The sequence below is a fragment of the Oryx dammah genome, unplaced genomic scaffold (genome assembly GCF_014754425.2).
Source record: "Oryx dammah isolate SB20612 unplaced genomic scaffold, SCBI_Odam_1.1 HiC_scaffold_18, whole genome shotgun sequence".
Classification (NCBI taxonomy): domain Eukaryota; kingdom Metazoa; phylum Chordata; class Mammalia; order Artiodactyla; family Bovidae; genus Oryx; species Oryx dammah.
The window spans coordinates 26,352,647-26,424,735 of NW_024070202.1; the positions used below are offsets into that span (position 1 = coordinate 26,352,647).

General features: G+C 38.1%; 1 protein-coding gene and 1 non-coding gene across 2 annotated transcripts; one reads left to right on the forward strand and one right to left on the reverse strand.

The window, feature by feature from the left end:
- The first annotated feature begins 2,652 nt into the window (after positions 1-2,652).
- On the forward strand, positions 2,653-55,469 carry AHR (aryl hydrocarbon receptor). Its single transcript, XM_040260614.1, has 11 exons — positions 2,653-2,745; positions 13,926-14,113; positions 30,990-31,093; positions 38,266-38,355; positions 41,062-41,185; positions 42,115-42,245; positions 44,080-44,282; positions 44,965-45,074; positions 45,856-45,997; positions 48,957-50,202; positions 53,007-55,469. The coding sequence occupies exons 1-11, from the start codon at positions 2,681-2,683 to the stop codon at positions 53,139-53,141; spliced, it is 2,538 nt and encodes an 845-aa protein (XP_040116548.1). The 5' UTR covers positions 2,653-2,680; the 3' UTR covers positions 53,142-55,469.
- LOC120878334 lies at positions 43,985-44,054 on the reverse strand. The gene has a single exon (XR_005724535.1). It is a non-coding gene; the product is annotated as a small nucleolar RNA SNORD31 (small nucleolar RNA).
- Positions 55,470-72,089: the final 16,620 nt, after the last annotated feature.

Genomic DNA, 72,089 nt, shown 5'->3' on the forward strand with positions numbered 1-72,089 from the left:
ACATATCTTCCTTCAGTGTCATATATCCATCCATTCCATCTTTTAGGACCTCCTTGAATTCTATGGAACCTATTCATTTTTTTCCATCTACATTATCACCTCCACCCTGTATCAATAATTACCATCTATTGGCTGGGCTACTGTAAATGGCTTCCTATGGAATATCATTTCCATTGCATTCTGCTCCTACCTCTTTTACACCCTGAAGATATGGTGATATTTTGAAGGATAAATTTGATCATTCATGCCTGTCTCCCCTGCTCATCCTGCACTTGCTTTAGTCCCTCATACAACTTGCCAGGCTCCTTCCACTAATGGGATGTTGCTTGTACTGTTTCGTTGACTTGCAGTGTCTTCCCCTCTTTTCTTCTAAGACTTTATCCATCAGATCTCAACTCCACCATCATGATTTTGGGAAAGCTACCTTTGTCTCAATGACTATGTCAGCTTTCTCTACTAGGAGACCATAGTTAATTATGTGCTTCTCCATTACAATATCCCTTGAGAGCATGGCGGTGGTTTAGTCGCTAAATTGTGTCCAACTCTGTGTGACCCCATGGACTGTGGCCCACCAGGCTCCTCTGTCCATGGGGTTTTCCAGGCAAGAATACAGGAGTGAGTTGCCATTTCCTTCTCCAGGGGGTCTTCCCCACCCAGGAATCGAACCCAGGTCTCCCTCCTTGCAGGCAGATTCTATACCAACTGAGCTAGGAGGGAAGCACACCATATTTGGATAGGAATCTCAAATGATAAAGCATTTGAGTTGGGCATTTTTTGTGTTATTATTGAAGAATAATGTGGCAGAAGATGAATTAGGGATGTTGCAATACACAAAATTTAATAGTATTTGTTGGAATATTTAGATGTAAGTTGTAGAAGAGTTGAAGATATTTCATAGGGTTGATAGGATAATGGTTGAGTATATGACAGTGAGGTTTCAGCTAAAGAAAACAATGTTCAATTTATTGATGTTCTCAATGTGAGGTAACAAACGCACCAGATGGAAATGGCTTGATGACATTTTGAAATGTAGGAATGGACATGGTGCAAGATTTCATCTAGACATCTTAGTCTGATTGCCCTTCTCCTGACAAGCAAAACATACTCCTGTGTTTACTTTTCTGGGTAAAGGCACAGGAGGAGTCAGAAATCTTGGAGGTACTTGAGATTGCTCTCTCTTGTTTGTCTATTTCCTTATTATCTGCTCTTTTTTCCCTCCATCCCACTGTCACTTCCCTGGACTTTCACCTGGACTACTTCAACAACTCTAGCTACTCTCTCTGCATCGAGTCTTTTTCTCCTGTAATCCAGTTGGCACTGTCATTTAAAACTTCCAAAACACTAGAGTGTCACTTGCCTGCTGTGGCTCCTTCAAAGGTTTCCACTGACTGCAGAATAAAATCTGGACTCTTGATCAGGCTTTATGATTTGACCCTAGATTCCTGGATTTCATTTCCAGCTTCTCTCTCTCCAGCTATACCAGACTGCTTATTCTCAAATGCCTCCTGCTGCCTGCCTTCCCACCTTCCTGAAATCTGACTGTAGTTTAACAGTTATTCTGACTGGGGAAAAGATACTATACTGTCTTGTACGGAGACAAAAATCAAACTCAAAACAAAAAGACAAGAAAAATGCCTAGCCTTCAAGTTCAACTCAGATGTGGCCTCCTGAAGCCTTCTCCTCTAGGAAGATTTATAGTTCCACAGGTTATCTGCCAGCTCACTGTAATGCTTAGCCAAAAGTTAGCTGACTCACTGTCTCTTGCAAAGGTGAATTTAAGCTCACTACTTAGCATTTCTTTCCTTGAGGTTGTCTGATTACAAAGAGTTTGGCTACACATAATTTGTCGTCACATGTCTTTCTGGACTGGAAATGTGTCCACAGATTCCTCCCCTTGACCTCAAGAAGATGGCTACTGGAGAGGATGGGGGTCATTACGCATTACGTCATCACGTGCCGGGAGGGTGGGGCCCTCAAGGGAAATATAGCGAAGGGCGGGGCCAAGTAGGATGGGGCGGGGCTACGAGGGGCGGGGCGGGGCTGGAGAGGGGTCGGGGGCGCTTCTGCTATTCAGCCGGTGCAAGCAGCAGTGGGAGGCTTCGCAGGGCGAGTCCACTTGACGCTAGGTTCTGAGAGCGTGACTGGGACCACCGGCTCAGACCAGAGGTAGCCGCATAGCCTAGCGGAAGCTGGTGGCACCCGTAGCGGCGGCCGGAGTCCGAGCTCCGCAGGCGGGAAGCACCCGGGATCGGGGAAATCCCGGGAGCAGCGCAGCGCGGCGGCGCCTCCCTCACCCAAGGGGCCGCAGGGACGGTCACGGGGCGCGCCGCCACAGCGAGCGACCCAGGCCGGGATTTCAAACAGACAGCCCAGGCTCCTCCTCCATTCGCGCCGCCTCACCTGCGGGCAGCGCGGCGCCGCCTCAGCTGGTACAGACGGCACCTGCGCCTCCAGTCTCCCCGGTCTCCGCCCCTCGCCCCCCGGCGCCAGGCCCGGGCCGCGCACCTGGACGTGCGGGGCTGCAGAAGCCCTGCGGCTCCTGGGGTGCTGTGTCTCCGCCATCGCCCCGCGAGGGCGCAGGTGGAGCAGCCGCGGTTAAGTGGAACCCCGTCCCAGTTGCCGCCGGGTCCCGGGGACAGGGCCGTTCGCGCCGGGGAGGAGCCGCAGCCAGCCAGGCACCATGAACAGCAGCAGCGCTAACATCACCTACGCCAGTCGTAAGCGGCGGAAGCCGGTGCAGAAAACGTGAGTCTCCGGAGCCTGTCCTCTGTGCGGTGGGGTGGTGGGCGCTCAGGCGCGGGACACTGCCGCACCCCGCCCCCAAATCCCCGAGGCCGGGGGATTAGGTCCCTTCCCTGTGCTGTCTGTGGAATCGAGATCTGGAGGCCGGTCGAGAACCCCAGGCCTTGGATTTGTCCGTGATTAATGATTGCATTTTAAAAATTGTGCCCCCCGTTCTCTGCCCCCCCCCCAACCCCTTCTCCAGAGCACCCTTTCACACCTCCAGCCATTTGCAGCGCTGTTCACTGTGCTGTGGTCCTAATTTGTTGACAGCTCTCCTCTGCCCTGTGGGGCTGGTGGATTAGTTAACCTAAGCCCGTCTTGAAATCCCCTTTCACATTTAATATCCTCCTCTGTTAGGTTAGAGGACGGTCACCATTCTTACTCTTGGTAGGGCGAGATGCTTTAAATAGCTAAACACGTGCTGTGTGCAAGAAAGGGGCTGAGTGCCTCTGAAGGTATTTTTTGGTTCCCTGAAACTGGCTTTCTGTTATACTCTTATTTACTTATTTGGCAGTAATTTTGTAGCGCTCAGCGTGAACATATCAATAAAATGTATAGAGGTGATAGCAGCTTTGAGTGAGTGTAGTAGCCAGGATACAGTAGAAGATTTGTATTTTAAGTCATCTTTTGGGCGCGATTTATCACTTTGGAGGTGGTTTTAGGGTCTGCAAATGATTTGGAGATGGAATTATTGAAACAGACATTTTCATTCTTAGCATCATTCTCTTAATTCCCTTTTCCCTCTACTTCAAAGTTTGGTCAATTCTGATAAAGTACAAACTTAGGTTTGTTTGTTTTGGTGGGATATTTGTGTGATTATGGCAAATACTTTAATTTTTTTCAGAAAAAAAAATCCGTGCTTAACACAGATTTACTTTTGCGAGTTGGCAATGTTCATGTGTTTATTCCTAATTATTATCCTTGAGTTATTTTACTTCACATTTTTCAAACTTTCATAAACAATTTTAAGAACACTTTAAACGGTTACTCAGAACAAATCAGAAGTGTGCATGTGGCTTAAGACTAAATTTAGGTCACTAATCCAAACCAGAAAAATAGCAGTTTAAAATTAATATTAAAGACCAGTTTAAAGGTTTCAGTATTCTGGGGTTTTAATTTCCTTTTAGAATTTCAGTGATTGCAGTCCTTCAGATTTAGACTTGGCATCAACAGAGGATATTCATCTATAAATAGACTGATTAAAATTTGGAAGACTTATCCTGCAGTGTGGTTGACATTAGGAATACTGTCAAGTCAGCAGTTTTTGTCTTGGCAATTCTGTTGACATTGGTTTACAATACTTGTGTTTTATAGAATGGTTTCTTATAAAAATTGTGCTTGTCTAATTTGACTTGGTCCTTGATGGTTATTTAAAATTGAAAGGCATCACAGACACCTCTGTGTATTTTAGTTAATACTATAGTACACTTGACATAATGTATAATATATATATGTATATCATAGGTTTTATTTGTATAGTTAGAAAACCTGAGAATTTGTAAGTTATTGCATTTCAGGAAGTATGTTACACAGGACCTAGGTGACTTCAATGAAATGCTTTAATTTTTGTATTTGTTTTAAAGTTTAACATTTGGGGCTTCTTGTTAACATTTTATTAAAGATTTTCCCTTTAAATATATTATTGCACATTTTCTTTTTTTTAAGGATGTACCTTTTATTATTTGATCTTAGCAATTAAATATGCTTTCTAAGACTTTAATATTGTGTTTAATATCTCCTGTAATACAACCAAAGTATTTCCACATTCACCCTTATTTTAGTTAGTAGAGATGTTTATCAGATCTTTACTGAGCATCATGCATGGCTTCTAATCCTACAAACGCCTTAAAATGTCACTGCTCCATAAGAAAAGCCTAGTGCTGACATTTACAGAATCAGGGGAAGTTGTTCATAAATTGTTTTTAACTGAATGAAAAATGATGAACTTAAAATGCAGTTAGAGTCCATTTTAAGAATGGAGCCATAAACCCAGTATTTTAATGTTTTTTAAGTTAAATTACTAGTTTATAACTAATAGACGCTCTAATATGGTGGTATATTGTCTGAAAAATTCATCTTGTTTGAGCTGAAAATGATATTAAGACCTGTTTAACTTTGACCTTGTAAGTGAGCCACTGTATTTTACTGAGAAGAAAATACGTTGTAACATAATCATAGAACTATTAATAAAATGACCATTTACAGAATTCTATAAAATTTTGGAATCAAATGGGTGACATCATTTTAACCTGAAGATCTCCCTGTCTTCGATGGTATTTATTAAACAAGATAAACTCCCCCTAGTGGTGAAGTCCAACATTCAAAATTATCATTATTGATAGTACAAAATGATTTTAAACGTGTTCAGTTTAATCCCACTAAAGTATCTTGTGCATAGTAGACACTCAATAAATGTTTCCTTTCTTTTTAGGGTAATGAAGGGTAGAAAATTAAAGGACCTGAAGCAGCCCTGAATCCAATCTATGTTCCTAAAGAGATTTTCAAAGATATCTTAGGAATAGGTTCTACTCTGTTTCCTTAAATGTTCCTTAAAATAACCCTGCTCCAAAAAAAACCCAAAAAAACAAAAAACCTTAAATTAAGAAAAAGCAATCTTTTTACTTAAACCCTCCTCTTCTTTTATCAGTATTTTTCTTCGGTGGTGAAACACCTGTTATTCATTTCTTTAATTACTTTGCATCATGAAGATAGATGAAAAACACAGTACTGAATTAGAGTCTGGATTCCCCCCCACCAATGGAAATAACTTTGGATGTGTTTTTGTAGTTTTTAAGCTTTATTAATACATAAAAAGTTTTAGTGGTACTTCAGTTTACCATTTCTGCAGAAAATTAGTGCTGAATGTTGGCAAATAATAGGTGTTGATTAAATAAAATCTACACCTGAAAATGATATCAACAGTAGTGATGATCAAACTAGCTATCATGAAGTGTCAGAATTAGAAATAACTCTCAGCCTTTAGGTGACCCTTTAACTTTGCACACTAATAACAGTAATAGAAAAGCAGTGTCTTCCTTGCTGTGTTTACGAAATTGCTATTCATTCTATCTAAACTAAATGAATCTGTTATATTGATGCCTACTTAGTTGAATAAAATTTTGCAATGTTTTCTTGAAAATGTTAGTTATAAGTGTACTATGATACAATTACCTAAGTAGCTTCTAAAAAACAAAAGTCTTTTTAGTTACATACTTATTTCTCCACTGTTGTTTTTCATTCAAGTAGCTTCCTTCAGATAGTTTACACGTAGTGGCTGTAGAGGCTCTTACATGTTGGAACTATGAAATAAATGAGTAAAAGTGATTAGCTGTAGGTAACCTATTAAAGGAGAAGGAAATGGCAATCCACTCCTGTGTTCTTGCCTAGAGAATCCTGTGGACAGAGGAGCCTGGTGGGCTGCTGTGCATAGGGTCGCACAGAGTTGGACACGACTGAAGCGACTTAGCATGCATGCATGCATGCATTGGAGAAGGAAATGGCAACCCACTCTAGTGTTCTTGCCTGGAGAATCCCAGGGACAGAGGAGCCTGGTGAGCTGCCGTCTATGGGGTCGCACAGAGTCGGACACGACTGAAGCGACTTAGTAGCAGCAGCAGCAGCAGCAGCAATCTATTCAAAATAAATGATGAAAAGAGGAAACAGTGAGATATAGATTGAAAAACACTAGTTCTAAACTAAAAGGTGCAGTCTGGTGTCCTTGATTTTGTTGGTCCGAGCAAGTGATTGATCAATAATGCAGGGCAGTCCACACCTACACTGCCACTCTCACAACTAAAATTAGCAGGAGAAAAGTGTTTTATAATCCATAAAGGCTGCTAATGATAAAGATGAAACAGAAACTCTTAAATTTCATTCTTAAATACTTTTAGCCTACACTGTCACAGAATGACCATTTCTCCTGTGAAACAGTAAGAGGCAGTCTACGAATGTGTTCTCAGTTGTGGGTGATGACATGTGGTACTCCACTAGTGAAAAACTTAACATAGTACGTGCTTATTGATGCACATAATTAAGACAGTTGCTTAGAAATTAATACCATCAGATCTTTGACACCAGTACCTTTTTATTTCTGTGCTTCTTTTAAAATTGATTTTTTTGCATACTGGTTTAATGTAACAAAAAACTATTCTTTGTTAGTGTTTACTGTGACACAGGCATGCACAGTGCTCTGCAGACATCATTTTATTTCATTTTTATAGTAGTACTATGAAAAGGTTTTATTATTTCAGTTTCCTCTATAGGAACCTAAGGTTCAGATTCAAAGTTGTTAGGTAGTAAATGAAAGGCTGAGTTTGAATATCAGATTCTAGGTCTTCTGGCTCCAAAGCTTGTGTTTGTTCCAACTTCACAATATTGTCCAGGGGAATATGTTCAGTGATGCGTATGGCATACCCATATATGGAGATTTCCTTATAATGCTCACTGTTTTTTCTTGAATAGTGTTCTGAAATAAATTATTCAACATTGCCCCTACCTGATGGTGTGCTTGTTTCACTCCATATGTACATTCATGCCCTGCCTTCTTGGTTCCTTTCCTTCTATTTTCATTGAGCTACTACCAGCCTCACCTCCTGCAAAACACTGTTTTCAGTGGCAGTAGAGTAGTCCCTTCTGCTAATGTTCTGTAATTTATTTTGAGGCAGAAATTTTTTCTTTCCAATCTTTCAATACTTCAAATAGTACTTCAAAGAATATCCTTGAGTTTTGTGAATTTCTGTATGAATTTTTAGTTCATTCCTTTGGGAAAAATTCCTGTAAGTGGAAATTTAGGGTACAAAGATATGATGTAATGTTAAGGTTGAGCCAGATATTATGCTCTGACACATACTGTCAGATTACCTAAAAAATTATATTCCTATTGGTAGTCTGTAGGGGAGCCTATATCCTTGCATTTTTGCTTTACAAATATTCATTGTCAACTTCATAGGCAAAAAAGATGGGGTGGGCAATTGAACTTCTATGTTGAGATTATATGTGTGGAATAATAGTATGTTTGCAGATTTTTCTATTAGAGATGTCCTTTACATACTAGTTTTCTTTGTCTTATGTTTTTCAGTTCGCTCTTACCTTATTTTTAATGAAATACTATTTTGAAAGGTATTCATTTTAAACAACACATGTATATTAAGAAGTAAAAAATACATGTATAATGTTAAGTATGACATACTAAGCATTATCTGATGATCTTTTATTGTGATAGTTATGGTTATCAATGCTATTTAATCTCTTCTTCATCCTCCCACTATAAGTTTTATCACAATTTTGGATTCAATTCCCTTGCAGTGTTTCATTATTTTTTAAACCGTATATATTGTTTACTGCTGAGTTAAGTGATACACTCTGATTACATTTCCTTTCTGTTCTCCATTGTCATCGATTTCATTGTTTACCTATTTTTCATCTTCATATTGTTTATATCTGTGTTTACATCTGGGTTTAGCTATGTCTTTGCTTTATCCAAGACAGATTTTGTGTTTCTGTCTCTGATTTCCTTCTTTGGCATGGTTTTCTGGAAGAGAAGGATAGTTGCAGAAAGCCGTGTACTCAGCCATCATGGAACTGGAAGCGGTTTACGTATCTCTTAAGACCTGATTGAGAAGCCACCTCTCCATGAAACCTTCCCCCTTTATTCTACCTATAGCCAAATCTTAGCTTCTTTAATTCTCCAACATAACTTTTAAGGCATCTACATTATTGAGCAATACGTTATGTTTGATTTTTGCCATGTTACAGAGTGCATCTTCTCCTAGTAAGAAAGACAAGCTCTGAAAAGATAGGTGTCTTTTTTTTTTGTCTCTGTAGCAACTAGAGCTTCCTAGTACCATGCACATAGTAGATATCTGAGATTATTTATTAGTTTAACAATTGCCCACCACTTAAAATTTTTCATGTTTTAGTGCTTTACGTATGGCAGATGCATTCTATATGGGTTTCAAGGAAAATACTTAGAAAAAAGTGCATATTCAAAACAGAGGAGGCTAAAGGGATCATCTGTAATTTTTTTGTTGTTGTTCTTTTAGGATTTTGAAAGTAACAGTGGTTTCCAGGGCGTATTTCATGTTCTGGCTTTCATTGTGAAAGTCTTGTGCTAAAGATTACATGCTGTTTGTACCTTATCACTGCTCCTTGAGCATAGCAGAAGCAGGAAAGGGAAGAAGCCATCATAGCTATAGAATGGGAACAGGAGGGTAACTGAGAGATTAAGACTCCTTGCAAGGAACTGCCAGTCAGAATGCTCAGAAGTTTTTGTAGACCTTTTTTGCCTCACATAGGGAAGTAGATATCCAGCTGTATTGAGCTTAATGTGAAATCTGACTTTATTCATGTCATAGATTCCCCTCTCCAGTATCACATTAGGCATATAATTTATGATGGTAAATATTCCACATTTAGAGATAAATAAGTATGCACTGAAGCCATAGGGAGGAAATGAAGAATGAATGTGTTTGGAGCTGGGCTTAATGGGACATGGTAGACAGATTTATCGAGAAATACTTCAATATCCTAGCTATTGGAATGAGAGTCATACTGTTGTAGATGCAGAGAAGGGGTGCTCAGAGTTCTGAAAAACATGAACTTGAGGACATTCAGGTACAGAGACTGGAAATAAACAAGTTATTGGTAAGTAGCTTGAAGCAGTGAGAGTTAGATTAAATCATCCACAGGAAAAAGCTGATAGAGCAGACTCAGTCCTGTGATGAGCAGACTCAGTCCTGTGATAGGTAATCTCCGTTAGAAAATGTCACCTTAATCTCATAGGATTACTCAAACAGTCCTTGCATGTCATTTTGAGGTTTTATGGTAAATGTCACATAAAAATATGAACATCTACGATTATAGTACTTTATGGTTAAACTGGGTCCTTATGTTTTTTAACTGTGTTTCAAATACTGAGCACAAATTATGAGGCTAAGAGACAGTTTAGCTCGGGTTATTAAAAAGGCTTTACAAGGAGCATGCTAGCTAGCACTGGACATACCATTGGGCCTGTTACACCAGTACTTATGGCACGCACGGCTTCTAAAGCAAAGCATGGCATGCAGTCAGCTGAAGGCTTGCTTTCACAACAGTTTTGGTTTACAGGTTGGGACAAGATTTTTGTAGTTAAGGCTTAAAAAAAATAATAAATTGACTCCTTTACATGATCAGCATCTAACGTCTCTCAGAAGATGTCTGAATTCAAAATATCTCAAATCCAGTCTTTTGGAGACATTTATTTATATTTCAAATGTTAGCCTTTTGTTTAAATAGATGGTTGGCAGTATGTTTTGGCATAGGTTTGAAGAGAATACAGAAGTAATACTTGCATAACTCAAGTCAAGTGTGATTGATGTAGAATTACTCTCTCTCTTTACGTTTGGTGCATCTTAAATAGGCCTGGATAAGGGTGAAGTATTTTCACAAAATAGTTGTGAATATTTCTCACAAAATCAGTGAAAAGGTTTGTCAGATCTATTCCTTTAACTTTAACAATAGTGGATCTGAAATGCCAAGTCCAGTACTTCTCAGCCCTGGCTTTCCTTAGTAACTTTGTGCATTTGACTTTGTTCTGTGACCTGCAAAATATTCTACTCTAATTCTTTTCCTGTCTGCCTTATTGATTCTTCTCTGTCCTCTTTTTGCCCACTGCCTTTCCTTAACTTTAAACCTAAGTTTTGACATCACTGAGGTCTATCCTTGAGTATCTTCTCTCTGTTTGGCATACCTTCCATTAGAAAATGTAGTTGTTATCCCAAGCTCCAAATCCCAGTCATTTGTGACCTCTCCTCACCATTTTTTTTTTTCCTGTTACTCCCTGTACCTAGGAGGTCAGCAAGTCAGTTTGGTTGAGTGACCATTTGAGTCTGGCTACATATGAGCTTTGTGGTGGATTCAAAGTGCTGTTAAAAAATCTTAAGCCAGGCCATCCTTACTACCCCACAATCACTCCTTTTGGTCAGGCTCCAGTCATTTCCTTTCTGGACTCTTCTGATCAGCACCCATCAATTGAGAGTCCTCTTTGCGTCAAGTACTATGCTGAGCATTGGAGATACAAAATGATGAAGTTTACATCGTAATAAGAGTAACACATAAGTATATGCAATATACGTTGCATAACACTTTGGAAATTTGATCTTCTGCTAAATATTCCAGTACGTGCATAATAATACATTAGTACTGTGGACAGTTTGCAGTGCATAAGGAAATAGTCTGCTAGTGCAGGCCTGACTTCTGCAAAGAGCCAGTAACTAGACAGGCAGCAATATCATGTGTAGAAGCACCGCTGAACCTCTTTTTCTGACTGTTCTGTTATTTCTTTCTGTGTCTTAGCAGCTTGTCTTGCTTCAGTGTTTGTGTTACTGTCTTCTCCCCAGTGTTTTATAATCATTACTGGAAAGCTCCCAAGAGCGCACAACTGGATTTTATTTTCAGTTGTGGGAAATGCTATCAGCCCAGAATACTCCCTCGTGGAATGGCTATTGAAGGCACTTGCATAAGATGCACACAGTGCCTAGTCGGATGGGAGGACTCATACAGGAGTGGGTCCGGGAAGACAGCAAACATGACCTAATTGAGCAGCACTCTGAAGCTGCTGTGACAGAGCACAGGGATGCTGGGGAGTGACGTGTATGAGAGCATGAGGACGTATGGGTGACTTCAGTCCTGTCTTTGCTCTGGAGAGTAACAGGCAAGGAAGGTTTTGCCTGGGGCATCAGAGACCAGAGGAAGAGTTCGGGGCCATAGAGAGATCAAGAGGGGATTCGTTTGTTAGTTTAAGAAACGTGGACCGTGCAGAGCTGCTGAATGGTTTGGATCAGAGGAGTGACAGATTTGTTTGAGAAAAGAGGACTGGCTGTACTGTGGTCTGCCCTGCATCCCATCCCCTCCATCACCAGAGTCAGGGCAGCCCAAGACTGGTCATGTAAACCCCAGCTGAGAGCTGAAGCTGACTTCCCGATACCAAGGGCCAACTTCATACCATTTCTGTGGGGAAACCTGCTGTCTCCTCTCTCAAGAATTGTTTTCATCAGATGCCCACATGGCTCACTCCTTCACTATATCCTTGTCTGTGCTAAACCATCGCGTCGAGACCTTCCTTGCAGGTCAAAACCAGCACTACATCACTCCTTGCTTCCTTATCTTGCTTTATTTTTCTTCTCAACACTCACCAGCCTGGAAAGTTATATGCTTATTTGTTTCTTTCTTCATTTGTGTATTTCTGGATCCTCCCATCAGAATGTAAGCTTCGGGAGAACAGGGGCTTTTGTCTGTTTTGTTCACAGCTCAGTGTTTGTTGTGGGTGTGGCATGTGGTGGGTGGTCAATATTGTTGAAGGGAGTTGGCCCTAACCCGCTTCCCCATCTCTCTCTTGCACTCTGAGCTTCTCAGATAGTTCCTCTAACTGTTCACCATTTCTCACTTGTGCCGCCTCCTGAAATCCTGTTCACCTTTCAAGGTTCAGCTCATATACCACCTTTTGTATAAAAATCTTTTTTCAAGCAGTTGCTCACTGTCCTCAGCCCCTGTAACACTCTCTCAGTGTAGAGGAGAAGAATGTTTTCTGGGACTGCCCGGGACATAATAGGTGCAAACAAATGTTTAACAGGTGATTGGTTGGTAGAGAATTATTCAATGGGGTGGACACGCACTATAAGTAAAAGTTGAAATTCAGTTGATTAATTGGAGAAATGCAGTAACTAGATATGACTTGTGTTTCATTTTACATGTGGTTAGGGAAAATAGCTAGAGAGATAGTCTCCAGTTTCGACTAGGTATGGAGTTATGCACAAAGTCTGGAGGAAAGTATCTAGGACTTATTTTGTATCTATGCCACTTCACCAATTTCATACTCTTTTTTTTTTGTAGGAATGACATGAACTATAACAGAAACAAAAAGAAATAAACAAGTTCTGAAGAAATTACCCATTAGGGACAGGGAATTTTCGTATTGCTTTCTATCATATTCTTGCATGAAGTATTACTTCTTTAAAAAAAGTATTACTTCTTCATGTTACTTCATGTAACATTGAAAGCATGCTATCTAGAAATGTTTTGGTTGAATCAAATTAATAGCATTATACTCAAGCCAATTTATACTTTTTAAAATACTATAATTTGAATCATCAAAAATACTTTGTCTTCTCCAGTAAAACTGGAGGAGGAAGTCTTCATCTTAAGACTGCTCTTAATATTTATATTTTCTGGTAAATGGAAGGGTACAGAGACATGATCTAAAAATGACTTAAAAAAATATCTTCTCTATATTTTAGCATTGGGTATCTGATGATCTGTAAATTCACTTTTACGGATTTCTGTTATGAAATCCTGGGTAAGGCCTTTGTGTGAAGTTCAGTTTCTCATTTCTGAACTCAAGATCTACTCCTACCCATTAGTATCTTTTCTCTCAGATGAAAATCATGCTAAATAATGGAATTTCATTGGATTTTCTAATTGAGACACAAATTATGTCATAAAGATAAAATTTGCCAGTAATTGCAGGTAAGCAATTAACCTCTAATATTTGTCGGTCAATAAATACTAATAACTGAGGTCAGATTTTTCTTGCCTTAATATTGGAGGACCCCATTAGATGGCTGGAGGACCCTGTGGAGATGCAAGAATGGCTTTGAGAAGTTCTCACTGTCAGGATGAAAAGTGTTTAATACAGGAAGCTGAGGGTGATGAGGAAACAGCTTTTTATTTAAGGTCATTTCTGTTTATCTACAACCTAAACGATGCCAAGATGATTCTTGTAAAAGATAGCAAAAGAGGCATAATTTTACATAACTTATGGAGATTTCTTTCTTCCCCCTAGCAATGGCTGTGTTTGAGGGAGAAAAAAAACCCTAGTAGATTTGTTAATTGGGAACCATGTACCACCCATGTATGAGGTGTGGAAGAGGTACTTGGCATTTTCCTGTGATGGGTTTATAGTTTTTAATAAAACATTACAAAAGAGTTTACCTGTTATCTTGTTTTTCTTAATTAAGATGTGAAAGAAGCATTTTGGAAAAAATTTATATAAACTTGCAGTAGGTTTTAGATGTTTTGTGAGAAAAATAGTTGAGATGTTATAACGTGATAAAAATGTTTGCTTTCTAGATTTTCATGTATTTTACGGAATTCTGTTTGTTTTTCAGTGTCAAGCCAGTCCCAGCTGAAGGAATCAAATCGAATCCTTCAAAGAGGCATAGAGACCGACTGAATACAGAACTGGACCGGCTGGCCAGCCTGCTGCCCTTCCCACAAGATGTTATTAACAAGCTGGACAAACTTTCCGTTCTTAGGCTCAGTGTCAGTTATCTCAGAGCCAAGAGCTTCTTTGATGGTAAGACAGAAGGGGTTAATTTTTCCACAGTTGCTTACCAAGTACTTATGTTGCTTGTGGCTGTTACTGCTTCTGTGTTGAAAACTGAAAAAATCAGCCTTATGTGAAAAAGATTTGTTTATTGCTGTTGAATAAAACTTGGGTAGCAAAGCCTAATTTTTCCTATTTCTAAAAATCAGTTCTCCCAATGTCTTCATCAAACAGATGCTGCCACTTAAAGGATACGTATGTCGTTCTTTGAAAATTATAACACATGTTAAGTATGACACTTGCCAGTTCGTCTCCTTCCAACTCAAATTTTTAAAGGCTTTTTTTAATGGAAAGAATGAGACATATTAACTACTATGATATATTTTTGCTGGGTTTCCTTCACTGTGTTTCACAGATATATCATTTCAATCGTCCTTTGAAAGTTATATATAGTTCTGCTGCTTTATAATTAACTATATGTTTACTCCAGGAAAATGTAATTAAAATATCTTCTTCCACTGGGAAGAGCATTTCGTTATTGGAGGCAGTGGACTTGGCTTTCAGTCGCTCGCCAGTGTGCCACTGACAACTATTTTACTTTAATCTTTTAGCATCGCTTGACTCAGCTGAAAGCAAGGGATTTGAACTAGGTGATCTTTGTTAATCATGAAGTCTATTGCAGTCATAAAGTATTTTAAATGGAAGTTTTGGTTTGGAAATACTGTTTCAGTGTGTCTCTTCATGCAGAACAATTCCTTGATTTCTCTTTTGTCTGTCTTCTCGTTTTCTGCTTTTATGTCAGAGTTTTTAGAAACTGTTCAGTCTTTTAAATGTATCATGCCATTTGACCAACAGCAGTAGAGAATTAATGATACAATCTCAATGACTTATGTCAGTGCTTCTTAACCTTTAACGTGCTCACAATCACATAGGGACCTTGATAAGATGAAGATGCCTATTCAGTAGGTTTCACTGTCATCAGAGATTTTGCACTTCTTACAGACAGTCAGATGATGCTAACAGTGCTGCCCTTGACACAGTTACAGATGCTTGAATTTGCAGTTTGTGTGCAGAATATTGCAAGACAGTTATTTCACTTTAGATTTGTGTTTAGATGGTTTGCTCTGTTTAGTCTGAGCATCTTTTTTATTTATAGGTTTGTTTGCCTGCCATATGTCGTGTATTTTGGGGTAAAAAACTATATAGTTCAGTGATTGCAAATCTGAGCAATATACACTGATTTCAGGATGATAATTTCAGGGAGGGTTATATATTTAAAGGTTCATAGTAGATACTTAACATTTTCTCTGTTCTATATAAAAAGTCTTTGAATTTTCCAGACCCTTCATCTTTGGGGTGAGTTATGAGATATTGAGTGGTGTGTCTGTGTATCAGCTGTACAGTCATTTTGTGACAGGAGCTAGAAACTAACTTTCCAGACTCCCTCTGTTGTTTTTGCAGACCACATCTCAGTTACTTCTGTCTTCTGGGAACCATATATATAGCAAAATCCTGAAGACTTTTCCCTTGGTCTGTGATTCTCAAACTATTAGTCCCCAGATGGTCAGCATTAGTTGTCTGCTGGGCATTTCTAACAGATCTTGAGCCTTACTGAGTGCATTGAAATCAAATACTCTGGTGTGGTGGCAAGTTTGGGAGCCCCTGTTGTCGACTGTAACCTCAAGGGCACTCCCAGCTTCTTGGGATGCAGTCCTGACCTTCAGCATCTCTTCACATGCGGTGCTGTCAGACCTGTGATGGGGCGTCTGTGACATGTACGATGTGGTCTCTGCCCTTAGAGAGTTTATAGTCTAGAAACAAGGAGGCACTATTCCTTCACTCTGATAAAGATGTACTGACATGATCATTTTGCCTTTTTGTTTCCTGCTCCTCTCTCATGGGAAATCAGCTTATATGTTAAAGAGGGGGGGAAAAATGTGTAGGATTTTCCTGTTTAGAAGCAGTGGGGCAGAATTGAAGCTGCCTAGAGGATAGCCAGTGTGCCATTTAAGTACTAATATATTAATACTTACTGCTTTCGGGGCTGTCTTTCTCTCTCTGTGTATATGTGTTTATGCTTACACATATACATACACATATTAACATATGCATATTTAATTAAAAACTATCTATACATATTTTTTCATGATTGGATGTATATCCTGTTAAATCCCACAAGTAAAAGCATTTCCAAAATCTACCTTATAAAGAATGTCATAGTTTAGCAGGGCTCATTATGGAATTGTTACTTGTTAAAAAGGGTTTTCTGGGCTCTTCACTAATGAGTTTATGTTTTATTCTGGTTCAGTGTATTTGACAGTAGGCTCTTATTACCCTCTTAGTGTCATTCCTTCATCAAAGTATTTCATTTGAGGTCCTTTGAATTACTGGTTTTTATACTTAAGTGTGCCTCAGCATAACTTGGAAAGGTTGTTAAATGCACATTCTAGGATGTGACCTTTCTTTTGCTGATTCTGATTAGGTTTATCCAGAACCCAGGAATCTGTATTTTTATAAGCAATCTGGATAAGTTTAGGACAATGATTTAATCTGATTTTATGCCCTATGTAACTTAAATATTTTTTCTTTGTAAATCCAGATGTAGACAGTTTTAGAAAGACTTATGTGTGTTTGCTTGAGGTTCAGTGAAATGTGTACTCTAAGCAGTTACTGTAGGGTTGTTCAATATAGGAATAGAGTTAGGTGGAAGGTGAGTGAAATAATCAGTGAAAAATCCCAAAGTCTCCCCCAGACCACCAGTGGTCTAGGAAGGCAATGCAGTATTTTGAAAGCACACAGAGAATAAAATTTTCAGGTGATCGTTATGACCTAAACAGATACTAAGTGCAAACAGGGAAATGTGGAGCTTGAGGACAGTGATTAGGATTTCTATGTGTGGTGAAAACCACTCTCCCACTGTTAGGGAGAGAGTAGAGCGAAGGGAAGCGCTAAGTGAATAACAGGATGCAAACAGGGGGTGTGTTAATTCCTGCGGAAAGAACAATATAAACGAGTAATCATACAATCTTGTTAGAAAGGAAACTCAAGTTCTACTGTAACAATAGATATTTTTCCAAGAAAATACATCTATTTATTGCAAGTTTAAATAATCCAACTTGGATGGGATCTTCTTAAACTGTGAAGCCATGACTCTATTTCCATGACTGTCTGAAAAGCAGCACTTAAGTTTCAAGTACAACATTAATCTTGATCCATTTTTAATTAATCAGAACATTCTAAACTATAACTTTAGAGTACTTGAACAAAACTCAGTCATTATGGTAAAGTTAAGAAGGTGTTTCTGTACCATTATGAAACTAAAATGGTTTTTAAATACCTTTTGTAATTCAGGATTGTGCTTTATTTATTCTAAATACTGTGCACTGTGCTAAATTCATGAAGAAGAAAAAAAAGAGGGGAAGGCTTTTCTGCCCTCTCGAGTGTCTTATAAACTGTAACAAATACAGTATGTGAAATCCTTTAAAAATGTGCACATGAAATGTTTATAATGCAACAGTTAGGGAGTATTTTCAAGGGAGGGAAAAGGATTAGAAGCTTGTTAGTTATTAGTTTTGGTTTCAACTAAGGAAATAATGGAGGAAGTCTTTGAATGTTTAATCCTTGAAAACTCTTGAACTACAGGTATTGTAGATAGTAAAGCCCAGAGAATTTTCAGTTTGTAATTTCTACTTATTTTATAGATGAAGTAATCATTACAGCATTTTCATTTTCATAATACAATGCTTTATGGGTTTTTTTTTGGTGCATTTAAACATGCCACATATTGCCTATTTTTTTCACTAGAATAGAAGCTCCTTGAGAATATTGTGTTTATTATTACACCTTAAATACTTAGGACAATGCTTGCCCGGGAGTGGGCACTCAGAAAGTCTATTAATTATATTAACATATCTGAATAACAATGTAAAATTCATGTTGAAATTCTGAATTATATACTTTATATGAAATGTGTCTCTGGGGTTTGGTTTATGATGTTAATATTTTGCAGTTTCCAGATAATCTTGCTGTGAATAGCCACTTACAATGACTGTGATTGGTTCTATCAATTATTTTCTTTTCTTACTTCAGAATCTACAGACGCAGGGAATGTTTGTTTTAAGGAGCTAGAGCAGTAAGAGGTTTTTACATGGTCTCTCATCAGTTGGCTGAATCATATCGTGAGACATGTGGAAGTCCTGAAGGGCCCAGTCTGCTTTGAACTGACCCTCTCACCGCCCTTTCGCAGCGCTCTCCCTGCAGCCCCTTGCGTTCGTGGCTTCTCTGCCTTCACATTGTGTTTATTATCTTGCTCCTGGGCCAGGGTCGTTTTCTTCCTTGTTGGCTGTCCCTGTTGCACTTCCCAGTAGTCTGCCAGTCGAGGTGTATTTTTAAATTTTGTCAGCGCTGATGGGACGTACAAATAGGACTCTGAACTTAACAGGAAAAAGCACTCTCTTTGTACATTCAATAGATGAAAAATCCCAGAGTATAGGGACATTTTAATTTCTGCACCATGGACACGTTTAGACATGTTTCAGGATTAACAACCACATATTAATACTAGATTAATTGGAATTGTAAGTGTTTTAAGTTCTGTTCAGTTTCCTCAGCAGCATTGCTCTTCTGGGTTACCTTCCATTCTTCCCAGCTTTACAGTTGAAAGGCTTTTCTAAATTATGTATCAGTGAAGTATTTCTGTAGAGTCTTCTCTATTTTTAGAAAACAAATTTTAAAAATTCCAAATTGCTGTTTTCTGATGTTAGTAATTAAATACGAACATAGGAAAGTGCAGTTTTTGCTGCTTGATAGATTAAATCCAAGAGAAGCAAGCCTCTGGACAGAAAATGACCAAGTGGACCTGTGACCTGGCAAGTCAGTATGAAAGCCTAAAATCTTTAACATTGTGGTCATACTTTTCTATCAGATTTCAGATGTTAAAACTAAACTGTCCTTTTCTAATTTTTTTTAAAGTAGAAAATATAAGGAAGACCTATATCACAAGCGAGTTTTAAACTCACATAATATGTTACCTCTGAGATGGAGAATATTTAGAATAAAATTTAAATAACTTAATGACTGTGATCAATAATAGTTTATTAAGAGAGACTTAGATTTGGGGGGTTGCATGTGATCTAGTCTTTGAAATTGATTGACGTGAAGGAAAAGGGTTGTTTCCTTCTTCATTGTATCTCTTAAAGCCAGGATCAAAGAGTATACGTTGTGCTTGTTAGCCAGTCTGAATCAGTATGGTAATGGTTTATTCTTAGTAAGAGTAACTTCAACTTGTGAACAATGTTAAATTAGATTTCATTATCATTTTAAAAAATATTCATCATCATGTAAGTATCATTTACATTATTCTACTTTTTGACAGCCCTCCCCAAAATTAATGAGAATGACTAATCCACTTCTGTGTTGAAACACAAGTATCTATAATGAAGTAAAAAAAGGCAGAAAAGTTTTCTTTCTTTGAGACAATAGTAAGTGTCAAGGACATGTGGAATTGTTCATTCTGTAAAATATCCATAGTACTTGTTGTCCCTTTAAATATAGTCTTTAACTGTGAAATCTTACATCCTTCATTATACCTCTTCATGACATCTTTACAATGAAGTTGTGAACAGGAAAACTCAGAAACAGGAAAAAGGTGATTGTGTCTAGAGGTGAGTTTGGGGATCTGAGTTTGTAATATCAAAGTTCTGCATTTGCAGCTGTCACGGGGGACAGTTTTCTGGTTATTTGTGAAACTAGATGGGGCTTCCCAGGTAGAGCTAGTGGTAGAGAACCCACCTACCAGTGCAGGAAATGCAAGAGACGTAGGTTCAGTCCCTGGGTGGGGAAGATTCCTGGAGGGGGGACTGGTTACCCACCCCCATATTCTTGCCTGGAGAATCCCATGGACAGAGGAGCCCGGTGGGCTCCAGTCCATAGGGTCGCAAAGCTAAAGAGACGTAACCGAAGCAGCTTAGTACACACAGCACAGAAAGCTGGATAACATAGGGGCAAGGAGTCATGAATCACTGTACATGCTTAAATAATCACTGTCTTATAAAGCATAAACATTCTCCACATTGGAGTATTTTAAATTCATAGAGTCTAAAAGTGCTGGGAGAAGAGAGGATGAGAAGCATTAACTTCTGTTATGTGAGGATCTAAAATGTATTCAGCCTCAGTGTTTACCATGGATCTTGGTGGACTGTTTTAGATTAGAAATTGTACGTGCTTTTTTCTTGGTCTTCCTTTTGCAGGTATTTAATAATTTGCTTCCAGTTCATTAGGTTTTCAAAAAAGAGTTATTGTGTTTATTCATCTTTAACTTGTGTCTTTCTCTCAATTTCAGAACATTATCTTGAAAAGTATATATATATTTGAAGTATATATTTGAAGAATGAACTTGAACAAGCAGTAAAAACCAACTAAGAAATAGACCCTTTTTAAGGGTTGATATAAAAGTTTAAGATGTTTGTATATGTGTTTTTTACATTTACTGAATTTGTATGCTAACTTTATTTCCTTTTTTAAAAAAAAAAAGGAAAAAAAAATACTGTAGGCCAAGTAATTCACAAAACTTCCAGTATCATACATAGCAACTATAATTTCTTAATTCTAGAAATGTCCTAAAAGATCAACACATTTGAAATCATCCAATAGTGTTGTTTCATTAACCCGCTGTTTTCAGATGGTAATTTATGTGTTTTTTCCCCCAGAAACATGAAACATGAAAACTCTAACATTCATGATACCTTCCATAAATAAACTCATAAAATTTAGAGATTCTTTTAAATTTTAATTTATGGACTTAATATAACCAGATCCATGCAGATGGAAACATGGATACATGAAAAGAATGGTGGGACTTTCTTATTGAGTCAGGGTGTAGTACATTCAAGTCTTGGCTCTTATATTTAATAATATGACCTATATGGATCAGGAATGTAATGTCTCTTTTCCATGTATAGTCTAACTTACAGCAAAAGAGGCATTAAATTCTATGGGTGGTGGCTTAGTCATGTCCAAGTCTTGTGACCCTACGGACTGTAGGCTGCCAGGCCCCTCTATCCATGGGATTTTCCAGGCAAGAATAGTGGAGCAGGCTGCCGTTTCTTTCTCCCGGGATCTTCCCAACCCAAGGATCAAACCCAAGTCTCCTGCATTGCTGGCAGATTCTTTACTGATTGAGCCACCAGGGAAATCCTTAAATTCTATGAATAAATAAAATGACAAAATTATTTTATGATATTTTATATAGGACACTTTTATCTAGAGTGTTTTTCTTTGCTTTGGCAAGTATTCTTTAAAAACACAGTGACATGCATATCAGAACCTGCACTCATTATGTTCTTTAAAATATGTTTTGCTTCTTTCTTGTCTCTTTTAAATTTACTGCTTTAATGAGTTTCTCTTTGATCATTTCCTAGTTATATGACTCTAGGATCCCTGATCCTTACTTGCTTGGCCATGAGCAGTTCCAGTTGGTTATAAATTTATGGGCTTAGCTTTCTTTTTAAAGGAAGATTACCACTGGGGAAATATTAAAGCCAGCCCAACTTTTGTAGTTTTCTCTCCCACCCCCCTTCCCCGCCCCCAGTACAGGTTGTAAATGTCTTTAGTTAAATTTTAGTTTGAGAGACTTTGTGAGACTTTTTGTGAGACCTCACTGTTGGTTAATGGAACTATACATCTGCCCTGTTATAGTGTTTTAGAAACTATTTTCACATATAATGTAAAATTAATCCCTTGAGGGTCTGTAATGAGACACAGTAACACTACAACTAATCATTTTTATTCAGTAATGATATATATATGTATTATTTTTTAATACTCATGGCTTTTTGACCTTTTGATCAGCTTTTTTTGTGTGGTATCCTTGCTAAAACTTTTTATTTTATATTGGAGTATAGTTGATTAACAGTGTTGTGATAGTTCCAGGTGAACAGTGAAGGGGCTCGGTGGTACATATACATGTATCCATCTTTGCTCAAATTCCTCTCCCATCTAGGCTGCCACATAACATTGAGCAGGGTTCCCTGTGCTATACAGTAGGGCCTTGCTGGTTATCCGCTTTAAATATAGCAGTGTGTACATACCAATCCCAGACTCCCTAACTGTCCCCCTGTCCCCCATACCCATAAGTTCTATCTCTTAAGTCTGTAAGTCTGTTTCTATTTTTGTAAATAAGTTAATTTGTATCACTTCTTTTTAGATTCCACATGTAATGGATATCATATATTTCCCTCTCCCTGTCTGACTTACTTCAGTCAGTATGAGAATCTCTAGGTCCATCCATGCTATTGCAAACAGCATTGGTTCATTCTTTTTAATGGCTGAGTAATATTCCATTGCATATATATATATATAATATACACACACATCTTCTTTATCCATTCCTCTGTTGATTACATTTAGGTTGCTCTTGGAAACAGTGCTGCAATGAACATTAGGCTGCATGTGTCCATTTTGACTGGTGTGAGATGATACCTCATTTGCATTTCATTATTAGTGATGTTGAACATCTTTTTATGTGCCTCTTGGCTATCTTTATGTCTTCTTTGGAGAAATATCTATTTAAGTCTTCTGCCTATTTTTTGATTGGGTTATTTTTTGATGGTATTAAGCTTCATGTGCTGTTTGTACATTTTGGAGACTAATCCCTTGTCAGTCACATCATTTGTAAATATTTGCTCCCAATCTGTGGATTGTCTTTTCATTTTGTTTGTGGTTTCCTTTGTTGTGCAAAAGTTTTTGAGTTTAATTTGGCCCCGTTTATTTTTGGTTTTATTTCCATTATTCTAGGAGACAGATCAAAAATATCTTGCTGTGACTTATGTCACAGAGTGTTCTGCCTATGTTTTTATAGTATAGTATCCAGTCTCTCATTTAAGTCTTTAACCCATTTTGAGCTTAGTTTTTGTGTATGGCATTAAAGAATGATCTGATTTCATTTTTTTACAGGTAGCTGTCTGGCTTTCCCAGCACCATTTGTTGAAGACACTGTCTTTCCACCATTGTGTAGTTTTGCCCCCTTTGTCATAGATTAATTGACCAGAGGTGCATGGGGTGATCAATCATTTTTAATCTGTTGGTCAAATTCATTTATTTGTTCATAGCTGGAGATTTAAATTTGGGAGTCATCATAGTGTCATTGGAATAGTATTTTAAACCATGAAAATGAAAAAAATATTCTTGGGGAAAGCCTATAGAATAAGAGGAAAATACCAAAGATAAAACATTTTAGGAATGGGCAGAGAGAGGAAAGCACATGTGTGCGTGTATGTGTAACATGAAATTGTGATACAGTTTCAGCAAACGTCATTATGGTGATGCTTGCTCAAAGATGACCTCATTTGGTGTTTCAAGTTCTTAGAGAGTCAAGGAGAAAATTACACCTGAAAGTACAAACTAAAATGAAATTTAAGTCCACAGAAAAATAATAATACTAGAGGAAGTAATTTCTGGTTCTTGGTTGTCCATAGAAAACAGTAAGCTATCCAGGTGCCCACAGTGGGAGGTTGAGAGGGGAGACAGTAAAATTGGACCAACTGGAACCTAAAGTTGTCTGTATTGAATTCTTTTAGCCTGAAATTGGGTAAAGTTGTCTGTATTGAATTCTTTTAGCCTGAAATTTAGCCTGGTAGCTCAGATGGTAAAGAATCTGCTTGCAAAGGTGGGGAACCTGGGTTCAGACCCTGGGTCTGGAAGATCCCCAGGAGAAGGAAATGGCTACTCACTCCAGTATTTTTGCTTGGAGAATCCCAGGGACAGAAGAGCCTGGCAGGTTGCAGTCCATAGGGTTGCAAAGAGTTGGACATGACCAAGCCACTTTCACTTCATTCAGCCTTAAGTTTGCCAGCATGGTGTGAGAGTGCTTTTATGGTCGGTTTTACAGAATATGCTGTTGTCCACTGGACTGTGTGGATAGTGTCTAGTCTCTGTGTCACAGAAGTAGCTCCCCTCTGTTTGTCCTGGCCCAGTAGAGGGAGATTGTTGTGTAAGGAGAACACCAGCAGGAAGGGGACTTGGAGGTGGTTCAGTTACCTAACCCTGTGGCTTTAGATTAGACCTGTATCCTCACTGTTCCACAGTTTTCATATTCTCAGCATAAACAGTACGAATGCTTGCCTGCCTGATGTTGTAAGTTTGTAGTGGATTTATCCTAAATAGTAAGATCTTTGTGAACCAGATTCTGAAATTAAAATTGTTTACAGTTGACCCTTGCATAACATGCAGATTTGTCAAAAACAGGCATGAAACTTTATAGTCAGCTCTCCACATCCATGGTTCCTCTCTAGCCAAAGCTCTGCGTCCGTGGATTCAGCCCATCATGGATCATGTAGTGCTGTGTTATTTACTGGGGGGAGAAGCCCATATATATGTGGACCTGCCCAGATCAAACCCCATGTTGTTCACGGGTCAGCTGTACATATAGAATTTTTTGTTACTGCCCTGTGTTTCAGCCGTCGATTTTGTGGTTCTACTTTCATCTTTATAAAATTGAGATGAGAATTCCTTCCTGAAGGCATTCATGTTAATAATGAACTCTTTAAGCAGATGAATGATAATTTTAGAGGATTTGAGGGAATGAAATCCAGAACATTGTGAGTTACTTCCTCAATCTTGATTTTCTGAGTCACTCGGAGCAGTGGTACCTTCTCTTCAGCATCTCTCGGGAACTTGTTAATGAAGCAGACTGAGGGGCCCCATACTAGGCCTGCAGAATCAGAATTCTAGAGGCTGGGGTCCCACAATGTGTTTTAATAGTCTTCCAGATGATTCTGATGTCTGAGAAAGTTTGAGAATCACTGCTATGATTCTCCTTGATCAAATTGATTAAATTCTCCTACTTAGAATGCAGTTTTAATTTCACTGTTTGCATGGAAAGTCAGATGCAACTCAGTTCTCACTGAAAAGGTAAACTAATTGCTCTAGTTGGTTTCATTAATTCAGAGGCCTAACATGTAGTTACAGTAGAGTTGCACGTAACTAAAATGTAAAACTGAAAAATTTTGAGTAATATCATTCAAAGTCAGTTTCCACTTGATGGAGAGTAAGTTAGATAGTTTCCACTTGATCTAACTTTAAGGACTTTTTCAACTTTAGAATGATGGGTTTTTTTTTTTTTTAGATTTGCTAAAAAAAGACAGTAACCACCACTTTAGCCTACATTCACTCATTATAAACTAACATTTGGATTTTTAAAAAACAAATTGACTTTTATTCTGCCTTGGTGAGTAGAAACTTCCAGGCAGAAAAAATAATCTGTGACTATCATCAGAAAGCACTGAACCATATACATCTTTGTCTCCTAGAGACTTAGGAAAATATAATATATATATATTCTCCTAGAATGCAACATGGTTTTTTATTTTTGTTTAATATAAATTTATTTATTTTAATTGCAGGTTAATTACTTTACAGTATTGTATTGATTTTGCCATACATCAACATGAATCCGCCACAGGTATACACGTGTTCCCCATCCTGAACCCTCCTCCCTCCTCCCTCCCCGTACCATCCCTCTGGGACGTCTCAGTTTCTTTTTTAAACTTCAGCTTCTTCTTTCTCACAAAAGGGCAATACTTCCTTTACCAAAAAGCAAACTTCATGTTACTGAAGCGAAATATCTTATTACCTCAAAGGATCTAGAAGAAACTCCCTTTAGGTACACTTATATATGATTGGAAATTATTTGTAAATACTCATTGATACTCAATTGGGGTATGTAGTATTAAGTAATATAGTATTTTTTATATTCAGTAGTATAGTATAGTATAGTGAAGTCGCTCAGTCATGTCTGACTCTTTGCAACCCCGTGGACTGTAGCCTGCCAGGCTTCTCCATTCATGGGATTCTCCAGGCAAGAATACTGGATTGGGTTACCATTTCCTTCTCCAGGGGATCTTCCCGACCCAGGGATTGAACCTGGGTCTCCTGCATTGGAGGCAGATGCTTTAACCTGTCAGCCACCAGGGAAGATCTTATATTCAATAAATACTGCTTTATTTAGCCCTTTTTAAATTTGGTGATAGTTTTGCTCTCTTACATGCTTATATGAATGTGGGAATAGAACTTAAACTTTTCCTGCCAGAAGTAATAAGGGGGGTGATAAATATTATTGTAAAATAAATTGAATTTATATCAACAGATTAAAAAGACTTATGCTTTTTCCTGGCAAGGCATTTATCATGACATCCTTCTGTTTAAATGCCAACAATAGTAACAAAATACAAAGTATAGCTTACTACATGCCAATATTTGTTCCCCGTGAATTTCTCTCTTAACAATTCAGAGCATGTTTATGAAGAAGAAATATTTGGCTTGTAGGGAGAAATGGAAATCTCAGCTTTGCTATGTAAGGAAAGAAAGTGCCATGTTAAGAAACATGGATACAGTTAAGTGCATGTGAGAATAAGACTTGAATATGGGGAAAAAGACTTGAATCAGTTGGTAATAATTAAAATCTTATAATCTGATAATGCTGTGACATATTTACACTCTAAATTCTATTATCAATTAAATTCTTGCACAGCTGTTTCATTGATCTCTCAAAGAGGAAATAGTTGAAATATTGTGATGGTCTATAACCTTAATATCCCACTGAATGCTCAAAGTCAGAGCCTTACAGCAGACTTTGGGAGATGTGCTGTTCCTACAGGTGAGGGAAGGGTTTTAACAAGTTCTGTGCAGTAGGGCAGATTTCCCAATAGCAGAATTGACTCATGACTTGTTTTCAGATAGTATATTTTGTTTCTGTAAACTACCATGTATTTAATTCCAGGGGTGTGATGATTAAAGTGTCTTCTCCATCTGATTATGCATGTAATTTTTATAACAATTTATAAGTTTGAAATATCTTCAAATTTATGTTTATAGTCATCATAGCAGTCCTGTCAGACACTCATTAATGCTCCCTGGTTAGAGATGAGAAAACACTCAGTTATCCCTGGTGTGTAACTTTTAGTGTCAGCTGCCATCATGGTTTGAGGGTGTATAAACTCAGTGTACAGCCTATTCTCTCTATACTTGACTGTCAGTTATAGATTCAGGCATCACCCAAGTACTCCGCATGCTATTTTAGCCCTCATAAGAATTTGTCTCCAGAGGTATCACTGTCCTGATTTAAAGATGAGGAAAGGAAAGATCACAGGTGGTTAGCATGGGGGAGAAGTCTGGTAGGCGGTTGGTAATAGCTCATGCTATTGGGGTCTAGCTACCTGGGTTCTTATCTAGGCTTTACCATTTCAAGGTATAACCTTGGGAAAGTTTCTTAACCTCCTTAAGTCTGTTTCCTAATCTACTGAAAGGACAATAAGGCCAGTCTCTTATAACTCTTGTGAAGATTAAATAAGATGTAATACCTGGAAATGGCTTGGCATAGTGTGTGAGCTCTGAGTATCACACATTATTACTAAGGAAATTATTGAACGGCACTCAGATGGTAGGAAGGTCATCTCCCCACATCTGCTTCTTACTCTTCTGTTGCTTTCTAATCAAGGCAAGAAATGTGCATGTGAAAGTGAGTATTATTAATTAATACATCTCCTAGAAGGCAGAGGTGGTAGGTATGAAATCAAGAAATAGAGGACAGATTCATGGAGGGGCAAAATTTACATAATTTGGGGCAAGTCTCCAGGATCTGAGTTTTCTAAAAAGTCATATTAGTATTTTTTTAGGTGAGAATGGGAAGGGAGTGTACCCTTCCTGGACTGATCTTTGCACAATATTTACTTAAATTCTTAAGTGATTATTAGCCTTAAACATGAGAGCAACAGAAGTACTTGTTTGCTTGTCTTCGGAAGAACCCTAGTGATCCTTCTCCAAAATGCACTCATCACTTTTCCTACTTAAGCAGTAGTTATACCTATTAAGTATTGTCCCACCAACAGTTAGAACTGTAAGTATTGTTGTTTAGAAAGAGTTTATACTTTGTCTCTTTCAAGTTTCTCTAATATTTTAATTAAATTCCATGCTGGTACTTAATGTTTTTGGCATTCTTTTCTAGTTCTTTATTTCCATAGCTTCTATGCCCTACTTAAAGGCAGGGTCTGTTCTAATGTCTAATTGCATTGGCTGATATCTCCCATACAAGACCAGAAACAAATAAGTTACTGAGATGAATGGCCGCTTTCATTTCTTATTCAGCTTCTCAGCGGTCCAGTAATACTAGTGGGAACTGACATAGATTGTTTTGATTGAAAGTTAACTTTAAAAGATTCCTGGTAAAATTTAGACATTTAAATTTGACACTATTCATATCTATTTTTAGGATGACTTTGCTTCTTTCATAATATCAGGGTTTGGATTTTGTTTTCTTAAGAACAAATCTTACCAATATTTGGTATAACTTTTGCCTTTTATTGTATTGTATTATTGGAGTATAATTGCTTTACAATGTTGTGCTAGTTTCTGTTGTACAACAAAGTGAATCAGCTATAAGTATAGATACACACCCTCCCTTTTGAGCTCCCTCCCACCTCACCCCCATCCCACCCCTCTCGGTCATCCCAGAGCCACTGATGAGCTCCATGTGCTGTACGGCAGCTTCCCAGAAGCTAGCTATTTTACACATGGTAGTATATATATTGGGCTTCCCTGGTGGCTCAGACCATAAAGAATCTGTCTGCAGTGTGGGAGACGTGGGTTCGATTCCTGGGTCAGGAAGATCCCCTGGAGAAGGGAATGGCAACCCACTCCAGTATTCTTGCCTGTCAGTGCTCCTCTCCCTCACGCTGGAGCTTTTGGAAAAGTAGGAGAGTGTAGTTAACCCTGACATTGTGAGGCTTTAATGGATTCCAGCAAGTGCAGCCGCTAGAAAGCAAACGAGAACTTACAGGATATAAAGGGGAGAAACAGGATATAAAGGGGAGAAGAACCTTTCCGTCCTCTACCTTTCAGTGAGAAGATATTGAACCTTTTCCTTTGGTCTTGGCGAACTATTAGATCAGTTAGTTTACCTCAAACTGTTTTTTGGCCTAAGGAAATCTGTTCTGTGGCCTTTTGGAATTGTTATATTCAGAGGCCAGTGTTTTGGCCTCTTCTTTCAGAGACATGTTTTAAAAGTTGCAAAGGCCAGAACTTGGCATAAGGTTGAAATGTGACACATGCATTGGTGATTTACCAGAAAATAGACTTCAAACATGAAAATGTTTTATATGGAATGCTTTTCTCAAACTGAGAGGAAATTTGGTTATTAATAAATCTCTGGTTTATCACTGAGCCCCATTATACTTAGCACATAAAAATTTAATGAAGTAAGAGATCTTAAAAAGATTGTCAAGGTTTGTTTTGCTTAATGGCTTCTCTTATTCAAATATCACAGGTTACAAAAAGATCAGTAGAATAGAAAGGTATTATAATAGTGTCTAAAAGTCCATACTTTACAAAAGGGAAATCCATAAGCTCTGGGAAGTACTGTAATAAGTAAAGCTACCATTTACTGAAGTAATATTGAGTTCCTCTGTGCTGGAAATTTCACATATATTTGAATTATTTTTTACAACAGCTCCTGCAGGGTAAGTTTTTGTTTTCTCTATTACCATTTTACATACCAGGAGACAGGCTCAAAAAGCTCCCACATTTAGGAAATGGCAGAGCTGAGATTTGAACTCAATTCTCTGTGATATAAATGCCCACATGTTTTAACTGAGAGACTATTTGACGGTGCTCAGGAAAACACTGAATAAGTAAATGGTGGCTGTTATTATTTTTGTTCAGCTGTGCTGTCTCCCAGACTAAATGTGTACACACACACACATACACACACAGGAGAGAGATGGGAAGGTGGTGATACATGCTGCTTGAGAGCATGGTATCTCCTACTGCAAGCATCTCACCATCCCATCCGCCTCTCCTTCACATAAGCAGTCCACAAGCAGTTAGCTAGTACTCTTGCCCGAAAATCCCATGGACGGAAGTGCCTGGTAGGCTACAGTCCGTGGGATTGCAAAGAGTCAGACACAACTGAGTGATTTCACTTCACTTAATGAAAGAGAAGCCACGTTACAAGGTGTAATACCTAGGAACAGACGTAAAAATACATGTGCAAATCTTTTTTTGTGGACAACTTTAAAGCATTCTAGTGGGACAAAGAATAGAGACTTGAACAAATGAAGAAACATACATGTTCTTGGACAGACAGATGTTATGAATGATTAACATTCATAAAGATGTTAATTCTCCATGAGTTGATTTATAAGTTTCATATGAAGTTAATAACAATACTAACAGGCTTTTTTACCCTAAAACTAGAGGGCCCTAACTTTAATGGACATATATCTCTTTAATAAGGGGTTTGATTGATTCTTTCTCTTACCGCCCCTAGTTCACAGAAGTTAGATGATTATATAGAGAGATTAATTTTTTTTTATAGATTAGGTTGTGAGGAACCTTATTATTCTAAATAGATGAGAACCAGAGGAGTGTTACAGCAATGTCATACAGTTCTTTGAATAATAATAATGTGTGCTCAGTTGTGTCCGACTCTTTGTGACCCCAGGGACTATAGCCCACCAGGCTCCTCTGTCCGTGGGCTTTGCCAAGAATACTGGAGTGGGTTGCCATTTCCTTCAGGGCATCTTCCCAACCCAGGGGTCAAACCTGGGTCTTCTGCATTGGCAGGAAGGGTTCTTTACCAGTCGTGCAACCTGGGAAACAGTTTACTTGAAACTTCTCAAGTAATATGCCAAAAATCATATACTGAACTCATCAAAAATTGTCTTTAAGAATCTGTCAGCTGACATTAGAAACCACCCATTGGCAAAGGATTATTAGTCATTGCAGTACCAGTAGATACCAATTTTTCACATTCTTTTTTCGGTGTACATAGGTTTTTTTTTTCTTAGAGCTCTTTGAAATCGCTTATTTTAAAAACTAACTACTGTATCCTTGTTTTTCCCTCTTTTTTCCCTAGTTGCATTAAAGACCTCCCCAGCTGACAGAAATGGAGTCCAGGACAACTGTAGAAGCAAATTCAGAGAAGGCCTGAACTTGCAGGAAGGAGAATTCTTACTACAGGTAAATTGTAGTAGATAGAGTTCTTTTTCATTAGAACCATTATAAATGGAAAATTAGTTAATAGCCTTTTAACTGTCCCTCGTTTCTTTAGGACTCAGTGATTCATAGCAATTTCATCTGCACTACAGTAGTGGTATAATGCTAGTACATGAATAAATGGAATTTTATGAAGTATTAGAAGTCTAGTTATCACTTTCCCTGTTGCATTTCTTTAAATAGCAAGGAATTCTAGATCATTTTAAAGGTTCCCTTTAAGACATTGGTTTTAGGTATATGTTTTTAGGAATATAGTTCCGTTAAAATAATTTTATTTAATAGTTTGAAATTGTTCTTAACCTGAACAATGTGTTCTTGTAACTATATTTTCTTTTAGCAGCTGTGTATGACTTACCAACGTGCTATAGATTTTTTTAAGCCTCTATCAGCCCTATTGTCATGCATTAGAACTCTGAGAGTTTCTGGTAGATTTGTCTGTGAAAGTATTTGAAATCTTTTCCTATTTTTCTTTCTCTTGGAGCCAATAAAATGCTTGATTCTCAGTTAAATTCTCAGATATTTATTCTGTTCAAGAATGAAGATGTATGCTATAAAGAATGTACATATGCATAACTGAATCACTTTGCTGTACACTTGAAACTAACTCAGTACTGCAAAGTAACTCTACTTCAATTTAAAAATATTAAAGAGAAGAAACTCAAAATTTAAAGGATGTGTGCTGTAATCTGTACTATTATTACAAATTTTTAATTCTACAGAACTTTTAATTCTACATAACAATTTTTAATTCTACCCAGTGAACTGAGATGTGAACTTAATTTGCAGCTGTGATAAAAAGCAGCTGTAAGTTTCAGTAACTCCATTAATTCAGTAAATGCTTAAGGGTAACCTGACAATTTATAACACTTTATTATAATTTATAAAATTGTATATAACAAATTATAATTTTATAATTGTGTTCAAATCCCTGATAGGGAAAATTAACTTTTGCTTCCATTATGTTAGAAATAAGTTAAGTATATTCAACCATGAGTCATCCTCCTGCCTCTGGCTGAGGATTTCTATGTACTGATATATTAGCTGAAACCCAAACACCCCTTAGGTCACAGGAAAGCATTCTGATAATTGCTGCTTCATATGATTACACATAGCGGGCTTCCCAGATCATACAGTGGTAGAGAATCTGCCTGCCATTGCAGGAGACACAAGAGATGCCAGTTTGATCCCTGGGTTGGGATGATCCTCTGGAGAAGGAAATGGCAACCCACTCCAGTATTCCTGCCTCGGGAATCTCATAGACAGAGGAGCCTGGCAGGCTGCAGTCCGTGGGGGTCACAAAGAGTTGGACATGACTGAGCGTGTGCATGTGCGCACACACCACACGCACAGACACGCGCACACACACAATGTGATTAAATACATCTCGGTTTATGTAGTAACGTAATAAGAAAGTTCAGGTGAAAATAGACAAATGTGGCATGCTTCACACTTCTTATCTTAAACTGGCTTAGATTATAGGCCAGTGATTTTTATTTTCTCCCTAAAACATTTAGACAGATTGTCAACATATCCTATGTCAAGGGCCCAGAATAAAAATATACTGCTGCAAGCTGGTGTTCACTTTTTAATTTTCTAAAAGTTGGAAGCATTTAAATATTTAAAATGAATAGTCCATCATTAATTCTGTTTTATGCCATTTGTAGATTATTCTCCAGCAGGAGGCATCACATACTATACAATTTGCTTAGGACGTGCTAAGTCACTTCAGCCATGTCTGACTCTTTCCAACCCAATGGACTGTAGCCCGCCCAGGCTCCTCTGTCCATGGGATTTTCCAGGCAAGAATACTGGAGTGTGTTGCCATTTCTTCCTCCGGGGAATCTTCCCAGGGTTCGAATCCCTGTCCCTTAGGTCTCCTGTGTTAGCAGGTGGGTTCTTTAGCACTACCACAATCTGGGAAACCCTTACTTAGGACAGTACCTATTCTCCCATATGAAGTAGATGACCAAAGCATAGTAGACATGTGAAGATGGGATATTTCATTATGTACAGTTACCATAATGTGTGGTCATCAACTAGTTATCTAAGAGGATATGTCCAGAGGTGCAGCACACTATTTGGCTTATAACTTTGGTGAGTCTTTGCCTTTGGTTTTAACAAAGGAGGCACATGAAGAAAATATTTTCAAATATTTAACAAAAGTTTAAAATGTTTATTTTCTTTATTAAATTTATTACTGTCTTACAAGGAATGAAAATAAAACAATAAGTAACTTTTGTACCTTTTCATTATGCATATACATTCTGTCTGGTGATACCTAATATTGTGCTTATTAAATTCTACAGCTTCATTTTTGAAATAACAACAGTTCAAATTATAAATAACAGTATTAATTGCAGTTCATTTCTCTTATTAAATAGTAAGTGTAGCTCAATATGATTTTCAGATAGTTGTCACTGAGACTAATAATAATAATTTTGTTAGTATGTAATTACCAAATTTATTCCTTCTTTTAACTTGCTGAGATAGTAATTCAGTATAACTTCATTCTGCATGGTATTTCAGATCATTATATATATATATATAACTGATATGTACATATATATTTTTAAGAGGCTTTTTGGTTTATTTCTGACAGTTAACATTTGTCTAAAAGTTACTGGCATACCCTAAATTATTTTCGTGTCTCCTGGAATACACTAATGAGCTTCTTGGAAAGTACTAAATTTCTTTCACTTTTCAGAAAACATGATATTCTCCAAAATAATATGTATATGATCAATGGGTACTGTTGTCTGGAAGGAAGATACTTTGAAAACAAACAAAAAAAAGCAGTAATGCACATAACCCTACTACAACCAAGTGAAAATTAAGAATGCTCAATTTGGGGGGTGTTGACCTAACAGAAGCAAAAGATATTAAGAAGAGGTGGCAAGAATACACAGAAGAACTGTACAAAAAAGATCTTCATGACCAAGTTAATCACGATGGTGTGATCACTTATCTGGAGCCAGACATCCTGGAATGTGAAGTCAAGTGGGCCTTAGAAAGCATCACTACGAACAAAGCTAGTGGAGGTGATGGAATGCCAGTTGAGCTATTTCAAATCCTGAAAGATGATGCTGTGAAAGTGCTGCACTCAATATGCCAGCAAATTTGGAAAACTCAGCAGTGGCCACAGGACTGGAAAAGGTCAGTTTTCATTCCAATCCCAAAGAAAGGCAATGCCAAAGGATGCTCAAACTACCACACAATTGCACTCATCTCACATGCTAGTAAAGTAATGCTCAAAATTCTCCAAGCCAGGCTTCAACAATATGTGAACCATGAACTTCCAGATGTTCAAGCTGGTTTTAGAAAAGGCAGAGGAACCAGAGATCAAATTGCCAACATCCGCTGGATCATTGAAAAAGCAAGAGAGTTCCAGAAAAACATCTATTTCTGCTATATTGAGTATGCCAAAGCCTTTGACTGTGTGGATCACAATAAACTGTGGAAAATTCTGAGAGAGATGGGAATACCAGACCACCTGACCTGCCTCTTGAGAAATCTGTATGCAGATCAGGAAGCAACAGTGAGAACTGGACATGGAACAACAGACTGGTTCCAAATAGGAAAAGGAGTACGTCAAGGCTGTATATTGTTGCCCTGCTTATTTAACTTATATGCAGAGTACATCATGAGAAATGCTGGACTGGAAGAAACACAAGCTGGAATCAAGATTGCTGGGAGAAATATCAAAAACCTCAGATATGTAGATGACACCACCCTTATGGTGAAAAGGAACTAAAAAGCCTCTTGATGAAAGTGAAAGAGGAGAGTGAAAAAGTTGGCTTAAAGCTCAATATTCAGAAAACGAAGATCATGGCATCCAGTCCCATCACTTCTTGGGAAATGGGTGGGGAAACAGTGGAAACAGTGTCAGACTTTATTTTTTTGGGGCTCCAAAATCACTGCAGATGGTAACTGCAGCCATCTGAAATTAAAAGACGCTTACTCCTTAGAAGAAAAGTTATGACCAACCTAGACAGCATATTCGAAAGCAGAGACATTACTTTGCCGACTAAGGTCCGTCTAGTCAAGGCTATGGTTTTTCCTGTGGTCATGTATGGATGTGAGAGTTGGACTGTGAAGAAAGCTGAGCGCCGAAGAATTGATGCTTTTGAACTGTGGTGTTGGAGAAGACTCTTGAGAGTCCCTTGGACTGCGAGAAGATCCAACCAGTCCATTCTGAAGGAGATCAGCCCTGGGATTTCTTTGGAAGGAATGGTGCTAAAGCTGAAACTCCAGTACTTTGGCCACCTCATGGGAAGAGTTGACTCATTGGAAAAGACTCTGATGCTGGGAGGGAGTAGGGGCAGGAGGAGAAGGGGACGACCGAGGATGAGATGGCTGGATGGCATCACAGACTCAATGGACGTGAGTCTGAGTGAACTCCAGGAGTTGGTGATGGACAGGGAGGCCTGGCGTGCTGCGATTCATGGGGTTGCGAAGAGTCGGACACGACTGAACAACTGAACTGAACTGAATCATTAGACATTTTAGTTCTTTGTGGGTGCCATTGCCATTCTTCATCCTGGGGAAATTGCCAGGCATGATAAAGCATAATATGTGAAGTCAAGGATCTCAGATCCCAGTTGTGATTGTGTGAGTCACAGCCATACAACAGTTGGTGATTAGTAACACCACTCTTATGGCAGAAAGTGAAGAGGAGCTAAAAAGCCTCTTGATGAAAGTGAAAGAGGAGAGTGAAAAAGTTGGCTTAAAGCTCAACATTCAGAAAACGAAGATCATGGCATCTGGTCCCATCACTTCATGGGAAATAGATGGGGAAACAGTAGAGACAGTGTCAGACTTTATTTTTTTGGGCTCCAAAATCACTGCAGATGGTGACTGCAGCCATGAAATTAAAAGACACTTACTCCTTGGAAGAAAAGTTATGACCAACCTAGATAATATATTCAAAAGCAGAGACATTACTTTGCCGACTAAGGTCTGTCTAGTCAAGGCTATGGTTTTTCCTGTGGTCATGCATGGATGTGAGAGTTGGACTGTGAAGAAGGCTGAGCGCCGAAGAATTGATGCGTTTGAATTGTGGTGTTGGAGAAGACTCTTGAGGGTCCCTTGAACTGCAAGGAGATCCAACCAGTCCATTTGAAGGAGATCAACCCTGGGATTTCTTTGGAAGGAATGATGCTAAAGCTGAAGCTCCAGTACTTTGGCTACCTCACGCGAAGAGTTGACTCATTGGAAAAGACTCTGATGCTAGGAAAGATTGGGGGCAGGAGGAGAAGGGGACGACCGAGAATGAGATGGCTGGATGGCATCACGGACTCGATGGACGTGAGTCTGAGTGAACTCCGGGAGATGGTGATGGACAGGGAGGCCTGGCGTGCTGCGATTCATGGGGTCGCAAAGAGTCGGACACGACTGAGCGACTGAACTGAACTGAACTGAACTGAAAGGTAGCAGATCACGGTACGACGCACAGTGCTACATGGGCACACTTTAGAGCCAACCTCGCCCTTGTGGCTCAGCGTGTTCCTAGCTCTCAGCTCTTCACTTCCGTGTCCTCGATTTATAAACTGGACTGTGACACCTACTTCTGTGGATTGCTGAGGGAATTAAAAGTTATTTGAATACATAAACCATTTAGAAAAGTGATTGTTAAGGAATAGGTGCTGTTTGTTGTCTGTATAGTCAGGCTCTCAGAAGTATAATATAGACTAGGGATCCTGAAGGTGAAAGGGATTGGAGTGAAAAGGAAGACTGTCACACTGTTTCTTTCACCCTGTCTGACAGTGAGGGTATTTACTAGTGTGTGGGCATCATAAGCACAGGGGTGACGGCTTGTTCATTTGTGAATCTCATTACTGAGCATGCGTCCTGTCTGGTGGGTAACATTTTATTAAGTGCTAAGCAGACTACTTGCTATCATTTATGTGTCCCTGTAGTTCACAAAGCATGATCTGGTAATACTTGATCTGCTCATTGCCACAGCTGCATGTTGCCTCACATGAGGTGAGTGCCAGCTCTGTACCAGGTACTGCGTTAGGTGAGACACAGTCATCCTATCCTCTTGATAAAGAACCCGTTTTTCAGTCAGGGACACTAAAGCTCGAACTGGTAAATAACAAAACCACACTGTTGGTAAGAGAGAGAAGAATCTAGTCCAAATTCTGATTCCAAACTATGTGGTTCTTAAACTAAACCATTCCATGTCTCGCTTTACAGAGAAAAGAGTGTCTCAGGAGGGTTTAACAATCAGCGCACATAGCATGAAGAAAAACAAGTACTGAGTTGAACTCAAGCAGGCAATAATGAGGGCTTGAGATTTAAAAGATGTGATCACAATGAATTCTTAGGGTGATCTAAATACTTTTGTTACCATATAGAGATATTAACCTAGGACTCAAACAACTGCTAAAAGAATAGGAAGAGAGCATAACTTCTAAACTAAAAGAAAGAAAAAGGGATAATAAAAAATAATTGCCCCAATGGAGGCAAAGTGGAAAAAGTAGCCTTGTATATAGGTTAACAGATAGAAATAACACCTATAAAATATGATAGCTTTAAACCTAAATATTATTAGTAATTATATTAAATAGAACTTAATTTGCTATATACTTGTCTTACATGTATATATTAGTTCTAAAGTATAGTCCATTTGTATTCCTTTTCTAAAATAAAAATGTTTTCAATGTTTTATCATACATCTAAATTTCAAACCGCATTAGTGCTTAAACTATCTTTACACAGAGATTTTCTGCTATCAAATTTCTTTTAAGGCTCTAATCAACATCTTTACATACTATCTTCCTTTAAAGGCCGTGTGACAGAGTGCAGTAAATGATATGTGTACAATTATGCTTAGAAAACATGTCCAGTGTATTAAAAACAAAACCTATAGAGCATGAAGAAGAAGAAATCAATATTCTATTCAAGTTATTGTGATTGAGTATTCAGTAAGCTCTAAGATTTTCTTTGGCCAAATCAAAAGAATGGATTCTTTTCACCACTAGGGGTGTGGTGTGTCTGCATTTCTGGGATGTAATCATTTTAATGATTTAAGAGATTTTTCATCAGTAAAAGTAATAACCTTAATTGAAGTCAATACTTAACGGATGATAATATTGTTAGTCACATTACTAATTTTCTAACTTTTCTCGTTGTAGGCACTAAATGGCTTTGTACTGGTTGTCACTACAGATGCTTTGGTTTTCTATGCTTCTTCTACCATACAGGATTACCTGGGGTTTCAGCAGGTAAATATAGTTTCCTTAGGTCATTAAAAAATTCTTTTTTGAAAATTAACTTACTGCTTTTTATTTATCTTATACTTTAGGGACACAAGTGATAATTTTTAGATTGAAATATAATTGAAATACATATGTTATAGAATAAAAAAGTATATGTTTGCAGCTAATATATTTTTATGCTTATAATATTTTACTGCATTATAATTTCCTTAAAGGTACATGTGATTCATGGGTTTTGTGTTTCCTTTTTCATTTATAAGGAATTCTTATGTATAAGAAAGAGCAGATAGGGTTTGGATGGGGGCAAACAGGAGAATATTTGCCATCAAATTAGTTATGGAAATTGGAGGGCAAGTGGTAACTATGAAATGAATGAGGTGATATGTAAAGTTACAAGCAAAATACTGTGGCTTATCCCTTTAATTCCTACTTGTGTGGATTATAAAAGTTTTCCTGAAGGAAATGGTATTTAATCTGAAGAGATTGTGGGGTCCAGATGAGTGGACAGTTGTGGAGGGAATGCAGAGAAGAAAAGCTAGCCATACTGTAGGCAGTAGGCTGGAAGGCCTTGAAGGAGGTAAGTGTGTCTGGTTTAATGTTACTATGTATATGGTGAATATGGATTCTTAAGGTGTTCTGTGTATTTGAGGGGCGAAAACATCCAATATGATTTGGGAACAGTTTGTAAGTACACTTGAATGCTCGCTACTGTTACATATCAGTAGTTCTTAATTTCTAATGTTCTTAAGAATCACCGAAGAACTTGATAAAACGTCATTAAATTGATGAGCGTCAGTCCCATATAATCTGATTCAGTATGTCATGGTGGAGCCCATGTATTTTATTTCTAACAGGCTCAACAGGTGATGCCAAGACTGATGTCGAATAACACTGTCTGCACTGTTATATGGCCTGAAGTTTAAATTATGTCATACACACTATAGAAGCCACTAAATACTTTTGTTGAAGGGAATGCATGCGCTCCAATCTATATTTCATAAGATAACTCTGGCAGTTGTGTAATGAATGGCATAGAGATGACTTCATGTTAGAAGAAAAGGTTCATAGGAAGGTTCAAGTCCGGATAGCTAAAGTGGTGGAATCTGGCTCCTGACACCAAACCTAAGTATTTTTGAATTTTAAAGGAAATGTATTAATGTCAATGGAAAAACCTGTTAGAAACTTCATTACATAACTAGCTTAATTATTATTTGATTGATTCATAACAATTAAGAAATAAAAAGCTTAGCTATTTCCCTGTTTTTTTTTCTTCATATCCATACCTAACCTGGATATTCTTTAAGAAAACATTTATATCTAACATTGATGGTGGTTTATGGCACCATTTCTAAAACTTCAGGTCATGACTCATGAGTGGGTGATGAAATTGATATAGAGGATCACCAGTCATTCTTTTTAGCTGCTTAAAATAAAATAGGAAACACAATATTGTCACACATAAAAGCTCTCTGTGGAACTTTTTTCCATGTCTATATGCACACACAAACACACACAATGGATGGAAAATATTTCTTGCTGTGAGTTGCAATAAAAAAGTTAGAACACTAAGGGTGGAAAGGCTAAGGTCTCAGCACTGTGGTAAATGCTGAGAAGCAAGAGGTGGAGGAAAGACTCTGACCTTTGTCAAGGCAATATCCCTTAATCTTAGGGAATCTACTAGAAGTCAAAATTTCATGTCAGGAAAATTGTTAGAGAGCAGTGAAGGAAATATGTAATACTTTAAGCTGAGAGAAGTCAAATTTAACTGAATGTTCAGACAAGTTTTGTCAAAGGAAGATTTTAAAAAAAATTTTCATTGGTAGAAAATTGTCCTACAATGTTGTGTGGTTTCTGCTGTACAGAAAGGCAAATCAGTCATAATTATATATATATGTACCCCCTTCCTGTTAAGCCTCCCTCCCCTCTCCCCAGCGCCAGGCTGGGCTCCCTGTGGTATGTAGCAACTTCCCACTGTCGGTTCTGCACATGGTAGCATATGTGTGCCAGTGCTCTTCTCTCAGTTCATCCCTTCCGCACCTTCCCCTGCTGTGTCCACAAGTTCATTCTCTACTGGGTTCATCAGTACTGTTTTTTTAGATTCCATATATATGTGTTAATATATGATACTTGTGTTTCTCTTTCTGACTTCACTCTGTATAAGAGGCTCTATTTTAAAAGATCAATAAATAAAAATCAGCAGAACCTAATGTGTTGCAGTTAAGGAACAGGAACGTGACTGTTTGACTAAAAAGTGGTTCACATAGGGAAGTGATGGCAAATAACCTTTGACTTGTCAGCTGTAGTTCTTGTGTCTTTCTAGCTTTTCTTGTCTTGAATTCCAGGAGAGCTTTGCAATTGTTTGATTTGCATACATCACCACTAAAAAGCACCCTGTAATCTAGCAACTGGTTTTGAAATTAATAAGCCACATTTTAAAAAATCAGTGTATGCGTGCTCCGTCACTCAGTCACATCCGACTGCAACCCCATGGACCGTAGCCCGCTAGGCTCCTCTGTCCTTGGGATTCTCCAGGCAAGAATAGTGGGGTGGGTTGCCGTTTCCTCCTCCAGAGGATCTTCCTAATCCAGGGATTGAACCCACACCTCCTGTGTCTCCTGCACTGGTAGGCAGATTCTTTACCACTGAGCCACCAAGGAAGTTCTTTTAAAAATCAGCACTACTTATTAATTTCTTTGTTTCTTTTTTCTTTAGTCTGATGTCATCCATCAGAGTGTGTATGAGCTGATCCATACCGAAGACCGAGCTGAATTTCAGCGCCAGCTGCACTGGGCATTAAATCCTCAACAGGGTCCAGACTCTGGACAAAAAATTGATGGTAAGAATGTTTACCAAAAGGTAGTGTTGGGAATTGAATTCTCTGAAAGGAGGCAGAGAATCTTTAGGGGCATGGAACTCCACAGTGAAGATGAGGAAGAAGGGGAAAGACAGGAATCTCTAGCCGTGGGCCAGAACCAGGTCACAAGAAGCCTGATGACCTAAGGAGGACCTCGAGAGATGACAGCCATTGATGAATTCCAAGTGATAAAGTATAGCCATATACTCAGTAATATAGTGTATAAAAATAATTCTTACACTATTGTGAAAGAGGAGATGGAATGTATAAGGTTAATTCTGGAGTGTGTATATATTGTTCTGTGTTTAAAATGCACCAAATATAAAAGCAAACTGGCAGATGGAAGAATTAAAAAATACTTTTTTCAACAAAAGCAGTGTCTTTGTACATATGTAAAAATGTTAAAAAGGAGAAAAAAGGTGTTAGAAAATATAGAAATTGTTGACAGTGATAGCTCAGTAGAAATAAAAACAGCTGAATAGGTAAAGTTCTATGTAGTAAAAGTATTATTCAGTAAGTTTTAATTTCTTTTCACTAGCTCCTCTTCTGAAAGTGATTTTTTTTTTTTATAATCAGAATATAGCTTTGGTTTAGAAATGAACACAAATTTCAGCTATTCAGACACTTGTGCTGTGCTGTGCTAAGTTGCTCAGTTGTGTCTGACTCTTTGTGACCCCATGGACTGTAGCCTGCCTGGCTCATCTGTCCATGGGATTCTCCAGGCAAGAACACTGAAGTGGGTTGCCATGCCCTCCCTCAGGGAATCTTCCCAACCCAGGGACCGAACCCGTGTCTCTTATGTCTCTTGCACTGGCAGGTGGGTTCTTTAGCACTAGGACCACCTGAGAAGCCCAAACACTTAATTTTTAGCAAAACGGAAAGTAACTTTGTGTTGCTGTTTATTTCTATAGAAGCTAATGGACTCTCCCAGCCAGCCGTGTATTATAACCGAGACCAGATTCCTCCAGAGAACTCTTCGTTTATGGAGAGGTGCTTTGTCTGCCGACTCAGGTGTCTGCTAGATAATTCATCTGGTTTTCTGGTAAGGTGTAGCATCTTGTACTGGCATTTACTATGAAGTTGTAGAAAATTAAAAAGAAAAGTGAAACAAATCTGAATGTATTTGAGTTTGGGTTATAAAAATCTACTTAATTAAATAGGTTTATAAAGGAAAGTAACTTTTTAAAAGTCTTTTTAGATTTTTGAAAATATCTTCCGTAACTCAGAGCCTCTATCCTTTAGGATGCAGTATAACAAAAGACTGAATGGAATAACATTGACCATTGTATTTTGTCCTTCTTTTGGACTTTGTAGGTATAAGATAATTATGTAGCGCTTTTTTGTTGGCACACTGCTTATTATCTTCTTTGGGTTTAACGCCTGCTAGATGGAAAAATTATCACGGCATTTTCCATATGGCTAGAATAACTGCCATGTAGAAAAATGGTTGCATATTCATCACTGCAAGATCCTCATCTGGTATGAGACACTCTTGTGTAGTGTGAACTCTCATGAGTTGGAGTGAATTCCATCACAACATCCTGTGTGAATTCCCAGGATGACCAGCAAACGGAGAACACTAGGAGTGGAAGTAGATTTTCCAGGCTCTCACTTGCATCCTTAAGACAGTGCACTCCACCAAGATCTGTTAACAAAATGACTTTAGTTGGTGTGTTTATGTCTGAATTTTGCTTACCCAGAATTAGAATTGTGCTTTGAGATAGTTTTCCTTGTACTGATGGTCAATTAGTATGTATTTCTAGATGAAATTTCTTTGTGTAATTGGGCCTTTTCTCCCTTGTACTGGTGTCATATGGACGTCAGAGTCATCCCTTGGCCTGGTCAGTACTGTTTTAAGCAACCAAATTGATCATGGTCCTGATTGTCTGTTTCCTCTGTCTTCTAAAATTATTCTTTATCCTAATAGAGGTCTGCATTCTTTATATGGTTTTAGGATTCATTTTAGTGCTTTTGAACAGCTGTGTTTTCTCTCTACAGAAAAGATTTCCTTGAGTTTTGAAATATACTCTGAACTATGGAATCTAGCCCATGTATATTTGAAAATTAATGTGTACTTGCTGACTTTGTCACAGTTCATTTGTTCAGGAAATAGATTTTGAGCATGCACTGTGCACGGACCTATGCTAGACATAGATGCTAGGGCAGCTGCCAGCTCAGAAAACTATGCAGGTCTTCCTAGTGTGATCTGTTAAAACAAGGAGTGGGTCACTTAGCAGTCCCTTGAGGACAGTCTCATACTATCTTTTAGGATGTTTTTAATGGGCTTCCTGGGAAGAAGGGAACGACAATAGCATTTGATAGCCTCATGAACTTTTGTGGAATTATCAAAACACTGAAAATGGCCTTGATTGAGCCCTTTAAAAAGGAACCATTTTATTTATTTTTCAAAAGTGTAAAAAAACAAACTTTTATTTAAAAAGGCTTAAAATGAAGTGATTGTATGCTAATTTAACAGGTAAGTTGTATAAGGAAATTCCACTTTTTATATTCTCCAAGAGCCGGATTCCATTCTGTGTGCTTTGCTCTTTCTTCAGACCTCTTAACTTCAGACTGGAGTTGAGCAGAAATGTGGCTTACTGCTTTCCTCTGGAAAAGACTGATTGGAAACTAAGTCTCTCAACCATCCCCAGAGGACAGACATATGCTATGAAGATCTAACAGACATTTTGTAGAAGCAACCAGCCAGTCCCAAAAGCTTCCTGTTGGCTATAATGCCTACTCAGCTTCCCACTATTGTCACTTTTCACCCCAGGGCAAACTCACAGCCCAGAAAATATCTTTCTGTCATAGTGATCAGACTGGGGTGGTATGGAACCTATACAGCATTAATCTTAATGAACTTTTTATTTCTTAAGGCAATGAATTTCCAAGGGAGACTGAAATATCTTCATGGACAGAACAAGAAAGGGAAAGATGGATCAATGCTTCCACCTCAGTTGGCTTTGTTTGCAATAGCTACTCCACTGCAGCCACCATCCATACTTGAAATTCGAACCAAAAATTTCATCTTTAGAACCAAACACAAACTCGACTTCACACCTACTGGTTGTGATGCCAAGTAAGTGAAACTTTTTTGGGTTTATTTTACCAAATGTGTATTTTATAAATGTGTCTGTCTTATATATATATTTTCCATATGGTATAGTTTATAACTTTGTTTATTATCATACTAGGTAGTATTAGTTCATAGTTTGTAGCATAGCCTTTTAAAATAATTTCATCACATTCACAGATCATTTATTTTATATCTTACAGTATTGCCACAATTTCTGTATTATAGATGATGTGTTTATATTAATAAGATTCAGTATCCATTTATTGCTGGCTTGTTTTACATTGTACGAAGTTTGACTTTTTGCCCTGAAAGTTCAGTAACCAAAGTATGTTACTGCTTTTCTCCTTCCTACTATGGGAATGCATACAGGTTTGAGAAACCCTGCCCCTCCAAATGGAGTAAAAGTATTCTAAAATATAATTAAAGATTTTTTATTTCATCTATATAAGCTATTCTGTTAGACTCATCTTTAGTGATTATTCTCCTGAATGAAGACCATGAAAATTATCTAAAACTGAAATTTGCAGACATATACAAAAGAGAGCAATCATAGAAATGTGTTCGTTTCTACCTGCTAGTGTGAAATTCTAAGTGTCAACATAGTGCAGAAAATAACTAAATAATTTATGTAGGTGACTTCATTTGTGTTAAATTTTAATTTTGTTGTTATTTTCCCTTTAACCAGAGGAAAGCTTGTTTTAGGCTACACTGAATCAGAGCTGTGCATGAGAGGATCAGGATACCAGTTTGTTCATGCTGCTGATATGCTCTATTGTGCTGAGTACCACATCCGAAGTAAGTTGTAGTTTCTTATGAACTTGACTGAGAAAATACCTTATATTCTAGGACATGTTTCAGATTATTACTGATGTAAAAGTATTTAAGGAAACTATCTGGATTAGCTTCTACTCAGTATCACACAACTGTGAGTCCCTGGAGTTACACTTTTAATTCATTAGCTGCCACACAGGAATGGAGTAGCTTAATGACTCTGAAAATGGCCATTTTGTCTCATCAATTTATTTCATAACTTTGTTAATATAGTGAAAGTGTTGCTCAGTTGTGTCTGCCTCTTTGCAACCCCACAGACTATAGCCCACCAGGCTCCTTCCTCTTCATGGACTTTTCCAGGCAAGAGTACTGGAGTGGGTTGCCATTCCCTTCTCCAGGGGGTCTTCCCGACCCAGAGATTGAACCTGCATCTCTTGCGTTGCAGGCCGATTCTTTACCATCTGAGCCACCATGGAAGCCCAGATTATACTTTAAAATTATAGAGTAAAATATTAGACTGTAGGACATGTTCCCTTTTAAAAATGAAAACAATTTCCCCCCCAAACTATACTCCCTATAGTTTCACATATTACTTGAATTGTCTGACTTAACCTATCCTTGAATCATTTAAATAATAAATTTAGTCTGAAATAGGAAAAAACAGCAATGCTGAAGAACTGTCTTGATGCATTTTAATATACATCTTTGGTGATACGTGAATTACATCCAGAAAATATTAGAGATTTTCTTTACTGTGTTGATTTTAGATTTGCTAATTTAATTTTGTTTTGTTTGTTTGTTTTAGTGATTAAGACTGGAGAGAGTGGCATGATAGTGTTCAGGCTTCTTACAAAAGACAATCGATGGACTTGGGTGCAGTCAAATGCACGCTTAGTTTATAAAAATGGAAGACCAGATTATATCATTGCAACTCAGAGACCTCTAACGTAAGCACAAAGACCTAGAATGTTTCATGTTTTTTTTTATTTTTTTATTTTTAACACTTTGGTTTAGAAATCCTCTTACATGAAAACCTTAAAGTAAATTCAAGGAGAATTTACACTGGAAATAAACACTGAAAAGGTAATATGTGTAGAGAGAAGCCTAGGTAAGTTAAAGACACTGAGAAATCAGAGTTAACCAACTTTCTTGAACAACTATGGATGTAGAGCTATTGAAGAGAATAATTAACAAAAACTCCAAGCGTTCATCCTGGGTATCTAAAAGTAAGGTGAAAAGCCAGGGCCTTCTGTTAAAATAAAAATATAATAGTGCTTTATTTAGCACGTGTTTGCTAATAAGCAGGCAGTGATTCTTAAGTTTCTCATATGTTCTAGAAGTGGGTATGTTGTCAAATATTCACATTGCACACATTTTCTCTACTCTGGAGAATTGATTTGTGTATGTGGCTTTGAGGGTCAGGATCACAATCGGTCTTTTTCCCTTATATGGACATTTAGTCGACTAGTAACATTTATTTAAAAGATGATTTTTTTTAAAAGACCACCTTTTCCTCACTGCACTACATTTCAATCAGAGGATTGTATCTGTGATTCTGCTTCTCAGTTCCACTGGTCAAGTTGTCTGTTTTTATTCCAAAGCACATTGTCTTAACTATTCTGTATCTTGATATGCCTTGATATCTTTATACCCACCATCTTGTTTGGTCAGAATTTTTGTTCTCCTTGGATAGAGTCTTGGCCTCTTCTTTACCCTTTATATTTCCATATATATTTAGAAATCAGTTGCCAATTCCTATGGGAAAATCTGTTGAGATTTTTAATGGGACTATATTGAAATTATAGTTCCTTTTGGAAAAATTAACATCTCTATATTGAATCTTGCAACCCATGAATGTGGTGGTCCATGTGTATGTACCCATGTTTTTATCTTAATAATGGGCTGTATTGTTCTTGCTGCTACTGCTAAGTCGCTTCAGTCGTGTCCGACTCTGTGCGATCCCATGGATGGCAGCCCACCAGGCTTCCCTGTCCCTGGGATTCTCCAGGCAAGAACACTGGAGTGGGTTGCCATTTCCTTCTCCAGTGCATGAAAGTGAAAAGTAAAAGTGAAGTCGCTCAGTCGTGTCCGACTCTTAGCGACCCCATGGACTACGGCCCACCAGGCTCCTCCGTCCATGGGATTTTCCAGGCAAAAGTGCTGGAGTGGGGTGCCATTGCTTACCTGAGTCTTATACATATTTTAATTTTATTGCTAGATATGTTCTATGATGTTGTTTTAAATGGTGTGCATATATATTATATATAATTTTAATATATAGAAATAGTTGAGTTTTTAATATTGGTGTTTTATATCTAGTGACCTTACTTCAACTCACTTATTAATTCTAATAAGGTGTCTGTAGACTTTAAGGTTTTCTTATATGTCCTATGTTGTTTGCAAATAATTTTTTTCTTTTAACCTTTAGGCTTAGTTTTGTTCTTTTTTTTAAGTTCTTCCATTGTACTGGCTAGGCCCTCAGTAGAATGCAATGGAAATAATGGTAATTCATTTTGGTCTTATTCCCAACTTTAAGGGAGAAAGACTTCAAATGCTTGATCATTTCATATGATAGTTGTAAGTAGTCTTTTGTTATTTTTGTAAATACTGGGTTTATTGTTTCAGGTTTAAAAGCATCCCTTTCTTCCGTTTACCAGGAGGATATCATCATCATGAGTGGTTGTTGAATTTTTACACCAAATTCTTACTTCACATTCATCAACATCATGATTTTTCTCCTTTATGCTCTTATTTTCTTTCTGTTCTATAAGTTCTGTACTCATATAATTTTAAGAAATATTTTCTGGTATTAGGAATTTGTGCCCTGTCTTCATCACTATTCCTAGAAGGCCGTTAATTTTATTATCCTTCTCAAGGAGTCAGCTTTTGTTTTATTGATTTTTTTCCTGTTATACATTTGTTACCCAGTTATGTCTGTTCATTATTATTTCCTTCCTTCTACTCTTCTTAGGTATAATTTGAATTTCTTTCCACCTTTTTCTTTTTTAATGTATTTGGTTAAGGTATTAGTTTTTCTTTAAGTATGATTTTAACTACAGTCCTTTGTCTTTATCATTCAGTTGAAAATATGTGCTAGTATTTATTTTGACTTGTTTATTCAGGAATTATTTAGAAACATAGTGTTATGTACTGTTCAATACTAGGGGATTTTCTAGTTGTCTTTTTGTTACTTGACTTTAATTCCACTGAGGTTAGACAATAGCCTGAAGAAATTCAGTCCTTTGAAATTTGTTGTGGCTTATTTTATAATCTAGTGTATGGTCAGTGTTGATAAAATATCCTACATACTCTTGTCAAGACTACACGTTCTTTTGTATGTATAGTATTCTTTACATATCAGTGGTCTGGTTTGTTTTGTTCATGTTTTTATACATTTGCTATTTTTGTTTGCTTGTTCTATTAGTTATAAAGAGGTTGTTAGACCTATTTGGAGCTCTTTACCTAATACCAGCATTAAATTTTACACATATACACACTACATAGTATATATGAAACTATGACATTTATTCCATGCCTTAACCTATGAATTCTTTTCCCATGCAAAAAATTTTCATTTTGATATGTCAATCTTCCTTTAGAGCTTTATATTTCAGCATGCCTCACTTATATATTTGGATCTGTATTCCATTCAGAATTTTTTTTCTCAGGTAGGGATGGAATCTGAGAGTGAAATTAAATTTTTGGACAAATTCTATCTAAATTTCTATAAACAGTTTTAAGTACTTGTCATCAGAAAGATTTCTCTCAAATTTATGTTCACCTCTAGCAAATTTAACTACTGCGTATTGTGTGTGCTAGTTTTTCTTTTTTAAAATTTCTTATTTTGGAAATGTTTAGGATACAGCTTTTTCTAATACATGCAAACTTTCTTGTGCCCAACTGTAGAGATGAAGAAGGAATGGAGCACTTAAACAAACGCAATATGAAGTTGCCATTTATGTTTACCACTGGAGACGCCGTTCTATATGAGATAAGCAGCCCCTTTCCTTCCATAATGGATCCCTTACCAATAAAGACTAAAAATGGTGCTGGTGGAAAAGAGTCAACCGCCACATCAACTCTAAGTAAGGATTCCCTCAACCCCAGTTCCCTCTTGAATGCCATAATGCAACAAGACGAGGCTATTTATCTCTATCCTGCTTCAACTAGTACACCTTTTGAAAGGAATTTTTTCAGTGACTCTCTGAATGAGTGCAGTAACTGGCAAGACAGTGTTGTACCTATGGGGAGTGACAGTATCCTGAAACATGAGCAGATCAGCCAGTCTCAGGACATGAACCCAACTCTCTCTGGAGATCATGCCGGGCTCTTTGCAGATAACAGAAACAGTGACTTGTACAGCATTATGAAACACCTAGGCATTGATTTTGAAGACATCCAACACATGCAACAGAATGAGGAATTTTTCAGAACTGACTTTTCCGGTGAAGATGACTTCAGAGATATTGACTTAACAGATGAAATTCTGACCTACGTTGAAGACTCTTTAAATAAGCCTACCTTCGGGTGTTCAGGGTACCCTCAGCAGCCATCCGTGGCTCTGAACCCTAGCTGTATGGTCCAGGAGCAGCTCCAGTTAGACCAGCAGCAGCTGCAGCCCCATCAGATGCACACAGCAGCGGAGCAGCAGCAGCAACTGTGTCAGAAAATGAAGCATATGCAAGTTAACAACATGTTTGCAAACTGGAACTCTAACCAATCTGTGCCTTTGAATTGTCCTCAGCAAGACCTCCAGCAATACAATGTCTTTGCAGACTTACCCGGGACTAGTCAAGAGTTTCCCTACAAACCTGAGCTTGATCCTATGCCTTACCCCCAGAACTTGATACCCTGTAGTCAGCCTGGGTTGCCACCACAACCTCAGGGTACACAGTTAGACTTTCCCATGGGCAATTTTGAACCAGCCCCGTACCCTACTACTGCTTCTAATTTAGAAGATTTTGTCTCGTGTTTACAAGTTCCTGAAAACCAACAGCATGGACTCAATCCACAGTCGGCCATGGTAGCTCCTCAGACGTGTTACGCTGGGGCTGTTTCAATGTACCAGTGCCAGCCAGACCCTCAGCACAGCCAGCTGGCTCAGATGCCATACAACCCAACCACGCCAGGCTCACAGGCATTTGAAAACAAGGTAAGGGTATTCTCAAACTGAGTAAGTCCTTTCAAATGCCTCTTCATAGATTCGAAACAGATGCAAATTATGGGTTTTGTCAGTGACTGATTTTAACATTTTATCTGTAGCATGTATGGGAGAACATTTCTAATTTTATTTGTGACTATTTTGTATAAGCTGGTACCTTTACGTTACTAATACAAGTATATCATATGTAAAAGAAATCAAGGACGAAAGCAGTATGAATGCATCCATAAGTTAAAAGTAAAATTAGTTAAAAGTACACTGTTTAGAATAATGTTGATTTTTTTAAAATCTGACCTTTTAAACATGCTGACTTAGAAAGCTTTAAGGTTTTAAAAATAGTTTTTTCAAAGCTCTTTTTTTTTTTTCCTGACATAGTTGATTTACATTTTCAGGTATATAGCACGGTGACTCAGTATTTTTATATATTATACTCATTATTATTAAATGTTGACTCTCTTCCTGTTGAAATTGGGTTCAAACCAGTATCGATGTGCTTTCTTCAAAAACTTTTGTCCTAAGTGATCTCTGTTGAAAGTCCTAGGCTCCTTGGTGTTCTATTTTCATTTTATCCTTCAAGGTAAAATAGTTTTTTCCCTGGTATCTGAAGAAAAATAAGAAAGGTAACTTATCTGGCTTTCTATCACGAGACTCAAGCTGGATGTTTTTAAATGTGTCATTCAGACCTTCTACCAACATGGTAACTTAAAGTGCTTCCTAATGATCGCTGCTCTTTGTGACTGCCCAGGAATCTCTTATGCTTGCCTTTATGCTTTTCCATTAGAAAATACTGAGTTCATGTTGTGTATTTTAGTTGTGAAACAAATCCCAATAAGACTGTAATAATAGTCTATAAATGTCATTTGCAGCTTTCTCATTAATTGGTTTTTCCTGATCTTTTTTATACACTTGGCTTGTTTGATTACATATGAGTTTTTCCCTAGAAAAAGACTGTGAAAAAATTTCTTATCCTCATTCCTGACATTGTTCAGTTATATTAAAATTTAACAATGAGTTAGTCTATCTCACAACATTGCTGCAGAATAAGCACAGGTAGGTAACTTGTAAACTGTAGAGAAGTGAATTATGCAAAATTATATTCTGAAGAGGGCCTACATTAGCACCAGCTCCTTACAGTGTTTTCTTTCCCACTGTTTTGTGTTACTTCCTTATGAATAGTAAGAATTCTGGACCTATATATTCCCCCAAGGAGTTATTGGACTTCCCTGGTGGCTCAGACAGTAAAGAATCCGCCTGCAATGCAGCAGACCTGGGTTCGATCCCTGGGTTGGGAAGATCTCCTGGAGAAGGGAATGGCTAGCTACTTCAGTATTCTGGCCTGGAGAATTCCATGAACAGAGGAGCCTAGAGGTTTACAGTCCATGGGGTCGCAAAGACTTGGAAATGACTGAGCAACTTAAAAAAATAAAGTTATTAAATCTAAAAAAAATTGGAACTGCATTTGTGGCTCACATTATATTTCTGTTGACTAGCGCTGCTCTAGACAGTCTTTTTTCGGGTGGCACAAGTGGTAAAGAACCTGCCTGCCAATGAAGGAGACATAAGAGACACAGGTTCAGTCCCTGGGTTGGGAATATACCCTGAAGGAAGAAATGGCAGCCCACTCCGGTATTCTTGCCTGGGAAATCCCATGGACAGAGGAGCCTGGCAGGCCACAGTCCATAGGATCCCAAAGGGTAGGACACGACTGAAGTGACTTAGCACACAGTCTCTTTAAAGACAGTTGCTGATGTGCACTGTACTGAGTGAGGAAAGTAATTTATCCAAAACCTACCTTTTAGTGGGCGATTATTACCTTCCCTTTGAAAACTTGACAAAGTTTAGAAGGACTGAAACCTAATGTTACATAGGCTTTAGAAAGGTAAATTTCATTTGAAGCAATTAAAGGTATGATTATAATCCATTACTTTCACTAAATTATACTAAGATTCAAAAAGTTCTGTAATCTATAAAAACCTACAGAACTATTAGGAATTATTCAGGTCAATCGCTCACTCATGTCCAACTCTTTGCAACCCCATGGACTGCAGCACGCCAGGATTCCCTGTCCATCACCAGCTAATTATTATTCCACAGAACTGTGTGTCTCAAGGTCCTCCCCTCCCTCCTTTTTTTCCAGTAGCACTTACGGAAATGAGACTAAATTTCATTGTTAAAAGGCAAGAGCAAGCATTTTACTTTGGTAATTTTTATTTCCATAATTAGGACAATAATTTTAGTAGTACTTTGAAAGCATATTAGGAATAAAATTGGTTATAGAAATCATACCCATGGCATATAGTATATAAGGCATATTAAGAAACCTCTTGCAAATCATAACTTGCCGCTTTTCAGAAAGTTCTGGGTTATCTGTAGTCCAGTGTAGTGATCTTGAATGTAGTTTATTGGTACCTAAAACTTACTGAGATACAATCTGGTCAAAGCAGACTTATGACAGAGAATAGTACCTCTGGTTCGTGACTGGTACTTTCTGATCCAGTGGGTCCTGCCCAAACCAAAGGCATTTCATTGATCAAATTGTCAATGGAGTGCCACATCTAAAGGGAGACAATGATATCACTCACCTATACTATCTAATGGAGAAACTGAGAGATTGGAAGTGCAACTAATACATGTGTTCAGTATGACTTCACTGAATGAGTTAAAACAGCAGTAAAGGAGTTTCAAGTTTAACAATAACAACTTGGAGGATAAAGATTTTAGAACTACATTTCACATATATAATGGTTTAATATATATGAAGGATCTGTTCTAATAAGTTGCGTTGCTGTTTGCAGTTTCAGAACGGAGCAATTTTAAACGAAACATATCCAGCTGAATTAAATAGCATGAGTAACACTCAGCCTGCCACACATCTTCACCCATCAGAAGCCAGAACTTACCCTGATTTGACATCCAGTGGATTCCTGTAATTCCAAGCCCACTCCTCACCTTGGTTTTTGAGTAGTTTGTCAAGCATCACAGAGTAATAAGACTGTCCTTGTTGGATGTGAGCAAGTTCACGTGGAGGCATTGATGTACATGTTATTTTTACTGTTATAAAAACATTAACATCTGGTTTGTAATAAGAGGAGTTAATCACCTATACTACCGTCATTAGAATAGTATGCTGTCACAGAGGAGTGAAATACCATCTACAGTTTACAGTATTCTGAAATAATACCACAGAATATACAGAACTTTTTCAGGGAGATATTTTGACACTTTTAAATATGAAAAATTTTTCTCTGGTGGAATTACCTCCATCAGATTAAAATCAAATACTTTGAGTTTTGAACTTGTAGATTATTAGTGTACCAAATATGAACTATTTCCTTTTACTTTTAGCTTCTGCTTTTATCTCAGAGGTTAAAACAAATGGTTTGGTGCTTGTGGAAGATAATCTCAGTATGCTCCTCCCTCCTTGGTAATGTAAGTGCCTCACACTTTTTTCTACCTATAACACTGTAGGGAGTATATTTTATGTAAAATATATATTTACATAAAATATACTTTTTCTTTTTAAAATAACATTCTGCACACAAATATTATTGGTATTTCTTAAATTCAGTCATTTTTATTAATCTAGGCATGTTTCAACTGCACTACTCACCCACTTTCTTCAGGTAAAGAGCAAATAATGGTTGAAAAGAGAAATATTTATTACTTACTCTAGTTGTTTCTAGATTTTAATGTTGCCGTGTGCCTTACGTTGAAAAATTTTGGAAGTGGAAATATCTTCCTAAATTTTTTTTTAGTTATTGTAAGAGAGCAGCACTAAAATTTCAAGAGTTTTCAGAAGTAAGAGATATATCACCATTTAGCTTTACTAAAATCTCCACCTTAATAGTTGAATGTTGCGCTGTAAAGAATCTGCTGTTAAATGCAACTCTGAGTATTAACTTAAAATGAAGAGAAGCAGCTTTATTTTTAGCTCTTTAATAAGTACAGCACCCATTTCAATATGTATAAATTCTTTAAAAACTGTTTTAGACCTGTAATCCTTTAAAATGTAATATGTTGACTTTATAAATTTCACTTCTTAGTACAGTGGAAACTGTTTTTCTCATATTTGAGGAGTGTTAAGATTAAATATAGCAATGTTTGGTGCAAAGTATTGGTATAAGTGAAAAAATGGTGCATTGTATAGTTTATAATGAACAACGATATTTGTAAAATGTTTTCAGTCTTTCATTTAAAAATAGTGCATACCTTATATATGCACATAAATAACTTGTTTGGGTCTTAACATATTTTATCACTGTGTCTTTTTAAGTAAGCAATTAATCAGACCACTAATAACTTTACCATCCTTGGGTGACTTAAAAGTGCCACCATCTGACTTTGTTTTACTTAAATAGGACAGCTGAAAGGCATAGACATGTTTTGCATGTATTATATAAAAACACAGTGAAATCCCAAACTGAAATATAGTATTAAAATACTATACTTTTCTTTTTTTAGTAAATCAATGTATATAAAAGTGACTTTAGACACAATAGCTAAGTCAGTTTTATGCATTTTCCAACAGAATTTTGAACCTGGACAATGAATTCAAGTGTTGAAAAAAATAAATTTGTCTAAAACATTTCATAATTTGTTTGTAGCAGGAGGAATCACTAAAGATTTAGACCAGATTAATATTCCACTTTTACATTGAAACCTTTCATGAAAAGTCTTCATCTAAATAATTTTTTGTTAGTCTCTTCCACATGTTACTGGATGAACTGTTTAGTGGGGGAAAGACAGGCTTCTAAACTGTATGTGAATATGTTGACGATCAAGTATACACTTAAAAAACTTAAAGCAATATTGTATATTTTTATCTATATAAAGTAACTAAAATTTACCTAATAATAAAATCACATTAAACCCAATACACCTTTGTCTGTATTGTTAAGTCCCAAAGGAAGAATCTTTGTGTAATGCTATGTCGAGGGATTTATTTTTCGATGACGTGCACTTCTAAGGATGTGGCTGTTCCTACTCTGATCTTCTTCCTATGCCAGGTTGTTCCTCCAGTACCTGAAGACTTACCAGTGCTCCAGTGTATTACACATAGCTTTTAATCATTACTCTGCACAATCTAGTGTTTTTCAGTATTACTAAATTTTAGGTAAATGTTTTCAAGGGTGTTTTCTCCTTCCAGATGTTACTGCTTACATATGCCATGCATACATTTTTGTTTAAAATATGATTTATAATATCCTTATCAAAAAATTGTATACAATAATTTATGGTAATAAAATAATCACCAAGTATGAATAGTATGTTTTAACGCAAATTATTTTTGGTCCACATAAAGGAAATGAGCACTTATAGTATAGTATTATAATTATGTCAGATGAAGGCAATCTATAATATTTAAGGATAGGTTATGTCAGTAATTCCTAAACTTATGAAGTTCTGCTCCCCTGGATATTTTGGGCTTTACTGGAATATAAAAAAAGACTTCAAGGAAACTCATAGATTAAAATGCTTCTGCAATGGACTGTTCTTTTAAACCTTGCACAATCGGTGTTATAGTTTAGTGGTGGTAGTATTCCTTCCATTTTAATAGTATTTTAAGAATATTTATGAAAAAAAATTTAAACAACCCATGTTCTATTTTGTGCTTAGATAAGAAAAGTTATTGCCCGAACTTATGTCTCTATCAAATATAAATGGCATGTTAAGCCTTTGGTATTACATTCATAACTATTAAACACTCACCTTGAATTCTGCAGTTGGCATTATTTGAAGAAAAATTCCTGAGAAAAAGCTTTCATTCTCAGTAACAATTGTTTACATTAATTTTACACTTATTCTTAATCATAACAACTTGATACTAACATAGCAAATACGCATTACACCTGAGTCTGAACATTTGAGAAAGACTAACACTGTCTTTTGTCTGAAAAATGCATAATATATTCAGTTTCAAATATTTGATCTCAAAGAACCAAGAAAAAAATCCAGATAATCATATTCCTGATGCCTGCTTTCATTTAGTCAATTGGTTTCCTTTAGCATGAATGACTTCAACTTGCCCCGCTGTTATCATGCCTATCAGACACTGACCAGGGATGTTATTAGCTACTCACCAGACTAAGGAATATTGCTCTAAGTTTTTTCCCAACATCTCCAGAGGACCATGCTTCCAATTCCACTAATACAACTGAAACTATCAAAACCCCACAGCACATCCTAAGTGACTATGTACTTTGACCCAGCAGTACCATTGGCCTCTGCTCTTAAGCCAACCTCCAATGAGGAAGAAGAAGAAGATCCCTTGCCTTCAAGATGAAACACCCTTCCTAACCCCAGCTTCCCACTCTATCCCTCCCCTCAACCCTCACCCACTCCCTTGGGAATGACAAGTCTATTCTCTTATGTCCATGAGGAGGGTTAGCAGATGTAAGCTATTATATATGGAATGGATAAACAAGGTCCTACTGTATAGCACAGAGAACTATCAGTTCAGTTCAGTTCAGTCGCTCAGTCGTGTCCGACTTTGCAATCCCATGAATTGCAGCATGCCAGGCCTCCCTGTCCATCACCAACTCCCGGAGTTCACTCAAACACGTCCATTGAGTCCGTGATGCCACCCAGCCATCTCATCCTCTGTCTTCCCCTTCTCCTCCTGCCCCCAATCCCTCCCAGCATCAGAGTCTTTTCCAATGAGTCAACTCTTTGCATGAGGTGGCCAGAGTACTGGAGCTTCAGCTTTAGCATCATTCCCTCCAAAGAACACCGACGGCTGATCTCCTTCAGAATGGACTGGTTGGATCTCCTTGCAGTCCAAGGGACTAGAGATCTCTTCAAGAAAATTAGAGATACCAAGGGAACATTTCATGCAAAGATGGGCTCAATAAAGGACAGAAATGGGATGGACCTAACAGAAGCAGAAGATATTAAGAAGAGGTGGCAAGAATACACAGAAGAACTGTACAAAAAAGATCTTCATGACCAAGTTAATCACGATGGTGTGATCACTCACCTAGAGCCAGACATCCTGGAATGTGAAGTCAAGTGGGCCTTAGAAAGCATCACTATGAACAAAGCTAGTGGAGGTGATGGAATGCCAGTTGAGCTATTTCAAATCCTGAAAGATGATACTGTGAAAGTGCTGCACTCAATATGCCAGCACATTTGGAAAACTCAGCAGTGGCCACAGGACTGGAAAAGGTCAGTTTTCATTCCAATTCCAAAGAAAGGCAATGCCAAAGAATGCTCAAACTGCCGCACAATTGCACTCATTTCACATGCTAGTAAAGTAATGCTCAAAATTCTCCAAGCCAGGCTTCAGCAATATGTGAACCATGAACTTCCAGATGTTCAAGCTGGTTTTAGAAAAGACAGAGGAACCAGAGATCAAATTGCTAACATCTGCTGGATTGTCAAAAAAGCAAGAGAGTTCCTGAAAAACATCTATTTCTATTTTATTGACTATGCTAAAGCCTTTGACTGTGTGGATCACAATAAACTATGGAAAATTCTTCAAGAGATGGGAATACCAGACCACCTGACCTGCCTCTTGAGAAACCTATATGCAGGTCAGGAAGCAACAGTTAGAACTGGACATGGAACAACAGAGAACTATATTCAGTATGATAAACTATAATGGAAAAGATTATTTTAAAAATGTATGTATATGTACAATGGAATCACTTTGTACAACAGAAATTAACATTGTAAACCACTGTATTTTCCTCTTCCAGAATCTTTTCTCTCTCCTATAAGCTTACCTGTGCACAGGTCATCCTCTATCCTGGAAAAAATGTTACTTAATTCTGCATCCCTTTCCTTATCACTTCTTTGCCTCCTTTCTCTAAAACAGTGTTGAGCTCCTGAAATCTTGTTTTCCTCCCATTACGTTGCTCTGTTGAAGTTCACTTAACTTCCTTCTTACCACAGGCTGGCTCTCTGTGGCCCTGCAGCCAAATATATTGTAGCCTCAATGAATTTCTTTCCTCCAGTTGCTTCTGTGGTATTAGTTGCCCTGCATCCGATTATTCCTTCAATTACTCTCCTCTACTCCCTCCTGGCAAGAGTCTCTTTTCTAATCACTGTTTGTGGTTCCTTCTCTTCCCACTGACGCTCTGGAAGCACATCCTCTCTGCAATGACTACTTTTGTGATGATCCTCTCAAAAACAGATCTTACCTCTGAAATGGTGATAGAGACAGCTTATCTCTGATCTGTATTCGTAGAGATCCTTTTCCTCCAAGAGAGCTAAGCACTCAGACACTGAGGTCAGACTCCTGGCTTCAGCACACATACGATGTGACTCACTGGGAAGGTTTCTTCCTCTCTCTGAGCCTGGGTTTCTGTTCCTACAAAATAAGGATAACAGTAATGCTTCACTGTATTGTTGGGGGATTCCACAGAGACTTTATATAAAAACAGTTCTCAGGAGGCCAAAATGGGAACAGTTTGAGCAAAACGATAACAGTATTGGATTACAACCCAAGGAATGAAATATCCATGAATCCGTGCTGATATAAAGGGCTGCATAAATGGGGAAAAGGGCAAATCTTCCTAATAAAAGAATCCCGAGTATAGATAACTATGCCTTCTAATAGATAATTAAGCTTCCAGGGAGCTTAATACCCCCCTTCCCTTGAGTGTGGGCTAAACTCAGCCTCTTGCTTCCAAAGAATACAGTAGAGAAAGGGAAAAAGTTAAAAGTTGGCATTGTAGAAATCTGTCTAGCACCACTTTAACCAAGCAGTCGAGTTTAACAATGATAAGTCAAGGTGTTCCTCTCAGATATAATGGTATGATCAGTACACTTCTGCTCTGTGGTGTTTTCTCAAAAACACGTAACCCTAGTCTGCTGCTGCTGCTGCTGCCGCTGCTGCTAAGTCGCTTCAGTCGTGTCTGACTCTGTGTGACCCCATAGACAGCAGCCCACCGGGCTTTGCCGTCCCTGGGATTCTCCAGGCAAGAAACTGGAGTGGGTTGCCATTGCCTTCTCCAATGCATGAAAGTGACAAGTCAAAGTGAAGTCACTCAGTCGTGTCTGACTCTTCGCGACCCCATGGACTGCAGCCTACCAGGCTCCTCCATCCATGGGATTTTCCAGGCAAGAGTACTGGAGTGGGGTGCCATTGCCTTCTCCGAACCCTAGTCTAATCATGAGAAAAATGTCAGAGAAACCCCAAATTGAGAGAGATTCCACAAGATTTCTGGGAGCGTTCTTCTTCTTCAAAGTGTTACAGTCAAGAAAACCAGAGACTGAGACATTTTCACAGGTTAGAAGACTAAGGAGACATAACTGTTGATAAAGACAAAATATAATAGAGTATCTTGGACAGCATTCTGCAACAGAAAAGAAGCTTTAGTGGGACACCTGCAGAAAGCCAAATTAAAATTTAGGTGATAGTATTGGACCAGTATCATTTCCTAGTTTTACCAAAGTACCATGGTTATGTAAGAGGTTCAATTTAGAGGAAAATGAATGGAGAGAATAAAGGAACTCTATCTTTACAACTTTTATGTAAATCTAAAATTATTCCTAAATAGTTTATTTAAAAATCATTTTGTATTAAAAACACAGTGTGTTGACTGTCACATAGCAAGTACTGAATAAATGTCTGTAATTACTATTTCCCTGTGATTTCCAGTCAACTTCAGTTGTAGGTAAGTCTCTACATTGGTACTGTTCCTTCTCTTTCTGTTTCCTATTTATTTCATGAATATCTAGGTTTTTAGTCTCCAATGCTCCTTTCTACTTTAATCTCTTGATTATCATCCTTATCAGTGATCCTTCTAGGCATGTTTCCAGAACTCTTACACATCAATATAATAATCTATTTTTCCATTCCAGCTAAAAACAATCACATCTCAAACTTTGAGCACTTGTAACTGCCTAATTTTTGCCAACTTTAAATTTCCTTTTCTAATCACACCGTCTTCCACTTTCCTGATCCTTTCTTCTTTGTTCAACTAGCTCTTTGCCCTTCTTGTGATCTCCAGCCCTGTGAGTATACATTGTTCTTTTTCAGTCCATCAGCCTGGACCTCAGTATCAGGGCATCAGCAATGTGTTTGCTTCTAGCCTGAAATTGCTCATTTCCTTATAGGTAACTGACACTCCAATCCATAGCCCTGGCCAAAACTCATCAGCACAGCACAGAGCCTGGCCACTTCTTTTCCTGATAAGCAGTTTTGCTAGACAAAGTGACAAAACTGCAATAATGGCCTCACCACAAACTGAACTGGAAGGAAAGCTAAGACAAACCTAGACAGTGTATTAAAAAGCAGAGACATTACTTTGCTAACAAATGTCCATATAGTCAAAGCTATGGTTTTTCCAGTAGTCATGTACAGATGTGAGAGTTGGACTAGAAAGAAGGCTAAGTGCCAAAGAATTGATGCTTTCAAACTATGGTGTTGGAGAAGACTCTTGTGAGTTCCTTGTACTGCAAGGAGATCCAACCAGTCCATCCTAAAGGAAATCAGTCCTGAATATTCATTGGAAGGACTGATGTTGAAGTGAAACTCCCAATACTTTGGCCACCTGATGCGAAGAATTGACTCATTGGAAAAGAGCCTGATGCTGGGAAAGATTAAAGGTAGGAGGAGAAGGGGATGGCAGAGGATGAGGTGGTTGGATGGCATCACTGACTCTATGGACATGAATCTGAGTGAACTCCCAGAGTGAAGGATGGGGAGGCTGGTATGCTGCAATCCGTGGTGTTGCAGAGTTGGACACAACGGAGAGACTGAACCACACACAAACTTTACCATGTCTATGGCAGGGACTGACAATTACCTAACACCAGTAACATCTTCCTTCTTTCTCTGTAAGAGAACCCTGACTTTTCTCTGATCATTGAGGGAGAAAAAGGACTATGTTTTTCAGACTCTTTTATCAATCAGTTCAGTTCAGTTCAGTTGCTCAGTCAATATGTTTAGCTAATATAAGATCTGGCCAACTATATGAAAGCAAAACTTTTGTGTTACTTCCAAGAAGGATGCTGAAATAGAGCTAATGCAGCTGCAAGAAGCCTTTTGTGCTTTTTTGCTTTTCCTTTCTAGCCAGCACACATGGGTGTGATCAGTGGAGATTCAGCAGCTCTTCTGAACCTTGAAGACAGAAGCCATTTAACTAGGATGGTGAAGCGGAAACAGGACACGCCAGGGTCCCTCATGACTTGAAACCACAAAATAAACCCTGTCTGCCTACCTCATGACTTCTCACATATAAGAGATAAAAAGATTTCTGCCTTGTTAACCCATCATTTTATGATTGCCATGGTATCTCCATCTTCTCTCTCTCTCCAATGATACTATCTCTAACTTGACTCAAAGAAAGTCTGATGTGATAATCAGTTTCCTCCTTTTCCACCTTTATGTTTTTATTGATCAGTTATCCTCTCAGGCTTTCCCTACTCCTTTTTCTTGCATTTTCTGACATTGAACATGTTGGTTTCCCCAGCACACAAGCATCATCCATTTTTCTTTTAAGGACAATAAATCACACTACTACTTCACTCTTTTTCCATCTGTCCATTCACTCATTCATTTTTATTGTTTTACATCTTATTTAGATGCAGCTTGCTATGACTTGCTTTCTTCATTACTGATCTATTCCTTAAATCTTCACAGTGTGAATTTACTACCAATTTGTAAAAATGTTCTGTTAAGTAAAGAAATATTTCTTCCTTGATACTTTCTTACCTTGGCTTCTGTAACATGATAATATTTTATTGCTCTTGGTCCCCCTCTCACTCCTAAATAAAAGATCTAAATAGACATTTCTCCAAAAAAGACATACAGAGTGCAAGAGGCACATGAAAAGATGTTCAACATCACTAATTATTAGAGAAATCTAAATTAAAACTACAGCGAGATGCCACTTCACACCAGTCATAATAGCTATTGTGAAAAAGATCTACAAACTAAAGGCTGGAGAGGGTGTGGTGAAAAGGGAACTCTGTTGTACTATTGGTGGTAAGCAGTATGGAACTTCTTTAAAAAACTACCATATGATCTAGCAGTCCCACTCCTGGGCATGTATCCTGAGAAAAACATGATTGGAATGGATACATGCACCTCAGTGTTCATTGCAGAGCTGTTGACAATAGCCAAGACATGGATGCAAACTAAATGTTTCATAAATAGATGAATGGATAAGGAAGGTGTGGTACATGTAAATAATGAAATATTACTCAGCTATTAAAAAGAAAGAAATAATGTCATTTGCAGCAATATAGATGGACCTGGAAATCTCATACTAAGTGAAATCAGAGAAAGTCAAATATCACATAATCTCTCTTACATGTGGAATCTAAAAAAAATGATACAAATGAACATACTTACAAAATGGAAACAGACTCACAGACTTAAGAGAATGAATCTATGGTTTCTGAGGGTCACCTTTTAACAAATTCCTCTGATGAGATGTGTGTTACATTAAAATATGAAAACCATCAGGATAATCTTCCAATATAAGTATTAGACTAGGGAGGCCTGTCCCAAGCTACACTGTAAATTGAGTGACCCCAGTTGATTCTTTGGCTCCCAACTGAGAAAATCACATTTACCAGGGAAAGAGGTTAACTACCCTCTTCCCCTGGTATGTGCACATGCTTGACAGAATTTAAGTTGGCCCCATTAGCTTTCCTGTGCTGATGCGCTGAGACTTTTAAATTCCACTAGGCAGAATACTGCAGATGGTGACTGTAGCCATGAAATTAAAAGACGCTTACTCCTTGGAAGGAAAGTTAAGACCAACCTAGATAGCATATTTAAAAGCAGAGACATTACTTTGCCAACAAAGGTCTGTCTAGTCAAGGCTATGGTTTTTCCAGTGGTCATGTATGGATGTGAGAGTTGGACTGTGAAGAAAGCTGAGTGCCGAAGAGTTGACGCTTTTGAACTGTGGTGTTGGAGAAGACTCTCGAGAGTCCCTTGGACTGCAAGGAGATCCAACCAGTCCATTCTGAAGGAGATCAGCCCTGGGATTTCTTTGGAGGGAATGATGCTGAAGCTGAAACTCCAGTACTTTGGCCAACTCGTGCAAAGAGTTGAATCATTGGAAAAGACTCTGATGCTGAGAGGGATTGGGGGCAGGAGGAGAAGGGGATGACAGAGGATGAGATGGCTGGATGGCATCACCGACTTGATGGACGTGAGTTTGAGGGAACCCCGGGAGTTGGTGATGGACAGGGAGGCCTGGCGTGCTGCGATTCATGGGGTCGCAAAGAGTCAGACACGACTGAGCAACTGAACTGAACTGAACTGAGGCAGAATCAGTCCTGGCTTCCTACCCAACCTCCAGCCCCACCATCACCACCTTGGACAGGATCCACAGCCCGTGGGGTTCATTTTCTGATACTAGTTCTTCCACTTCTAGAAAAATTTTTCAGGAAGAGTGATGGACAGAATTCTGTTTGGTGTCTAAAGTATACGGGCCTGCATGAAACAGCTTACAATTTAAAGCCAGCCAGAATTTGGAGAAACACAAGACTTATATGTAGAAACATTTATAGAAATCAGGGATTAATAGATTAGAAAAGAGAAGCGGTCTGTGACGTGATTACCTACTTCAAATAACTAATAAACTAGAATTGGGGAAAAAGAGATTATTTATGGTCCAGAGGTTAATCCAGGATCAATGATAAAAGTTACAATAGGAACTAAAGAGCTTCTTGATGAAGGTGAAAGAGGAGAGTGAAAAGCTGGCTCAGAACTCAACATTCAAAAAATGAAGATCATGACATTTGGTCCATTAACTTCATGGGAAATAGATGGGAAAACAATGGAAGCAGTGACAGATTTTATTTTATTGGCCTCCAAAATCACTGTGGATGGTGACGGTAGGCATGAAATTAAAAGATGCTTGCTACTTGGAAGAAAAGCTATGACAAACCTAGACAGCATATTAAAAAGCAGAGACATCACTTTGCTGACAAAGGTCCATCTAATCAAAGCTATGGTTTTTTCCAGTAGTTATGTATGAATTGAGAGTTGGACTATAAAGAAGGCTGAATGCCAAAAAATTGATGCTTTGGAACTATGGAGTTGGAGAAGACTCTTGAGAGTCCCATGGACAGCAAGGAGATCAAACCAGTCAATCCTAAAGGAAATCAACCCTGAATATTCACATTGGAAAGACTGTTGCTGAAGCTGAAGTGCCAATATTTTGGCCACCCGATGTGAAGCATCGACTCATCAGAAAAGACCTGAGGCTGGGAAAGATTGAGAGCAAGAGGAGAAGGGAGCAACAGAGGATGAGATGGTTGGATGGCATCACTGACTCGAGGGACATGAGTTTGAGCAAATTCCGGGAAATAGCGAAGGACAGGAAATAGTGAAGTCTGGCATGCTGCAGTCCATGGGCTTGCAAGCAGTCAGACATGACTTAGTGGCTGAATGACGACGACAGATTTTACTTAATATAAAGAAGACCAGTATTGAAATATCTCTAGAGATGAAGTAAATGGATTCATTGAAATGTAATGATCTTCATGTCTCTAGAAACACCACTTAGAATTTATGCTGAGAAAATAATTCAAAATTCTGAAATGTTACATTTTATCACTACTGTTTCCTTCTACTTCTGAGAGTCTAGGATTCCATTAACTTCCATGTTAGATGTGAGCTTCGAGATGATGTATTTCATGACCCCTGTTTTATGCTTGAGGAAGGAACAAGGCCCAGATACTATTTTGTGGAAGTTGCACAATTAGTTGATAAAATGATCTCATCTATTTTGAGTTCTAAATCAATAATTTTTCCCCAACACAAGAGATTGGTTTTATTCTCCAGTTAGGGAAATCAAAATATTCAAATAACATTGTTTTTTAGCCACTATGTATGAAATTTTTATTTTCTTTCTATTCAGAATTAGTTTCACCCTCCTTTCAGGTAAAGTTGGACATCCTAATCCTTGTGGAATGTCCAAAAATTTATCAACTCCATTTCCCCATCATGCTGTACCTTCAAAACATTTTAGACTATGTATTTGTTGACATTTGAAAGTACTGAAATCTAATTTTGGAACTTTGTCAACATGATTTGGAATTGGGTTTCAGAATTGGGTTAACATGAATTCTGACTAAAGAAAGATCTATTTCAAGGGTATTAATGTCCATTATCTTTAAAGACTTTCCTTTCTCCTTATTCAATCAACTGACAGGTAGAAAATCCAGACAAACTGCCTTTGAATACTGAGTGATTCATTGCAATTAAAAGGGAATAGAAAAACTTACTTTATTGTCAAGAACTCTGAATAGTTTAAGACTCTCCCCTACATTCAAGCCAACACATTAACTAACTGCAAAAAGACATATGATTTCTGGGTCAGAGGCAAAGGGTGGTTGATTACTTACAATAGTAATAGCAGCCAGCATACGCATTTGTGTTGGTTCCCTACAAGGCAAGACAAACATCCCCACACACAGTTACAGGAAAGGAGCCCTGAACTTAGGGAACCCAAATCTTTTAAGATGGTGGTAGACATGCCTGACCCTTTGCTCTGAAGGGAAATACCTTCAATATTTTCTCAGGCTGTTCACTATACAAACTTCCTTGAAAAGATGGTTCAGAACAAAAGCAGCCAGTGCCTCTGCTTGCAAGCACATGCAGAAACACAAGAGCCCTATGGAGAATGGTCTCCAGCACTTATCCTCATGGGTTCTGCTTGCCTTTCTAACTAAAATTCTCATCCTTCCTCTGTTGACTGCCTCCCTGTTCTAACTTCACAGACAATTCAAATAATTTCCATTATTTTCAAGGGAGTGAAGTGACTGAAAGTCGCTCAGTCATGTCCGACTCTTTGCAACCCCATGGTCTATATAGTCCATGGAATTCTCCAGGCCAGAATACTGGAGTGGGTAGCCCTTCCCCTCTCCAGGGCTTGCAAGGGGGTGCATGGCAAACCTGAAACATTTTCTATCCTCAAGTTACATTGTTCTGATTCTCCATGGAAATAGAGAAACCCTGCCTTCAGTTCTCTGTTTCAAGTCCTTGTAAAGGGCAAGACATCAGGATGTTTAAGAGTCAAGGCAGGGGACACTGTGTTGGAACTCTGACTCTGTTCCTTTGCTGTGTGTGTAGTATAAGTTGCTTATTTGACCTCTCTGTGTCTTTGTTCCTTCCTCAAAAAAGAATGTAATGACTTTACCTTAGAGGATATTGATGAGACCCAGGTGACATAATACACGTACAGTGCTCCACCCAGATCCTGGCACATGATATTAAGTGTTAAAGAGGACTGACCACAAGTACTGAAATTGAAACTGACTTTAAAACTTCCAACAAAAAAAATTCTAGGATAAGATGGCTTCATAGGCAAATTCTATCAAACATTTAGAGAAAAGTTAACTATTATCCTTCTGAAACTATTCCAAAAAATTTCAGAAGAAGGAATTCTTTCAGACTCACTCAAGGGGCCACCATCACCCCGATACCAAAACCAGACAAAGATACCACAAAAAAAAAAGAAGAAAATTGCAGGCCAATATCGCTGATGAACATATCGCTGATGAATCCAACAACACATTAAAAAGATCATATACCATGATCAAGTGGGATTTATCCCAGGGATGCAGGGACATTTCATTATCTGCAAATCAACCAGTGTGATACACTGCATCAGTAAATTGAAGAATAAAAACCATATGATCAACTCAATGGATGCAGAAAAAGCTTTTGACAGAATTCAACACTCATTTATGATAAAAACTCTCCAGAACATGGGCATAGAGGGAACATACCTCAATGTAGTAAAGACCATATATGACAAACCTACAGCTAACATCATACTCGATGAAAAGCTAAAAGCATTTATTTCTTCTAAGATTAGGAACAAGACAAGAATGTCCATTCTCACCACTTTGACTCAACATGATGTTCGAAGTCCTAGCCATTGTAATCAGAGAAGAAAAAGAAATAAAAGGAATCAAATCGGAAAAGAAGTAAAACTGTCACTGTTTGCAGATAACATGATATTACACAGAGAAAATCTTATAGCTGCCACCAGAAAACTCCTAGAGTTCATCAATAAATTCAGTAAAATTGCAGGATACAAATTAATACATAGAAATCTATTGCATTTCTATACAATAACAATGAAAGTTCAGAAAGAGAATTAAAGAAATTATCCCATTTCCTACTGCATCAAAAATAATATACCTAAGAATAAACCTACTTAAGGAGACAAAAGTCCTGTACTCCAAAAACTATAAGATACTGATGAATGAAACGGAAGATGACACAAACAGATGCTCTTTGACACATAAATCATAGCAATATTTTTTGAGCCATCTCCTAAAGTTATGGCCATAAAACAAAACAAGTGAGACCTAATTAAACTCAAAATCTTTTGCACAGCAAAGGAAACCCTAGACCAAACAAAAAGACAACCACAAGAGGGGATACAATATTTGCAGATGATGCAACTGACAAGGGATTAGTCTCCAAAATTTACAAATAGCTCATGAGGCTTAAGCGAAAGTGAAGTCGCTCAGCCGTGTCCGACTCTTTGCGACCCCATGGACTATAGCCTATCAGGCTCCTCCATCCATGGGATTTTTCAGGCAAGAGTGCTGGAGTGGATTGCCATTTCCTTCTTCAGGGGATCTTCCCAACCCAGGAACCAAAACAATCCAATCAAAGAACGGGCAGAAGACTAACTATACATTTCTCCAAAGAAGACATACAAATGGCCATGGAAAAAGTCTCAACATTGTTAATTATTAGAGAAATACAAATGAAAACTACAATGAGATATCACCTCACACCAATCACAATGGTCATCATCAAAAAATCTACAACTAATAAATGCTAGAGAGGGTGCAGAGAAATGGGAATGTAAACTGGTATAGGCACTATGGAAGTTCCTCAAAAGACTAAAATAGACCTACCATATGGTCCAGAGAAAAACATGGTTTAAAAGGATAATGCACCACAACGTTCATTACAAGGCTGTTTGCAATAACCAAGCCATGGAAGCAACCTAAATGTCCATCAATAGATGAATGGATAGTAAGAAGATGTAGTACATACACACAATGGAATATTAGCCATTAAGAAGACTGAAATAATGGATGGACCTGAAGATGATTATACTAAGTGGAGCAAGTCAGACAGAGAAAGACAAATATCATATGATATCACTTATATGTGGAATGTAAACAAAATGATACAAACGAACTTATTTACAAAACAGAAACAGACCTAGAGAATGAACTTATGGTTACCAGTGGGGAAGGGTGAGTGGGAGGGATAGACTGGGAGTGACATGTACACACTGCTATATTTAAAATAGATAAGCAATAAGGAGTTACTGTTTAGCACAGGAAACTGCTCAATATTCTGTAACAACCTAAATGGGTTGAAAACGAATAGATACATAGTGTATAACTGAATCACTTTGCTGTACACATCAAACACAACATTGTTAAACAAATACATGTTGATATAAAACAAACAAACAAAAAAAAGCTTCCCAAAGAATGTTAAAGAATTGTTAGCTCTTATTGGTTTTGGAGTCCGTATTGGTTTGGAGTTAGGTAAGCAGCTTGGTATAATGAAGACATCAAAGAATGAGTTATTTCAAAATTGGGCTCTTTTTCATGTAAGTGGCTGTGGGCTCTGCTCCAAAATGCTTCCCAGGCTTGTGGGGCAACTATTCTGCCTCAGTGTGCTCCAGCCACTGCCTTTTCCTACCAGGAGAAAGGAAAGGAAAGAACTTGTTCAGGCCAAGGTTCTTTAAGAGCTAAAGTCACAACTTGCATACATTTTTTTCCCGCCCAACTTTGGTACCCATAGTCCTCAGATTATACCTGGCTGCAACCATCTGCCCAGCAAAAATTCTATTTCTATGGAAAAAGAAGAAACAGATTTTAGTGGGTAACCTAAAGGACCAAGACCAAAAATAAATAACACTTCTTGATTCCATGTGAACTTTGAGGCTAGCAATCCCACTGCTTGGCATACACACCAAGGAAACCAGAATTGAAAGAGACACGTGTACCACAATGTTCATCGCAGCACTGTTTATAATAGCCAGGACATGGAAACAACCTAGATGTCCATCAGCAGATGAATGGATAAGAAAGCTGTGGTACATATACACAATGGAGTATATTACTCAGCCATCAAAAAGAATACATTTGAATCAGTTCTAATGAGGTGGATGAAACTGAAGCCGATTATACTGAGTGAAGTAAGCCAGAAAGAAAAGCACCAATACAGTATACTAACACATATATATGGAATTTAGAAAGATGGTAATGATAACCCTGTATGTGAGACAGCAAAAGAGACACAGATGTACAGAACAGACTTTTTGACTCTGTGGGAGAGGGAGAGGGTGGGATGACTTGGGAGAATGGCATTGAAACATGTATAATATCATATAAGAAACGAATCGCCAGTCTAGATTCGATGCAGGATACAGGATGCTTGGGGCTGGTACACTGGGATAACCCAGAGGGATGGTATGGGGAGGGAGGTGGGAGGGGGGTTCAGGAGTGGGAACTTATGTACACCTGTGGTGGATTCCTGTTGATGTATGGCAAAACCAATACAGTATTGTAAAGTAAAAAAATAAAATAAAATAATGATAATAATAAAAAAGAGAAATAAGAAAAAAGTAATGGAGGAAAATGTCATCGTCATTAGAAACTATAACTTAGAAGAGTCAAATGGGAACTGACCTCAGTCTTTAATCTAGACCCGTGTGTAGACTATTTCAGTGGGCAGAGCCAGCCTGCTTTTCTATGTCACTGTCTCTTACAGTTCCAGAGAGATCAAGAAAGGGGAAAAGGATCCAAATTCCTCATGCCCAAGACCATTGAAAGATTTGCTTCATATATTTGAGGAAATTGAACCGTGGCCATCTCCGACCCAGCCTTTCTCCAAGGGGAAAATTAAGGGATAAGACAAGGGGCTAGAAGTGTTCATCCTTTCTCATAGAAACCCAAGTAACTGAAAAGATTTTTCTGTCCAAACCTGACCATCACAACTATCATCATCATCATTATTATAAGGCAACATAATTTGATAAAAATTTCAGTTTAGGGCCCTTTCCACTGTCCATTATTTTGTTCAGGGGCACCTTTGAGATGCAGAACTAAGTCAGAGTTCAGACTGAGAAAAAAGATTTCTCTTCAAGCAAAGTGCTATCTAATTTATTTCATCCACCTCTCTATGCTGCCAGAAAGCACAGAATTCAGATTTGTACTCAGTGCAACAGCTTCCCTCAGGCTGTATTTCTGGCAAATTTATTTGTGCTTCTGCCTGACTCCTGTTGGATGTCCCAGCTGGTACTAGTGGTAAAGAACCCACCTGCCAGTGCAGGAGAAGGTAAGAGATGCAGGTTTGATCCCTGGGTCAGGGAAATTCCCTGGAGGAGGGCATGGCAACCCACTCCAGCATTCTTGCCTGGAGAATCCCATGGACCGAGAAGCCTGGTGGGCTACAGTCCACAGGGCCCCAAAGAGTCAGACAGGACTGAAGTGACTTCGCATGCATGTTCGCTGACTAATCCCCCTGCTTCATCCATCACTTCCCTCTAGACAACACTTTTTAAGTTTTCATGTCAGCTGCCACAAATTCTTTTAAGGCAGGATATAAATTATCCTTATAAAGAGACAGTCAGTGAGTGTACTGAGAGAGATAAATACGCTATCCATGGGTGCTTTTAGAGAAAATAGCCAATTAAACTTGGGAGCATTAACAGCAGACAGATTGGCTCAGGACAGCAGTAGCCTTCAGATGAAGGGGTGATGACTGTGAACTACAGTTTCAATTTTGTCTGCCTTTCACAGAGGTGATGACATTTTATCATGATCACTCTCTCTGACACTGCGAACTTAATTGTGCTTGAAATACTTGACTTTTGACTCATCTAATAGTCCCAATCATAGTTTGCCTGTATCTTCTACTAGTTCCTATTCCTCAGATTATCTGCTCTCTTTACTGGACTTGAGTGAACCAAAAGGGCCCAGAATAGAAAGGACTTGGGAGAACTGGTGTGTGGATATATGCAGGACCGTGCCTTCACATTCCTATAAAGAAGTGGGTGAGATTGTGAGGAGGTTCAAAGTGCTTTCTTTTATAGGTGGGGTCAGACTGAAACTTGAGTCATTACTCACAGGCTGATGAGAAAACTCAAGCTGTTGTTGCTGTTCAGTCTCTAAGTCGTGTCTGGCTCTTTTGTGACCACCCCCTGCCCCCATGGACTGTACCCGCCAGGCTCCTCTGTCTATGGGATTTCCCAGGCAAGAATACTGGAATGGGTTGCATTTCTTTCTCCAAGAGATCTTCCTGACCCAATAACTGAATCCACAGCTCCTGCATTAGTAGGTGGATTTTCTACCTCTGAGCCAGCTGGGAAGCCCCTTTCTTTTATAGGTGGGGTTATATTGAAATTTGAGTCATTACTCAAAGGTTGATGTGCAAACTCAAGTCGTGCATTTAAAAAGTGAGAAAACCGAGGGCAAAGTGGCCTCTTCAGGTAACAGGCAGCAGTGAGAGCAGAATCTCAACTCTGCATCTCTGAATTAAGAACATATAAAAAAATCTTCTAACAGCCACTATGCAAGTGTTTTGTTATGATGGCTGAAGCCAGGCTATCTCATTGACTTTATATCCCCAGGGGGTGAATATCATTGCCCCAATTTTACACACAATGAAACTATTTTAAAAAGCAATCAGAACAACCAGGATGGTGGTGGTAGATAAAATAACGGTGCCCCCAAAGATGTGCATATTATAATCCCAGATTGGATGGCAAGAAGGTCTTCACAGATGTTACTAGGGAAAATCCTTGAGATGGAATGCTCATCCTCTGTTACCTTGGTGGGCTCATGTGATCACAAGAGTCCTTATAAGAAGAAGGGAGGAGGGTCAGAGTCAAAAGAGGAGAGGTGATGACGGAAGG

Bases quoted from the DNA above. Each gene is read 5' to 3' on its own strand.
- AHR (XM_040260614.1), top strand. From the start codon at position 2,681: ATGAACAGCAGCAGCGCTAACATCACCTACGCCAGTCGTAAGCGGCGG. The intron at 31,094-38,265 runs GTAAATTGTAGT...TTCTCGTTGTAG, and splicing joins AAGGAGAATTCTTACTACAG to GCACTAAATGGCTTTGTACT. The intron at 44,283-44,964 runs GTAAGTGAAACT...CCCTTTAACCAG, and splicing joins CCTACTGGTTGTGATGCCAA to AGGAAAGCTTGTTTTAGGCT.